Source organism: Ipomoea nil, unplaced genomic scaffold (assembly GCF_001879475.1).
Source record: "Ipomoea nil cultivar Tokyo-kokei standard unplaced genomic scaffold, Asagao_1.1 scaffold1576, whole genome shotgun sequence".
Taxonomy (NCBI): domain Eukaryota; kingdom Viridiplantae; phylum Streptophyta; class Magnoliopsida; order Solanales; family Convolvulaceae; genus Ipomoea; species Ipomoea nil.
Window position 1 is genome coordinate 4,924,337 of NW_017618004.1, and position 69,355 is coordinate 4,993,691.

Here is a 69,355-nt window from a genome sequence, read left to right on the forward strand (position 1 = left end):
GACAGAATATCCCTACAATCATTGGTTGCGATGCCAACGTATGACCGCATCATGACCTTGGTTGTTAAGTTGCGATGAAGAATGGAGCAGTCAATGAACAATGTGACAGATCAGAGGTAATCCCACGATCCCTGGCTGAGATCGGATTTAGATTCATTAAATAATGTATACGTTTTTTGTAAACACTCATTTGAGATCGGATTTAGATTCATTAAATGATGTATAAGTTTTTCTTAAACACTCATTATTCTTTGAAATGGTATCAAAGGTATCATCACACGACATAATAATTAGCATGTATAAGTTGGATATTAAACAACTGACCCGATTGTGGAATATAATAATTGTGATTTTTCCCTAGCTAGGCTTCTACATATAATACTCTTCAAAAAAAACACTAGAAGATGCAACAAATTAAAGTAATGATAATAATATATAAACATATTTAATTATGGTTGACCACTACATTATTTATTCTATTAAAAAAAAAAAGCGAGCAGTTTCCCTGGAGCTTCTCCAAAGTTTCGGGGATGCTTCATTAATGGTAGTGAGTGCATATATGGATCCGAGCTGGGCGGTCTGATGAATTAATATAAGTCAAGCAAATGAAGCTAGCGTGCATGCATGATGGAGAAAGATTAGGTAGTGTGCATGATAGATGATTGTAAGGACTGTATGTGGAATTCCAAATAGAGGACAAACCCATCAAGAAATTCACAAAGAGCCCACCATCACCCAGCTAGCTAGCTAGCATCAGATCGAGTAACAAATATTTATCACTACTCATAATAAATACTTTGTAATTTTAAAACTAAATGTCACTTAATTGTTATATATAATGTTCATTATATATCATAGAAAATTAAACTTGTTTAATATATCATTATTATTCCACAATATTAATTCAGAATTTAAGATATATATATATATATATATATATATATATATATATATATATATATATATATATATATATATATATATATATATTGTTAGGAACCTTGTATTAGGATTTTGATGATACCAATGTAATGTAGAAAGTAGACCCCTAACTCTTACGTTTTTTTTATTGTATCGCTACTTTCGTTCTAGACGAAAGTTGCCATAACTCATATGTAATTCGTGTTAAGCTAGAACAAACACACGAAAAGAGTTATGAATAGAAGATAGGCTGATCAAGGCGAAAGAAGACTCCACAGCAACGAAAGAAGGAGTTGTCATTAAAAAGACAGTTCTTTTCAAGACTATCTCAACAAGTATTCTTCTTCTCATCAACAAGAAGAATGCTCTACTTGTCTGATTTGACAACATCCTAGGACAATAAGGACCTCAACTCATGGGACACGCTATCCAAAGAGCATTTAATGAAGTTGTACTATCTCTGGAGCTAAAAGACAAAAGTCATCAGATCCTCCATACCTTCAACGGCTACATAGTACAAACCCATTAATGGAGCATTAAATGCATGAGGCTCCATGGTCCTTGTCCAACAGATAAAAGGTTTGAAAAATTCATCTCCCTCCAACAGATGAATTTTCATCACCTATATAAACCAACCTTCATCAACTAAGAAGGTGCTGGTTCATTATCACTCTACTCACTCTCTTGCAAAAAGTTCTTAAAAAGTGAACAATCTCAAAGCTTTTTGCGAACCAGTTATTTAAGGTGTTAAGGCATTTGAAGTAGATCACCCATCACTGCCCTACATCTTGTAAGAAGTCTTGCACTCTTGAAGCAATCATCCCACACCAACAAGACTTCACAGTTGGAGGAATCAAGAAATACTTTCTCACCAACCTCAACTTAGAAGAAGAAGTTGATAGAGGCGGAGTAAACTCTCGGAGTTGAAAAACCTTCAAAGGCTGTCCGGCTTAGTGATCAAGGAAGTCTTTGTGTAATTGTACTAAAGAGTGATAGTGCAATCCTTCCAGCAGTTGTGGAAGAAGAGTGGAAGTAGGCAAAGTTTGGCCGAACCACTATAAAATCTCGTCTCGCTCTTCTCTTTACTTACTGCTTTATTTTACTGCTTGCATATCATCTTTTTCATCACTCATCTTATCCTTTTATCAAACTCGTGCAACTCTCTCTTTATAACCTTTCCGATGTGCTTATCTTACTCAAAAGTGTTGTCAGGGTTTTTCTTTTAAAAATCTAAAGAAAAACGAGAGTCTATTCACCCCCCCCCCCCCCCCCTCTAGACTCACCACACAATCTATCGGGACCAACAGTGGTATCAGAGCCGAATACCTTGAACGGTAAAGGCTTTTTGCATTTTACTGCCTGGTAGATCCACCTTTGAAATTTTTTTTGGATCTTTTTCGTTGCACGATTGTTTTTTAATGGAAAAAGAATATGCACAAAATCGCTCTAAACAGCTTGCTTTTAGTCTTGCCAAGTTTGATGACTGGAAATTGAGAATGCAGGCTCTTCTGTGCTCTATTCATGATGAAATGTGGGACGTCATAACTACTGGACCTATCACAGTGATGATGGCAAATGCACAGGCTGCTGCTCAAGGACCAGATGCTCCACAAATGATACCTAAGCCGAAAGAGCAGTATACCTCGGAAGAAAGAACAAGAGCAAACCTGGACAATGTGGCAAGGAACATTCTTTACAACTCTCTAGATGATTCACTCTTCCCCAGAGTCAGAAAATGTAAAAATGCTATGGAAGTATGGAAAGTTCTAATGGACTTGGGAGAAGGAGATGAACAAGAAAAGGACAACAAACTGACAATAGCCATGAAGAAGTTCGAAGACTTTAAGATGCAACCAAACGAGACGATCATGGAGATGGAGCTAAGATTCACAAGACTAATGGGAGACTTATCAGACCTTGGAAAAGAACTCACCGAAAAGGAGATGAATCTAAAAATTCTTCGTGGATTGCCGAAGTCATGGGAGATGAAGGTCATCGCGATGAGAGATAATCGTGACATGAAAACAACACCCACAGCCAAAATCTTCAGTGATCTCAAAGCATATGAGTTTGAACACAAACCGAAAGATGCTGAGGAACCAGAAACGAGAAATATTGCCCTCGTAGCAAATCAGGCGGCGTCAACCCCTAACAGGTCGAAATCTAACTCTTGTGATTTTTTAACTGACGAACAATATGCCCTATTTGTCAGGAAGATGAAAAGATTCATGAGAAAGAACAACTTTCAAGATCCACAACGGTCAAGCCACCAAAAGAGGCATGAAAGATTCCCTCAGGCTTCAAAGACCGAAACCACTGATTCACAGCTGTTGTGCTACAACTGCCGAAAGCCAGGGCACTTCAAAGCGAACTGCCCTCATCCAATGGTTAGCAAATATCAAGATGGCAACGATATCACAAGCTCCTCAAGGGAATCTGGAGAAAAGCACAAGAAAAGTGATAAACCAGAATCATCAAACTCCAGGAGTGAGGGAAGAAGAAAAGCAATGGTGGTTGCCGAAAACACTGAAAAAGCTATACCCGAAAGTAGTACCTCAAGCTCAAGCTCAGAAGACGAAAGCAGTGATGAGGAGAAAGGACTACTATGCCTCTACAGCCAAGAATCAGAGGAACTATGCCTCATGGCAGATGAAGAAGAGGTAAACTCTCACTCTTCTTCTTGCTATTCAGCCGAATCAAGTTCTTTAGTGAGTCAAACCTCCAGTGAATCTGTCACTGAAATGATGAGGAGGTTTAAGTTGATAAATAGCACTTACTCCAAGCTAAAAGAGGAGAACTCTCGGCTCATGACTAGCCATAATGAATTAGAGCAAGTTCGCATTGAGAACAAAATGCTGGTCATTGCTAAGGAGCAGCTCGAGAAAAATGTTCTCGCTCTTAAGGAGCAGTGCACAGCAAAAGAAAAGAGAGAGCAAGAATTGCTTGAAGTGCTGGACAAGTTTAACAATTCATCCAACTTAATGGACAGAATGTTAAACGAATCCAGACTGCCCGGAGAGAAAACCGGAATTGGTTTTAACTCCAGCTCCTCCTCACAAGTCGAAACGAACAAATCCACGAATGCATACTCACACGAGAGTCTTGCAACCAGATTTGTTCAAGGACCAACCCAGCTGCCCGAGCCTATGATGGTACATAACAATGTCACAGCACCACAATCAACAAGCCAACCGAAAGGAAAGGCTGTACAACGAATTGTGGAAACAGGAAAGAGAAAACCTAGTAAAGGCAATCCTAGACAAATATGTGTCAAAAGGAATGGACCAAATGGCAGTGGAAAAAGTCCACACCAAAAATTGAGTCAGCCTAACTGGAATTCTCGATCCTATAAAAAGACAAATGTTAACCAGAGGCAATATCGTCTAAAGAGTTCTGCTCAGGAATTCTCAAAGAACGAACAACCTGAAAGGATCCTCAGAAGATCTGGGTATGGGAATGGAAGGACTGGGCCTTCAGAAGAAGATTGGTTTGATTACCCGGAACTCCTCTCGAGGAAAGCTCTTAAGATAACACATCGACGTAAACAAACCAATTATTGTTGGCATTATGAAAATCTTCCACCAAAAGAGCAACAAAGGAAGTACAAGGACAGAATCTTTGCCACTGTTTATTTCGATTATCGCACCTCCAACAGATACAGAGGACCAAGGATGAGTCATGTGCACTCTAGGTTAATATGGGTTCCAAAATTGACTACTAACCCCTAAGGACCCGAAACTAAGTGGGTACCTAAAAATACATAATCTTTGATGCAGGAGAAATAGGTCATATGGTATGTAGACAGTGGATGCTCAAGACATATGACTGGTGACAAAACAATTTTGAGCAATTTCAAAGAAATAAATGGACCCAAAGTCATCTTTGGAGGAGAAACAAGTGGCCAAACTCGAGGAAAAGGAGATATCATCAAGAAAGGAATAATCATACAAGATGTCTCTTATGTAGAAGGACTTAAATTCAACCTTCTAAGCACAAGTCAGTTCTGCGACAAAGGATACAAAGTAGAATTCTTTAAAGAAGAGTGCAAAATCATAAACACGAAGGATGGCAGGACAGCACTTACAGGCCAACGAAAGAAGAACATGTATGTAATTTCATTAAATTCTTCTAATACTAACATTTGTCTTGTAGCCAAGAGCAATGCAGATCTCAATCAAGAATGGCACAACAAGCTAAGCCACTTGAACATGAAGACAATAAATAAGCTTGCAAAAAGGAATCTTGTAAGAGGCTTACCCGAAACATCTTACACGAAAGATAGGTTATGTGATGCCTGCCAAAAGGGAAAACAGCTGAAGTCGTCCTTCAAGTCAAAAGATGTAGACACAAATTCTCGATCTCTAAGCCTTCTGCACATGGATCTTTTTGGACCAATAGATCCAGCAAGTATAAGCGGAAGAAAGTACACCCTTGTGGTAGTAGATGACTTTTCAAGATATACATGGGTTCTTTTCTTGAAAAAGAAGAATGAAACAGAAACGGCTCTGCCAAATCTTTTGAAGCAACTTCAAACAGAAAAGGAAGTCAAAATAACAAAAATCAGATCGGATCAAGGAACCGAATTTGTCAACAAAGTGATAAAGGATTTCTGTGCTCAAAATGGAATATTTCATCAACTCTCAGCAGCACGAACTCCTCAGCAAAACGGAGTAGCCGAAAGGAGAAATAGAACTCTAAAAGAAGCAGCACGAACAATGATCTCACACTCAGGTCTACCAAAGAGATTTTGGGCTGAAGCCATAAACACCGCATGCTATACACAGAACAGATCCTTAATCAACAAGTCTCACAACAAAACACCATATGAGCTATGGAAAGGTAAGACTCCAAATATTGGATATTTTCATGTTTTTGGTTGCAGGTGCTTTATTCACAACAATGGCAAAAGCTATCTTAAAGCATTTGACGAAAGAGCTGACGAAGGATTATTCATGGGATATTCATCCATAAGCAAAGCATTCAGAGTTCTGAACAAGCGAACAATGGTTATCGAAGAATCCATACACGTCAAATTTGATGAACAATCTGAGAAAAATCCTTCTGGATACAAGATACCTGCTATCCCAGCTCAAAATGCTCAGAAATCCGTAGATGAAGACATCTCAGACGAAGAAGACTTACTTTCGTCTTACATGAAGTATCAGCCGAAAGTACCAGAACCCGAGATGTCATCTCAACAAGCAAATGGAAATCAATCTATCAATCCTTCTAGCAACGCACCATCTGAACCAATGATCTACAGAGACCTGCCTTATATCCCAGAGATGGATACTCAGCCTTTTCAAGATGTCTTTGAGCCAGATCTTAGATGGTTGAAAGATCATTCACCAGATCAAGTTATTGGAGATGTTCAAGAAGGTGTGAGAACAAGAGCGTCATTACACGAAAGTATGATGCATGCTTCTTATCCCAAATAGAACCAAAATCTGTAGATGAAGCTTTATGTGATCCTGACTGGGTAATAGCTATGCAAGAAGAACTTCATCAATTTGAACGAAATAAAGTATGGGAACTAGTACCCAGACCATCACATCAAAACGTCATTGGAACTAAATGGGTTTTTAGAAACAAAATGAGTGAAGATGGACTCATTGTTAGGAACAAAGCTCGCCTTGTGGCTAAAGGATATTGTCAGGAGGAAGGTATTGATTTTGATGAGACCTTCGCCCCCGTGGCCAGATTGGAAGCTATACGAATATTCTTAGCTTTTGCAGCTTACAAAAATTTCAAAGTCTATCAAATGGATGTCAAAAGCGCCTTCCTGAATGGACTTCTTGAAGAAGAAGTATATGTTGAACAACCTCCTGGTTTTGCTATCAACAATGACCTCGAAAAGGTGTACCACCTTAAGAAAGCTCTATACGGTTTGAAACAAGCTCCACGAGCTTGGTATGATACACTATCATGTTTCCTAATCAATCGTGGCTTCACGAAAGGAGTGGTTGACAAAACACTCTTTCGTATAAAGGATAATGATCATATCCTACTGGTACAAATATATGTTGACGATATTATCTTCGGAAGCACGAATCCAGATCTATGTGAAAAATTCTCCAATCTCATGAAAGGAAAATTTGAAATGAGTATGATGGGAGAACTGAATTATTTTCTAGGCTTACAAGTTAAACAATGTCCTGATGGGATATTTATAAACCAAGCCAAATACACAAAAGATCTGATCCGAAAGTTTGGCATTGATGGAAAAAGTTCCGTCAAAATACCTATGAGTACATCCCTTAGGATGGACATTGACAATGAAGGAAAGGAAGTTGATCAGAAAAATTTTCGTGGCATTATTGGCTCTCTTCTATACCTAACAGCAAGTAGACCCGACATCTCGTTTGCTGTTGGTGTGTGCGCTCGCTTTCAGGCTAAACCGAAAGAAAGTCACCTAAGTGCAACTAAAAGGATATTGCGATATCTTAAGGGCACACAAAATGTCGGCCTCTGGTATCCGAAAGAAGGATCATTTGATCTAATAGGATACTCAGATGCAGACTTCGCAGGTTGTCGAATTGATCGAAAAAGTACCTCGGGAACATGTCAGTTCCTAGGAGGAAGAATTGTGTCTTGGTTTAGCAAGAAACAACATTCCATTGCTACTAGTACGGCTGAGGCCGAATACATAGCAGCTGGAAGTTGTTGTGCTCAAATCTTATGGATGAGACATCAATTAAGAGACTATGGGATAAATGCCCAAGAAGTGAGCATTAAGTGTGATAATACAAGTGCTATAGCAATCACACACAATCCAGTTCTACACTCTCGGACCAAGCACATTGATATCAAGTATCATTTTATTCGTGATCATGTTGAAAAGAAAGATATTGCTCTCGAATATGTCAATACCGATGATCAACTAGCAGATATACTCACTAAACCTCTGAGTGAGACAAGATTCTCTCTATTAAGGCATGAGATCGGAATGATTGAAATGACTTAAAAATCAGATAATCAAATCTGTAAAGATTCGTATTCTTGATTCTCGCAAGATTTGATCCATCCTTACACGCAAGTATCCTTATAAATAAGGTATACTAATTGTTTGTGCATACATCACTAACAAAAGTTCTAGTGTTTGTTCTTGCAGGTATGAGTACAGGTAGTGAAAGAATCAACACGGAGAATCAAGGCAATTTTATTGGATAGTGCAGAACTCCTCTGAAGATGATGATGATCAACCTCTCATTCGTCTAAGCAAACGAAGTCGAATGAGATCTGTTCAAATTCGGGAACCCTTGTCAAAAGGAGCAACATCACAGGGGGAAGATATCTCGAAAGCAGCTACCTCTGAGGGAGAACTGAAAACCTCTCTGCCCGAAAGAAGTCCCGTTGCTCACAAATCCATCAATCCGAATGCATCTCCTGTTCCTCATCCACAAGAACCTACCCTAGCAGAGCAACTCCTACGAGAGTTGACACAAGAACCTGCTACTGTAGAAATGGAGGAAAGATGTCAAAGTCTTCCACAAAAGCCGGGCTCTCCAGAAGACATCCCGAAAGCAGCCTCAGATGCTACAACTAACGCTCAATCTCTTCCACAAGAACCTACTATTGCAGAGCAGGTAATTCTGACACAAGAACCTGCACTAGTAGACGAGATAACAGCTGCTCAAACATCTTTTATCCCGAAACCATCTGCTCGTCAATCTTCTCCAGACCGGTACACCCTTGATAAATCTCTCAGAGAATCGATTGAAAGAGATTACAATCGAGTTCTACAATGGCACAAGTGGCGCACGGCACCTCTCAGAACCTTTCTCGAAACTTTTGAAGTCATGATCGACGAAGAGGAATTCGCACTTCAATGGCTTGAAACTCAGGACGTCACAAAGGCTATGCGAATTGAGGAGATCCACCGAGTGTACTCTTATAGAATAACTCATCGATCTCTCGGGAAGGACAAAGCTCCCTTGGTCGTTCCTCTTCATAAACCTCCCATGGATCCAGCAACTGAAGCCGAATTGAAACAACTTCGCTACATCATGCTGCTATCCAAAATTAAAGCCCAAATGGCAGAAGATCATCCTCGAGATCCCAAAGGCAGTGCTAGTGGAACGAAAGATGTTCATGGCAACGAAATCGACGAAGAGGATGAAGAAGAAAGTGAAGACGAGAGCAATGAAGAAGACAATGAAGATGATGACAATGATGATGAAACAGAAGACGACAACAGTGGTACTGATGATGATAATGATGATGACAATAATCAACAAGGAGGAGAAGGTGCTGAAGACAAAGAACCAGAAGATAGCCACACTATCTTGGTCGAAACGGACTATGCTAACTGCCAACAAAGACCACCTCTCTTGAAAATACCATCTGAAGACGAAGACTCGGATGAAGCATCCAGTAAAAATCCAGTTTACTCATCTCGTGCTATCATTCCGCATCTGAACGAATCTATACAACAACATCATAATCTTCCAGTTCATGAGGAAAGAAAGGAAGCCTCACCTGAACATGGCCACTCGATGCATGGTGAAAATCCGGAAGCACCACATCCTGACGAACACAGGAACTCTTCTCCAACACACATTGAGGACGATTCTATCGCTGAGTCCCCACGGACCATTATGAACCTCATGCGAGAAACTGTTCATTCAGCTGAACTGATTCACAAGCAATATCTCGCCCTAAGGGAGAAGGACACGAGAGTATTGAATGACTTGTGTCAAAAAGTCAATCTACTCCTTGATGTACAATCTCAACCACAGCAACCGAATCCTTCTCACGACAAAACTCTTAAGCAATTGGTGAAAAGAGTTTCTGATCTTGAAGAAAGTTCAAACAAAGTCGCTAGACAGCAACACGAGATTAAGCATTCTCATTACGGCCTCAAGGAACGTGTTGACCTAGCTTGTACCAAGATTGACACTTATCAAGACAATTCCTATCAACTTGGTGAATATGCTCTTCAGATTCTGGGATATGCTCAAGACATCCTGCTTGCAATCAGACAAATCCCCTCTGTCCCTCCTTCTGCCTGCGCTGATGATGCCAAAAAGGGGGAAAATAGGGATGATGACAGAGATAAGGATGATGACAACCAACCAAGAAGGGATAACACGAAAGAAAGATCTTCAGAAAAGCGAGTCTCTCCTCACAAAGTCTCGGGTTACTATAATAGGGATGATGACAGAGATAAGGATGATGACAACCAACCAAGAAGGGATAACACGAAAGAAAGACCTTCAGAAAAGCGAATCTCGGGTCACTCTCATCCACCTAAGTCTCGTGGACAGTCTCATGATCAAAGACGCTATGGTCGCACTCAAGACAGACCTCACAAGGATCGACAATCTTTCGGCTCTGAAGCCAAATATCTCTTCACAGGACTATCAAGAAGAGATCAAGCAAGACTAAGACAAAGGCTCATGAAAAATACCTCAGTCACCATGGATGGCATTGGAAACTTCGTGGACTATGTCCCATACGAAGAAGGAAGCGGTAAGAGGTTTGAAGGTTGCAACAATCCCATCTGGTTGAAGAAGAAAGACAACCACACAAGGCAAAACTACATGAGCACTCAGAATGAAAGGATCAAAAGACAAAACAAGGAATTGTGGGAAAAACACAATGAAGATATCAGGATAAGAAATGATGAAGCTAGAGAAAGAGAAAGGATTAAAAATCTCATCAAAGATCTATCAAATGTAACCAAAGACTCTCCTAATAATGTCACGTACAATGCAGCTTTCAAAGTGCATACAGAGTCAGGCAAGAGCTATCAAGAAGGAATGAATTCGTTTGAACTGATCTCCTGGTGGAAGTCTGGAGTAGTGGAAGGCAACAACATTCGAGAAGCCTACAACAATTACACGAGTCTAAACATCAAAGGAGGATATGAAGAGCTCGTCAGAAACAATCCAATCAGGACTTTCAGAGCAAGAATCAACGAGAAGATAGACTACGAGAGAACACAAAGAAGACAGGAAGAGAAGGACAATCAAGAAAGAAAGAAGGAAACTCAGCAAAGGTTAAATCTTTTAGAAATGTAAGTTATCCTTTATTTTGATTTCTTTTGACAGAGTTTTTGTAATGACTTTATCTGAATATCTATGAAACTCTCATTGTCACACATCTCGTGTCACTTGTCTGAGTTAAAAAGTCCTTGTCTTTATTTCTGCTGCTTCTTCGTAGAAAATACTTGTAAACTCTCGATAATGGCTGTGTTATTAATAGAATTATCCTTAAGGAGCACTTTCTCAGCCTTATAAGAAGAGTATAGGTTTTGGCATCATCAAAAAGGGGGAAATTGTTAGGAACCTTGTATTAGGATTTTGATGATACCAATGTAATGTAGAAAGTAGACCCCTAACTCTTACGTTTTTTTTTATTGTATCGCTACTTTCGTTCTAGACGAAAGTTGCCATAACTCATATGTAATTCGTGTTAAGCTAGAACAAACACACGAAAAGAGTTATGAATAGAAGATAGGCTGATCAAGGCGAAAGAAGACTCCACAGCAACGAAAGAAGGAGTTGTCATTAAAAAGACAGTTCTTTTCAAGACTATCTCAACAAGTATTCTTCTTCTCATCAACAAGAAGAATGCTCTACTTGTCTGATTTGACAACATCCTAGGACAATAAGGACCTCAACTCATGGGACACGCTATCCAAAGAGCATTTAATGAAGTTGTACTATCTCTGGAGCTAAAAGACAAAAGTCATCAGATCCTCCATACCTTCAACGGCTACATAGTACAAACCCATTAATGGAGCATTAAATGCATGAGGCTCCATGGTCCTTGTCCAACAGATAAAAGGTTTGAAAAATTCATCTCCCTCCAACAGATGAATTTTCATCACCTATATAAACCAACCTTCATCAACTAAGAAGGTGCTGGTTCATTATCACTCTACTCACTCTCTTGCAAAAAGTTCTTAAAAAGTGAACAATCTCAAAGCTTTTTGCGAACCAGTTATTTAAGGTGTTAAGGCATTTGAAGTAGATCACCCATCACTGCCCTACATCTTGTAAGAAGTCTTGCACTCTTGAAGCAATCATCCCACACCAACAAGACTTCACAGTTGGAGGAATCAAGAAATACTTTCTCACTAACCTCAACTTAGAAGAAGAAGTTGATAGAGGCGGAGTAAACTCTCGGAGTTGAAAAACCTTCAAAGGCTGTCCGGCTTAGTGATCAAGGAAGTCTTTGTGTAATTGTACTAAAGAGTGATAGTGCAATCCTTCCAGCAGTTGTGGAAGAAGAGTGGAAGTAGGCAAAGTTTGGCCGAACCACTATAAAATCTCGTCTCGCTCTTCTCTTTACTTACTGCTTTATTTTACTGCTTGCATATCATCTTTTTCATCACTCATCTTATCCTTTTATCAAACTCGTGCAACTCTCTCTTTATAACCTTTCCGCTGTGCTTATCTTACTCAAAAGTGTTGTCAGGGTTTTTCTTTTAAAAATCTAAAGAAAAACGAGAGTCTATTCACCCCCCCCCCCCCCCCCCCTCTAGACTCACCACACAATCTATCGGGACCAACATATATATATATATATATATATATATATATATATATATATATATATATATATATATATATATATATATATATATATATATATGGAATGGTTCAGGTGCGGGTATAGGCTTTCCAGTCCGTGCGGTGGACGCACCTTAACTATTAAAATGGCGCATTGTAAGTAGTACACAAATCGCGCACCTTAAGCACACAAACAAAGCATCTTAAGAACACAAACCATGCACCTTAAGTACATAAATCACGCACCTTAAGCGCACAACAAAGCACCTTAAGAACACAAACCACGCACCTAAGGTTTTAAAATAGCTCACCTTAAGTTTCACACAACCGACGCACCTTAAGCATACAAATCACACATCTTAAGAAGGAAAATCACGCACCTTAAGTTTCAACAAATACTCACATTAAGCACAAAACTTACGCACCTTAAATACAAAATCCATGCACCTTAAGAAGGAAAATCATGCACCTTAAGTTTTAACAACTACTCACATTAAGCACACAACACACAAAACCCACGCACCTTAAATTTGACCTAGATGCAAAAATTATAAAATTGCCACCACCTTAAATTTGACCTAGATGCAAAAATTATAAAATTGCCACAACATTTTTTTTTTTTTGGAATAAGGGTCAAATAGGTCATCCAACTGCACACAATAATTCAATTAGGCCACTGAACCTAAAAAACTAACAATTGGGTCCCTAAACTAAACAATTTCAAATAATTCTTCCAATTTGAAGGTTTCCAACAAGTCAACAGGTCATCCTTCCAAATTAATTATTTTTTAAAAATAAATTTTTAAAATTAATTATTTAATTTTTTAAAAAAAAAAAACTGGACTGTTGTCTCCGGCCGGAGTATGTTTTTTTTTTTTAAACAAAATTTAAAATTAATTAATTTTTAAAATTTATTTTTTAAAAAAAAAAATAATTAATTTGAGAGGATGACCTGTTGACCTTGATTAGTATAGGACCTAGTTGTTGGTATTTTAGGTTCAGTGGTCTAATTGCATTATCCTGTGCAGTTCGATGGCCTATTTGACCCTTATTCCTTTTTTTAAAAAAAAAATTTGATAATCTTGAACGTTGATTTAAGCAAGATCAATGCCTCAAATTTAACCGCACAACCGCATTCAAACCTAAGTCTACCGATGCGCACAAGGAATCTGCCTACTTTTGACATAATTCCCACACTGCCGCCGCCGCCGAGGTTTGAACCTTAATTGGTCTCTTATCCCAAATACTGTCCACTAAACCATTGAGCTAAGCCCATGCAGGTATTTAAACCTAATTCTATACATATATATATATATATATATATATATATATATATATATATATATATATATATATATATATATATATATATATATATATATATATATATATATATATATATATATGGTCATGTTCCCATGTGGACAATGTTTCCCGTGTGACCTTGCGGTCAAACACCATTAAGTATGCATAAATGATCATAAAGTGTTTGAAAATGCACGATTAGGTGATGCATTTTTTGGTATATGTGATGTATTTGTACATTTCATTCTGATACATTTTTGAACATTGTATAGTGCATTTATGCATACCTAATGGTACAATCCGCATTAACCGCACGGAAAGCTCTGTCCTCATTTGAACAACTATATGTATAGATACACACACGAATATCACATAGATTACTAGCTACATGTTTATGAATCTAGGACACTGTATATCAATCAAATTATCTCATAATGTTTTCTTTTACTCAAAAAATTCTCCGTAATAACTTTTAAGAATATTTATTAACTACACTGCCATTGAATTGTTCAATTCAATCCACCACTTTACAAGTTACCTAGTTAAAAAAAAGAGAACACAATAAACAAATACAAATAGGAGTTTTATTAACATCTTAAGAAGTACATATTAAGAGATAATATAATTTTAAGAGGAAAATGTATATATACGAATTGTATACACTAGAATTAACTCCATCAAGAGTCAACAAATCATGTTTATTTAAAGAATAAAATATTAATCACTACGTACTATTTAAAAAGAAATTCAAAACAATGAGTTATAACAATAAATATATATATATATATATATATATATATATATATATATATATATATATTTATTTATATATTTATATTTATTTATTTATTTATTTATATAAATGAATAAGTTTAGTTTGTATGAGACGTGTAATACTAAAATCAACTAAAATTTAATATATTTTTTTATAAACTCATAAAAAGTATTATATATAATTTAGTTAAAAAGTATTGCATGTCTTACGTGAGATAGCGCTAAGCTAGTTTTACACATGACCTAACTAATATATATAAATATATTCTTATAAATTGATAATTACTCAGTAATTATTTATTCGTCCTCATTTGAACGAGTATATATAAAATTTCAAATCAACTTTAAGTTTAACCCCAAATCCATCAATATCTATAAAACACATATTACACAAAAAGTCTAAAAATAATTTTCATGTCACTTACTATGTAAAGGGGATATAAGGTTAGGTATTCCTAAAAGAGTAATATTAGATACCCCTCATATTTTCCCTTATAATTCAACTTATATGGACACCCAATGAATGAAAGCCACATAATGAAGGAGAAATTTAAAAGAAGTATTTTTTTAACACATTATTCTAAAATTAAATTTTTTTTTGGTAAGGAAAGAACGGATGATCCCAAGAGGTTTTAACACATTATTCTAAAATTAAACTTTTTTTTTTTGGTAAGGAAAGAGCGGATGATCCCAAGAGGTCAATACATCACCCTAGAATAGACCGATCGACCTAACCTGAACAATACCCAAACCTTTCTCGTTCAGAAGAGAAAGTTTAACCAACTTTTTCACTTTTCAACTATTTTATTTTGTTTCTTATGAGTCCACTCTAAACTCACTTCCCATTTCATACTTTCTCAACTTGATGAAGCACACAGAGTCAACAACGCCTCTACTGCGACTCGATCTCATGAACTCCCACATGGGAGATGTCACTACATGCCATCTAAGTACAAGGTGCTTGACCCATTTCCAATAAATTTAAACTTAATTGGAATCACATAAGTTGTGTTAAATCACACCATCATCGTTGACAATAGACACTAATTAAATTGTGAGGAAATTAATTGCCATTTTGATTATTATAAAATATATTGAAGATGGAGAAAATTGGTGTATGGAGGTAGGCGTTGAAGGCATGTGATTATGGAAATTACGTGAAAAATGGTTGGGCGGTTTGGTAGGCAATTAAGCTTCTAGTCTTCTACTATATACCGCCCAATAATCCATATTGCCTTCTAATACAAGTCAACTCAAAGGATCGGAAAACCGTGGTCCGGCCGGTCTAGCACACATTTCCATTTCTTTACCAACCATACATGCAAGATCCGTTTTCTAGTTTTACAATTTCGATCTCAATAATCATCCATTCATGTGCACTACCACCTTATCATTAACATATATGCATGTGATTATTTATATATATTAAGCTTTTCAATTCAAAACTGTGCATTATTTGATGTACCTTTTTTTTAGTTTAATTGAAAATGTAGGTGTACCATTTATTTATTACAATTATAATACTTTATCCCTCTCATTTTATGTGTATGGTTCGATTAACGAAACTTGATTAAAGTTATTTAAAAAATGAATAATAATTTAAAAATACTAAAGAAAAAATGAGAAATATATATATATATATATATATATATATATATATATATATATATATATATATATATATATGGTTTGACCAATAAATAGTAAACATGATTGATAAAATACTAAAATAGTAGAGATGGGATATTAAATACTCAATGAATATCTCTAATACAATTGGTGAATTATATTTAATGTAACTAAAAAAGAATATCACATGACTTCAAAAAATGGAAGACTAACTAGCCATATTTTTTAACAACCTTTACTAGTAAATAGTGCTATTGATTATTTTTAATTAGTGATTGGTTATAGCGACAAATAATTTTTTTGAATGCACAAAATGTTCAAAAATGTCATTTCCTACCAAAAGTTTTGTATTTTTATCACTTTCTAGCAGTTGAAAATTCTAAACATTTTAGTTATGTTTAAAAAAAAAAAATGACTAACATAATAACATATAAACCTTACTTCGATTTATATATTACCGTACAATAGCATCAAAGATACGTTGAATAATATGAAATTTAACTTCCTGACCATATATAATAGATGTGTTGATATATTGGAAAAAATACTTACCATTTCAAGCTAAACTTTTACGGAATTTATAAATTGGATATAATATATGACTTTCCAACATATATATATATATAAAGGAAAAAAAAAAAAATTGAGGATGTCTGTTCTTTGTTTGATAAGTCCACTCACGTGCCCGTATCAAACGATCCTTTCGTTCTCACTTCTGCAGTTTCCCTTCAATTCATTATCTTCTTTATTATTAACATTTTTTAAATTCTAAACAACCACTATAAATATGGAGCCAAAATGGTTCATTTCTCATCACAATTTTCTTCAAGTAAAGCCTTGATTATATTGCATACACATACAACAAAACCACACATTTTAATTTCTTCATCATATTATGGCGGCGGTTCATTGCAAGATTGGTATAATCGGAGCCGGGATAAGCGGTTTAGCGGCAGCTAAGCAGCTCTCCGGCCACGAACCGGTGGTTTTCGAAGCCACCGACTGTATCGGAGGGGTGTGGAAGAACTGCTCTTTCCGCTCCACTAAGCTGCAGACCCCTCGCTGCGATTACGAGTTCTCGGATTTTCCTTGGACCCAAAGGGATAACTCCAGTTTCCCGACCTACCAAGAAATTCTCGACTACTTGCATTCCTATGCTACTCACTTTGACATCTTGAAATTTGTCAAGTTCAACTCTAAGGTCGTGGAAACCCGATTCGTCGGCCACCGCGAAGCCGCCAACTTCGGTGGTGACAAAGGAGAATATGGAAGCATGTTGCCCGGCCATCCGGTTTGGGAAGTTGCTGTCCAGACCAACCAATCTGAAACCATACAGGTAAGATAAATCAGTTTAGATTGTCCATAACTGAACAGCTTAAACCAAGAAGGGCAATACGGTGCAAGCCTAATTTTCATTAGTTCATCCAATATTGGATGAATGCATGTCCTCGATCATAATCTCATGCATTCATGCATGTATAACACTATATATTAATAAGTCAGAAATATTTAAGATATTTTTTAAAGTGCTGATACCAAATTGAAGCATGTGCTCCATCTCAACTAAAAGTCTAAACTGAGTTGGATTGCACATTAATGATTATATGCTCAACAATATATATATGATGACAGTGGTATACTTTTGAGTGCTTGGTGGTGTGCACTGGAAAATATGGTGATGTGGCAAACATACCAAGTTTCCCACGCAACAAAGGGCCTGAAGTGTTTAAAGGAAAAGTATTGCATACACTTGATTACTGTAAGCTAAACAAGGAGGAATCTACAGAGCTTCTCAAAGGGAAGAAAACTGTAGTGTTTGGGTACAAGAAATCCGCCATTGATCTTGCTGTTGAATGTGCAGAAGCTAACCAAGGTATCTAATTTCTCTCCCTTAATAATATATATAAGTGTATGTATGTATGTATACATCATAGACATACATGCATGTATGTATTATATTTTTTAATAACAGAGATATATCTTGACTTCCATGAAAGATGCAGACATGAAGTGTTATGAATGTCAAAGTTTATTTAAAGATTTACATACTTTTCAAATAGGACTGGAGAATAAAAGATCGACCTGAAACTAACATACATATACAGTAAGATGGAACTGTCAAAATTCAATCAAGAATTAATATGGAATTGGGGATTTGACCAAAACTTAATAATTAATATAATGGTAGATTGGTAGCTGGGTGGAAATTCATCAAAAAGAATGACTTTATTACTAGTCATTCAAACTTCAAACCTGGAAGGAAATAAAATTAATGTTTTAATATTCTCATTCATCAAGATTGTTCAGTAGTATTTGACTATTTGTTTCTTTGTATTTTCTTGGTTGCTTTTACACTTTCCATGATAGCTAACTTGAGCATATACATATGTGCATCTTCTTGAATAAAGGAACTGATGGGCAAGCATGCACTATGGTGATAAGGACCCTGCATTGGACTGTTCCACACTACTCCGTTTGGGGTTTGCCATTTTACTTGTTCTTTTCAACCAGGTCTTCCCAGTTCCTGTATGAACGACCCAAACAAGGCCTTGCTAGGACCCTTCTCTGCCATCTCCTCTCTCCTTTGGTAAGCCCACACTTTGACTGTACTCCGTTGACTCTGATACAAAATTAAAGCATGTGTTTCATTTCAACTAAAAGTCTAAGCTGATAGTTAGATTGCATGTTTATATAATTATATATTATATGCTCAACAGTAATGGTAGATTAATGAAATGACTAATTGGATGGGGTTTTATCATATCAGAGATGGGGAGTTTCTAAGACTATTGAGTCGTACCTGTCATGGAAGCTGCCACTTGACAAGTACGGTTTGAGACCAGACCACCCCTTCGTGGAAGACTATGCATCTTGTCAGATGGCAATCTTGCCGGAAAATTTCTTCCAGGAGGCTGAAAACGGGAAGATCCAGTTCAAAAGAGCCGCCTCAAGGTGGTGGTTCTGGGAAGGCGGGGTTGAATTTGAAGACGGCACACGCCTGGAAGCCGACGTCGTGATTCTCGCCACCGGTTTCGACGGCAAGAAGAAACTCAAAACTATACTCCCAGACCCCTTTCGCAGCCTCCTCGAATTCCCCTCCTCCGGCGTGATGCCCTTATACAGGGGGACCATTAATCCTCTGATTCCCAACATGGCGTTCGTGGGGTTCATCGAGAGCGTCTCGAATCTGCACACGGCGGAGATTCGCTGCAAGTGGCTGTCGCGCCTGGTGGACGGCCACTTCAAGCTTCCGAGGGTGGAGAAGATGGTGGAGCAAACAAAAGAAGAAGTTGAAATCATGAAGAGAAGTACGAGGTTTTACAAGAGGAGTTGCATTTCCACCTTTAGCATTAACCACAGCGATGAAATCTGTGAAGAAATGGGGTGGGAATCATGGCGGAAGAAGACATGGTTGTCTGAAGCTTTTAGCCCCTACAACAGCCAAGATTATACAGAGGAAGACAACTAATATTGATATATAATTATATATCATATCATGCACTTTTAATTTGGTCAACTATAAACTGCTACATAAGTACACGTGCAGTGGCCTCACAAATCCAAAACATAAAGATTATTTATACTAAAATTATATAGGAATTGAAGGAGAGGTATCATGTATCGTTTAATAAAGTGTGTAATTAACAATTTTAGATTTAAAGATTTGTAGTTGGTCAATAATTGTATTTTATTATTTTTGTTGTTATTAATTCATGTATTATTGGTCATTGGAAAGCTAGCTAATTAAGAGTCTATAATGAAGTTAATGGAATTTTATATTTTAAAAAATTTTACACATATATGATCCTGTTTGGTAACACAATTAAGTTTATTATTCAATTTTGACTTGTTTGACTTAGTTAAACAGCCAATATGAGTATTTGGTTAAAAAAATGTTTAAATTTAAAAAACTACTCAAAACAGTTTTTTCAATTAACTTTTTGATAAAGTCATTTTGTATGTAATCAGCTATCAAAATTTATCAAACATCTTTTTACAATTAGTTAATGTTAATTCAATCAGCTGACAACTATTTACCAAACAACCACGTAGTGGTTACAACCCAACTCTTTTGCTTGATTTGTTTGTATAAAATAACAAGCGTAGGTTTGATTTATTATTGACATTGACCATCCAATCCCAATGCCATAACACAATTGTATTTTTCGAATAAAGTTGAAAATCTACCTTATAAAGTATCTTTCAGAATTTATTTTATTAAATACGAAAATATTAAATTTGAGAATTATATGTGTAAAAATGCGTACGAAACAAGAAGAATGAAAGGAATAATGAGTAAATGAGATACTAGATACTAAAATATTCTTTCGACTTCAAATTGTACGTTAGATTGAATAACGAAAATAATTATTCCGATTTTACATTATTATAGAGCTATCCATCCCTACTCAAAACAATATGCACTTAGTCACAAAATGAATATAATCCCAAACTCTTTATAACTACGCAATTTATCTCAAACTCACAGTCCTTTGATGCCAACAAATTCCGTATCCACTTCTTCCTGTAAAATCATCTTGTTAATTAATTATCATTCAAATGAGAAATTCAAGGTGTTATGAATTAGGTATACATAAGGTAATAATGAGAAAAAGTATTCAAGTTCCAATACTAATTTAAAGTTTAAAAAAATAAAATAACTTTCTCTAGTAGTTATACCTAGATAAGAATGCACATGTTCATTTTTGAGGAATTCAAATTCAGATGTATGCCAGGAGCAATATTGTGTAATAAATGAGAATCTGTTTATTTTCGTTTCTCCAATTTCATTATGTTACTCAGGTGAAGTTTCTTGGGGATATTCAGGACTTGATTCTGTCAAGTGAAAATCATTCCGGAATTGAAGACTGAAGAGAGGAAACTATGGTTTTATGATATTCCAACTGTAAACACACAAATCCTCCAAAAATTTTGGCAGTGTTCTTTGAAATATAAAGAAATTTTTTATTAATATATATTTATAGGGACGGTCCTATCGTTTTCATAACGAAATTTTAAGTAATATCAACTAACTTAAAATAAAATTTAAAAATTTTCTTAGCTCTTCTCTGAGAGTCTACTAAATGCTCAATTTAATTTTCTTTTTTTTTGTGCTTCCGCGTATTTTTTTAGGCAACATTATATAAAACAACAATTATTATAAACTGGTCTTAAAAAAAAAAAAAAAAAAAAAAAACATGTAGAGCGCTTTCACTTTAGACACCTAAGATCCTGATTCCACATAATCGGTGAAAAGTGTCTTCAATCCCTTCATAAATAAAGGAATAAACACATTACAAAACTTACAAAATCAAATAAAATCATTCTTCAAATAAACCTAATAAATTTACAATTTCATTGTAAATGGGAATCCTAAATAAAATTATAAGACAATTAGGATTCTCAAACATAGCTTGAATAATGGAATTAAATTACAGTTCTGCAGAGGATTTAGATAAATAGATCATTAGAAGTTATTATACGGCAATTAGTCTGTTTTCCACAAAGCAAATGCGCATCTGCAAAGAAGATAAATCATAAATATATAATTAGAGGCTATATATATATATAAAGTTATTTATAATACTAAGATCAATGGACATAATTTGACCACACTGACTCATAGGAAGAGGTGGACTCACTTGAACAATGGCCTCTATATATATGTATATATATATTAATGCCTACCTAAGTTGATGGAATAGAGTAAAATAGTGACATCACATTCAAGTATTGGAGATTTGGAGGATCATCCCATAAGACCTCTGCATTATCTATATAGTTATCGGCAAATTATGTTGTGCATCCATATACACCAAGTGCTTGGTGCATACGGATGCAGAGCATAATGATCCATAGTTATCAAAGGCATATTTGGGCAGAATAAATAAATCATCTAAGCCAAACTTCTACCTGCATTCTCTGACCCGCATCCTTCATAAGCCCAACTTCAATAAAAATAAAAGGCTCACCTAAAGAAAATCAATCGTTAGACTTATAATAAGTGTTAAATTGTGTCACTTTTATGGGTTACACTATTGGAAATTATGAAATTTTCGAGCACCTAAAAGTGATTTTAAATCAAGTCGAAAGTCTTGTTCCGACCACTTTTGGTATCCGGAAAAACCTTTGTTGCTATTTCCGACCACTTTTTGGTATCAACTTGATTTAAGATCACTTTTAGGTGATCAGAAATTTTATAATTTCCAATAGTGTTAATTGAGAGTTATATTTTGCTTAACTAGAGTCCTTCGAGCCTATTATGTGCTTAGAATAACTTATTTTGATTAAAGTTAGGCACAAAACTAGTTTTGATTACATTTGTGAAAATAGTAAAATATTGACAATTTTAGAACATTTTAGCGACATTTCGGAAGAAAAATCATATCTGGAGCTAGGAGTGTCCGATCAAGGTGATTCAGGTGGCCATGGATCGGCATCGAAAAGATCTACAACTTTTGTGAAGACGACAAAAGCTATTTCGGACATCTAGACAGTCAAATTCCCATTTACGCCGGAGTCACGCGGCGTGAGCTGAAGCGACATTTTGGCGACACTTCGGTAAAATGAGCATATCTGGAGCTAAGAATGTCCAAATGAGCTGATTTTCAAGTGGCGTTGGATCGGCATTTCAAAGCGCTACAATTATCATGAAGACCACAAAGGCTAATTTGGACGTCTTGGCGGTCAAAATCAGCGAAGAACGCGTCATGAGACCCACCCAGTCACGCGACAGTCATTATATCGTGCACCACGGTACATAATCGATTATGCACCGCGCGTCAAAATGGCGTCGTTTCTGCAGTTATAACGGAGTGACACTACAGTGTGTCTAAACCGACACTGTCTCACATATTATTTTTATATTATCAAATGAAACTGCAGTTATATCAAAATGATACTGTAATTGTGGTAAAATGAAACTACAGTATATATAAAATGAAACTGAATAACATTTCACATATTTGAGTGTATATTGTACAATGAAGCTGTAATTATATTGAAATGATCATGTAGTTATGTTTTAATGAAACTACAGTGTATATAAAATAAAATTAAATAACATTTTCACATATTTGAGTGTATAAATATTGAATGAAACTGTAGTTATATCAAAATGAAACTGTAGTTGTGTTGAACTGAAACTGCAGTGTATACAAAATGAAATTGAAGAACAGAGTTATTTTTTGCGAAGAGTCTATTTCTTTTCATTAAACAAAACGACGTCGTTTTGATGAGCGGTGCATTATCGATATGCACTGCGGTGCACGATATAATTTGCGGTCACGCGCGTAAAGGGAAATAATGGGCTATTGCCTATTGGCGAGATTTTAAGGGCGAAAATTTCAGATCTGATTGATTCCCATCATTATTCATCTTCCTACTTTCTCACTCTAGGTTTTTAGGTTAGATTAGCTTAGTTTTTTCTCTCCCTTCTCTCTAGATTAGGGTTTTACATTTCCTACTAGATCTATGAAGAATTCCACATAGTTTTGTAAAGAAGATATGCTATTGGAGGCTTCTTGTTGAAGGATCTACACTTGGATTTCAAGATTTACCTTCCATTTCTTTAGTGAAGTTTTCTTCCCCTTATCCCTTTTATTTTGCAATGTTTATGCTTTATATTTATGTTTTTGTGTTCTTTATGTTATTTAATCATGTGTAGTTAGTTTATGGACTTGAGTTAGGGTTGTATTATCTTTATTGATGCTCGATTTGTGATTATTGCAAAAAGAGGTCAGAACACTAACCTAGGGTTCTTGAATTTATGAATGATTTGTGTTTGTATGTTGTTAATGTTTGATGTACACATTCATTAGCATGCTTTTGGAGAATTATTGGCTACAATGAGAATTGGGTTAAGTATTTTAGCCACCCTTTGCATAAACCCGATTTTTCCTATGAAAATGGGGGGAATTGGGGGCTTTAAATGCTTTGTGTGTTCGATGGACTTGGAATTGTTACGTCACGAGAGTGGGACAATTCCCTTATTGGCTAAGCTCTACCGGGCGCAGATTACTCGATCGACTATCAAAGCTTGAATTTCATTTCTAATATGGATGTAGTCTTATCCTTATATACGATATTTATGAAATTATATACTTTTTTTCAATTTCAATGTTGAATATGAAGTAGATTTCATATAAGTGGATTGCGGTTTGTGGTTAAAAAAAGAAGAATAATTGGTTTGATTAATGTATATAACATTGTTCCCACCCTAGCTTACCACTTACTAGTGCACGTTTGCGAGGGCTTAGAAGAATTCAATTCTCATAATAAGGATCTCCCCCCTCCCTTTTCTTTTCCAATTCCTTCTTTTCGTTTACTTCAGTGGAGCAATCCGAACTCTCGACAGAATATAAAAGAGGACCGCAAGCCTGTGTATTCTAATCCTTGTTTATTAATCACGAGAGTGGTTCGTAGATTAGGATACCTACGTGCATTCCCTCTTGCTTCCTTGGTTGTTTGTTCTCCCTAATCTCATAGGTTGTTGAAGTATCTAGATGATAATGCTTCCTAGCTTGAGTCCTATTTCTTTATTTTGTGTTTATCTTTGTGTATATGTGTTAGTCCTACTATTTCCTTGTTATTTGCTTAGCTTCTTGTTGATTTCTTTATGCTAGTGTCTAATTTATTGTGATTGCATATTGCGTGTCATAACCCCCCGAGGACGACATTTCACACCCGTACACTCACCGTCACTCATTTTTGGTACATCAACTTACTGTGGTGCACTTACTGCTGTAAGTCTGACCTGGTAAGAAAATCAATAGCATATTCTAATGTTTGCGAGAAAAAGTATAACTAACCAGGTATTGCTGGATCAAAATATTCAAACCAGCAGCAACCTACTCCTAGCCTCCTTTTCAGATCCATAAGGAATACTCACAATGTTCAAATAAGAAAATTACCTCTATTTAACTTGTTATGGTCTGTGTAAAATAACCATAATATCCTCTAATAAGTTTGTTTATAGATTCCTGGTCTTTGGGGAATCTCAACATTTAGGGCCCAAGGGAGCAAAATATATGCAGACAACTGATGCAAAGATTCTCATTTGCTACAATGGAATTGTGGCACAAACATGAAGGTGAATAAATTTTGATTTTATTAAGAAAATATATTTCGATTCTTCTTTCATGGGAATCCCTAGCATTTTATTAGTACATAATACATAGGGATAACACATGAAAGAGAATCCGATACAATTGCAGTTCATTGATGACTTTACATGAGCAGCCTATAAATGACATTGTTACAATACGGCAGATCCATAATACAACGGTGGGCAATGATTAGAGGAGCAAAGGCTATCAAAAATCAAGCCGATTCCATTGTCAAAGTAAAACCTTTGCTGAGGTGATGCAAAATAATGTTACTGATCCCAGTTGCTGATTTTATAGTCCAGATCACTTGGATGATGTCAATGTTTCCAATTCTTCTACTGCTTGGTTGATAGCATGAAGGATCATTTTCTTTATCTGTGAAGTGCAAGGGAAAAAAGTTAAGAAAAAGAAGTTTTTTCTTTGCATCGAAAAAAAGATGTAAAATGAGTGGCACGAAGATGGTACGGTACCGTACCTCTAGTTTGTCTTCCCTGGCCCTGTGGTTGACTGGTAGTCTCCTGAATTCTTCTGTAAGTTGGATGCACTCTTTGATGTTTTCTGGAGAAATGAAGTCTGCCGCAACTTTTGTACATGACTGAGTGCAGGGAGTGCAATAACAGTCACTAATCATGGTGAACAAAGCAACAAGTAAAATGAGATGATGTTGAGTTAGGCCACATACCTTAAGATTGCGAACTTGGTGAGGGCAGCCTGCAGGAATGAACACAGCCTCTCCAAGTCTCTGTTCAAATGTCCAAGGTTCTATTCCTGCATGATTATTAATTAAAATGAATATTTATTCCTAAATTATAATCAATGCTCCTTTGATATGAAGAATGAGAGGGAAGTGAGATCAATAATTCAAATACTAACCAAACTCTTCCTTGAGTTTTCTTTTGTGTTCTAAAGTTAAATAGAAGCTTTGGTCATGAATTGGATGAAAAACCTGTTCAGGAAGGGAGAGAGTCAGCATTAATCAGTTAGTGGGACAAAAGTCATGGCAGTCATGGATTTACTTTACCTTTTCAACTGGACAACAGTAAGTGTGTCTAAATTCTTTTGAATGCTTTATAAGATACTCATTTAACTTTGGCACATCCTCCCTTCGAAATATATCCCAAAGGGCACTGCCTGTACCATCTGTTAGCTCCTCTGATGGAAAACTTCCTGCAATCATGTTGCAAGACATGTCCCCTGTTCTGGTGTGTGCCTCGTTGTCCCAATCTGAGACCTTGCAATCCCCTCGCTCAAGGCACTCTTTTTCATCTTGAAGCATGTGCTTTTCTTTCAATCTCTCAATTGCAGACCTCTGTTCACCACTTAAAGCTACTTCTGCTGTGTGTGTCAAAATGTTTACCTGAAAATATTCAGATTTTTCAAAAAATAAAAATAAAAATAAAAAAATAAAGTAGGAGCTGATCATAAAACATGATGGTGGGAGGGGGTGTTGTAAACCATACCGCATCTGACATATCACAATGAAGCTTAGTTACAGAGTCCCCTCTTCCAAGTTCCTCTTTAAGCCCATATGCTATGTACGTCTTGGGACCTAAATCAGGTTTTATGACACTTGCCGGCAACTTTACACCAAGATTAAGAATTCCATCCCTTAGATCAGTGTATTCCTGGAATGGCAATGCACTAATAAACTCATCACAGTGGCGGGGTAAGAGATCTTCAAATTTATCAGATGGTGGCCAATCTTTAAGTTTGAGCATCTCTGGCCAGAAATTTGCATATGTTCTCCCATCTGTATAGCCTTTGAAAAATTTTCCCGTACTAATCTCAACCTGCAAAATTCAACGTGGTAAGTGATATCAAACATAGGCTTGTGGAAACTTACTGGGATTGATGAACAAGAAATGAAAACTTTAAGTGAGGATCTCAGGTAAATGTTATCAAAATCATATGCCTTAATGCCATGAAAATAGCATGCACAATGCATACATGTTTATGCAGAAAATCATATAATGATGATCCATTATGACAGACGGCATATAAATGTAAAGGACAATATGTGTCATGACAATATGCTAAAAGCCTAAAACTACCTCACAACCAGCCAAGCAATCAATAGCTTTGACTTCTGACATTTTTGAACTGATATTTGAATTTGTGTTCTCGCACAAGGCACGCCACATAACCATTGGTTCCCAACTTAGACCAGAAGTCTGCTCAAGAACATCTCGAACAATCACTGGTTCACCCCTAACCCAATGACTCCGAAAGCGAAAAAGCTCTTCCTCCTTCAAAGCATCCCTCGCAGTAGGATAATACAAGCAGTTGTCATTAGAACCTATTCTAGATGCTGATCTACATAACTTTTCAGGGTCATTCTCGATATCAACTGGCCAACAAGTTGTCTTGACACCATCACATTCGCTCAATTTTTTTTTTGCTTTTGCTTCCAAAGTTGAGATCCATCCTTCTGGAAGGAGATACTTGAGCTCTAAGACATGACTTCCACATCCACCCATCTCTTCAGGAGCACAGGTGATAGTGCCATCACTATTGGCAGTCCATTCGATCACTGGTTCATTCTGATCCCATGAATTTTCCTTGTCAACGAATTCTGGTTGTGGATCACCGCCATGAATGTAATCATATCCTTTATTTTTATATTGGAAAATTTCTCTTACTGGACATCCTGGAAACTTGCCTTCACGAATCTCCTGACAACAGCGCAGACAAAGCTCATATGAGCAGCCAGGGCAACTTCGGTGAAGATCCACAATTGAAGTTGAACATTGATTGCTGTTCCCAAGGCCAATGGAGATATCAAATTAGAAATGATTAAAGCCAATATATGATTAATTTCATAAATACTCACCAATAGACTCTCTCATCAGTGTAACATATTGATTGCTTGACCTCAATTGAAGATGAAGATACACCTGCCATAAAAAACCTACATCAGCTTTCAAACCACTCCCAGAAAAATGGTCGTGTATGCACTAAAGAAGCATACCTTGAATAACAGATTCTGCTTCTATCTCCTGAATTTGTTCTACATGAATTTGTTCAAGGAAGGGAAGAAGTTTATCAACTAAATAGTGAAGATGCTGAAGTTTTTCACCATCTGCGAGATCTCTTCTTGAGGTCTGAAAGTAGAAAGTATAAAAGCATGTGTCAAAATCCAAATAAGAAAGTGCATATCTCTGATTCAAACAAACACATTACACATGTACCCTGATGAAGCCACTCAAGTGTAAACACTTGTTGCAATTGCAATTTCCACGACAAAAGGGGCAAATCTCTGAAACTTCTTCCTCTAACAGCTGGGGATACCTATTTAGTTGGTTAAGAGAATCAATAAGCTAATATAACAAATGATACTATTTTTAATTAGTTTGAAGAAAATTGTCAAAGACAAGAACCAATGAGGGAATGCATATGATTAGAAAATTCACCATTGCTTGATGCACCGAATGCAGTAAAGGTTCTTTTCACACTTTTTGCAAGGAACGACTATTCTTCGATCTCTCCTTTGACATTGATGACACATTGCCGATTGTACAGATTGTACAGTCCTTACCTCATTAACCTGGCACAGAAGGGGATGAGCTTTAAATACCACAAGTTCTTTATATAAAATGAAGTCAATGACAAGGAGAATGGGATTAAACCTAATGAAAAATGTTAGAAACAGTGATTACCTTCATAGTTTTAGATACATCCATACTGCCCTTACTACTTTTTGAAACTGTCGAATCGGACAAGGAAGATGATGGAGATGAAGAACTAGTAGATAGTTTCCTAGAGTAATCTTTCTTTATTCTTGTGCCATTTAGGGTTTCACTCAAGCGCAAAGCATTTGAATCATCACTTTCTGCTGTAATCGTAATATGTGAACCATTATTTGGACTCATTGTCTTTGTTGTCAGCACCAAATCTTCATCATCATCTTCATCATCCCAATCGCCAACATAAAAATCATGATCAAGATTATATTTTCTGTATGATGCAGCAGCACGTCTTGTTGGCATTCTGTTAGTGCTTAAGCTTTCAATGTTTTGAGTTTTCAGCATGCTTTGTCTAACAAATGATGATCTCATGTTGTCCTTGCATTCACCCCACTCCTCTTCACTTCCATCGTCCACCTTGTCCATCATAATTTCATCTTTAGAAATCTCATTATTCTTTGAAGCTCTGTTGCAATAATCTGAATTTTTTTTACGTTTCTTTTGTTGCAAATGTGCAGTTACTTCTGTTTGCTGGATGTATCTTTTAGTCGTTGACTTCTGATCATTCTCCAACTCCTTTTGCTCTACATAACTTATTTTCTTTCTCATAGGTTTTCTTTTTACACTCTTTTCCTTACTGGGAGTTATCTTATAAGAGTTTCTCTTATTATGAATTTCATCATCTTGAGTGAACAGTCTCCGTTTATTTCTTAATGAAGATTCTAGACTGTACCCTTCTTCCTCTGCGTCCTCCTCTCCTCCTTCATAACCATACTGTGGTTCATCACAATAACTAGGATCTGAATTAATGCTAGAAAAATTGGAGGCACTTCTGTCAAATGAACTTTCACACTTGTTCCTCACCGTGCTTCTATTTACTGGTGTTTTTATTCTTCGCCCTGAATCTAACTTCATCACTGGTACTCCAGTGCATTCCAATTCATCAAATGAAAAACTATCTTCAACAAGTATTTTGCTAATTGAAACAGTCCTGCATTTTTTGGGAGGTTCCGGAGAGGCCTCATTCCCTCTCTTGACTGATGCTTCAGGCTGTTGGGGGAATCTCACAAAATTGTGCTCGGATTCATCATCTTCAGAGTCTAGAACAATCCGTCTCTTCCTACCAATCTCAGAAGTGCTTCTCATTCTCGGAATGCTTTGCGCTTCCTTAATCATCATTGTTCTTGCTCTGCTATCAACAGTGCCATCTTCATCACTGGGGGGAAAAAAACACTCAAGATTGCTTTCCAAAATACAGTAACAACAATAATAACAATAAGACTATCAAGAAAGGGCAAAATAACTGTTCCTGCAAATCTAAATTTCTTTCAACCTGACCAAGTATCTTTCTTTCAAGTTTCAAGGTTTTAAAATATTTCTGCAAATCTAGATTTCTGAATAGCAGTATACATACTGGTTAACTAAACATGTAATAGGTCTTCAGTTCTTCACTAAAGGTAGGTGGGTTAAGTCCAAGACTTAGGCAAGGATTATAACGCCAATAGATCCAAATGTAATTTATCAATTAAGATTCAACAATAACATTGATGATCTATGAAGATTCGACAATAACATTGATGATCTATGAAGATTCAACAATGAACAATGACATCGATCAAGATACAAAATAATAACAACTCTCAGAACATCTATATGCAATCATATCACAGAATTATAAGTTTTAAAGCAGAGATCATCTCAAAACAGCAGAGTACATTTTTCAGATATACAAACAACGCCATGCAGACAAAACTACAAATACGAAGGCTGCAAATCCGTCCAACAATAAACCAATAATATACACAAATCCGCAGGCCGCAGGCGGCATCGCGAGTCCTCACGCCACCGCCTGTTTCCGGTCGTCGTCCGCAGCAGAATACAGAGAAAAATAAAGTATAAGACCAACCTAATTGGGCGGAGCCGCCGCACATCGTCACTCTACCGCCGGTCTGCCGCACCTCGGGACGTCCGCCGCAACTACGCACCGGGAGAGAGTCGACCAGTAGCCAATTCGGGGTCCGGGAATGGAGGGTGAGAATTTGTAAATTGAATTTTGTAAATTGGTTAGGACTAAATTTGGTATATATAATTAGGTTTATTTTGCAACTATAGAAGCATACTATGTAAAACAAAATATATAGTGTAATAATTTAGTAAATTAAAAAAAAAAAAAAAAAATATATATATATATATATATATATATATATATATATATATATATATATATAGTTGGATACCCTATAGAACATGTATTTTCGTAATAAGTATAGACAAACGTTGTTATTAATTTACTATATTTAATAGTTTAAAAAAAAATCTATTTTTGTATTAAAAGTTTATAATATTTATAAAAATAATTTGTCATTTTTTTCTTAATTTATAGTCAACCATTATGGATTGATGGATTAGATTAGTCTACCATTCTCATAAAAAATTTACCTCTCATTTTGATTATATATAGTATGCTTTAAATATATAAGCATAGGTATATTTAATTAAATATCTTATTTGATCTTTTTACTAAACAAGACTAGCCATAGGTTCATTATAAAGGTCTAGCAATCTAGCATATTTCCACTCTTAGTTAATTAGAGAATCAAGGTTAACTATATTGACCTTAAGGTCCACATACATAATGACCTTTATCATTTTTGGAGTAATAAATTGTTACAACAAATTATTCCCTCCGTCTTATTTTATGTTTCTGGTTCGATTAACGAGACTTAACTGAAGTTATTTTTAATTCAAAATTTCATAATATTAGGTTTAGTTTTAGTATAAAAAATTTATATATTTAGAAACTACACTAAAAGTACTATTAAACGTAAAAAATCAAATTTAAAAATGAGTAAAAATACTTTAAAAAAATTGGTTTGACCAATAAATAGTAAGTATGACAGATAAAATGAGAGAGAGAGAGAGTAATTAATTAAACGTTCATATTAATTATTTAATCAAATTAAAAATAGTGATTAAATAAGTTAAAATTAATTGATAGGCTAATTATTTGATCAAATATGACATTTATATTTATCATTGAAATTGATAAAAACTAAATCCAAATTTGCAGCGGATTCAATGAGTTGTATGCACTATGCAGGGTGGAAAAATGTGGCCAAAAACAATGGGCTATATTAATTATTGTACTCAGTTTTGTGTAAAAGTGTTAATGGTTTTATGAAATTCATGTACTTTCCCTTTTTTTTTGACACGAAACATATATGAGTATGAAACGTCTTTATTAATGTCAGGCTCGCAAACCAATGTATTTTTACGTGAGATGATACGTGTTCAATGGTAAATATATAAATGTGATATTTAACTACCAATTTAATCTTCTTAATTACGTTCAATTAAATAATTAGCACAATTCTATACAAAATACTCCGTATATCATATTTTATGTTTTCAATTTAATTTCATTCATACTCACATTTAACGTCACTCTATATTTATCAAATCATACTGACTCATATCAGATGCACCATAATCTTGTGCAATAAGAGTATAATTTGTCCACACAAGTTTAACTGACTGGTTCAATAAAACAATATTTGAGGAAAGAAGTTAAGATTTGAAATTTGGCAGCACGCGGGTGTCACTGAATTACTTTAATTTACATTCTCTCACATGCTCAATTGGGCCAGGACATATGGAACTCTTAAAGTTAGGGATTCTATCTTTTTAGAGAAGAATAAAAGTACAATTTCGACAAACACGATATATGATGTTATAATATATTATAATTTTTTAATGTTACTCCAAATCACATTTAATATTACTTATGGGTTAAAAATATTTTAATGTCACAATATTTTTGGGTTAGGCGTATTTGAGTATAGCTATTAAAAGAAGCCCAACCTACATAATCTGCGCAAATTATGATGTGGACTCGTGTCCATAATGTATTGTGGATACGAGTCCAAAACGACGTCGTTTTCAAGAAAAATGCAGTATTTCAGTTAAAAAAATTGATTGTGCTTCGCCGTTAATGGCATTATTCGTTTATGGAATTATGAATGTACAGTTATGGAATTATGAATGTACAGTTATGAAATTATGAATGTACAGTTATGGAATTATGAACACAAAGCTCTGACATTATGAACTTACAATTATGAACATATAGTGATAAAATTATGAACATAGATCTCTAAAATTGTGAACATAGAGCTTTCGAAAATTATGAATTTACAGTTATTGAATTATGAATGTACAGTTACGGAATTATGAATGTACAGTTATGTAATTATGAATGTACAGTTATGGAATTATGAACACAGAGCTCTCACATTATTAACTTACAATTATGAACATATAGTAATAAAATTATGAATATATGCTCCTATAACAAAGCGATCTGAAATTTAAAAAAAAAATGGTGAAAGATAACCGTGCCACTAACGGCACCGTTACCGTTGTCCACAATGCATGCTGGACATGGGTCCATAGCATAACGATTGACATAATTTGCCAACCTCCCTCCCCACGGCAATTTATATCATGCATTAGACCAGGGTCCACGTAGTATTGTAGACCTTAAATCAAAAGGATCATGTACAAAATTCATTCTCATAAGGTACATAATTTCATAACACAAGACACAAAAAATCATAACACAAGATACATATACATGTTATATATTTACTTATTTTTTAAATCTGATTTAGGTACAAAATTTGTGTTCATAGACACATAATTTCACAACACAAACACAAAACTTCATAGCATAAGATACAGCTACTAATTTGTTTCAAGTATAGAATTAATACTCTTAAGATACAAAATTTCATAACACAAAACACAAAAACTCACAACATAAAACAAATACACATGCATCAGCGTCCTCAACGCACTGTGAACCCTAGTCCATGGTATAAGGATTGCCTCCCACGTTCACCACCAAGTTTATCTGAATATATTTTGTAATTTAATTGGGATTTGTATTAGTATTTAAAAATATAATTAAAGGGAAGAATTACTCTTAACCTTTCAATTAATTTAGCTTTACCAAGACCAATTATCCGGGATAAACAAACCCCAGGTGAGAAGTGTAAACAAATGTGATCCGTCTATCTAGGATATCAAGTGTAAAAATTAATGAAGAATGAAAAAAATGGTAACATATAATTTTTGTTTATAATTTTATATATGTAATTACGATTATGCATTTGAAAATGGAGAAAATAAGTTGATGTTATCAACTAATGTAAAACATAAAATGATAGAGGATTCGACGTCACAGCACGCCCTGACGTGCATTGACACTCTCTCAAGAGTTGTAATTTTCTGTGCTAGATAGTTATAAAGGAAAAGGAAAATTATATTTTAAAATTAAATTTTCATAATTAACAAACCTTCATTGTGTACGAAGGGGAGAAAAGACTGACGTTTTTATTATGAGTACTTTTTTGTTAGGAAGAATGAATAAATAAATACATATTTTTCAAGCATTCCCATTGAAAATCTATTTTAATTTGTACGAGTAATTAATACTTCTTCATGTAAATATAATAAATATGCATGTGTGAATTGAATTGAATTGAATCTGTATGCAGTCGGGCCAGATTGTGCAACACTTCAATCCAAAGACCGAATATAATTTTGATTATTTCAATTTCTCGATCTGACTTTAGTGCCAAATATTCATATTTTTCTAGAGTGGATTTGAATTATATATGTATAATAACAACCATTATTTCATATGCAGTCCAGTGGAGAAATGGAGGCCCGCAGTGCAGTCATTTGTCAGCTTTTAAATAAAACTATACACTAAAATACTTTGAAACATCTCCCCGGCCATGCATAAAACTATAGTCACTGGTCTTTTGTCTTCCTTCAATTCAATTCGATCTTCTTCTTCAAATTTTGACCCAGTAATATTTCTTTGTCTTTTGGTTTAACAACATGAATTATATGGATTTTTCAATTCAAGGTATGTAGGTTAAGTTAGAGGTCAATGCTCATTATGAACCATCTTTAAGTATTGTATGACTTGTATCTCAAGATCAGAGTATTAGTATGCCTTATTATAAGTGGCCTGGGGTGTTGTAATAAGTAGTGGTTTTGACATGAGTTATGTAAATAGACCTTTTCAATAATGAAGATTTTTATGAGGTTCTATGGTCTAGAATCCCCCAGCTTTAAGTTAGGGTCGATATATATATATATATATAGAGAGAGAGAGAGTTACACTCGGGTGCGAACGGCTCGCCCAGGCGCGAAATAGGAATGGATTCCGTTCGTCCACGTGTCCAGATCTAATGGATGAGAAACACTGATTTTTTTAAAAAATGCGGTGGTATTTTCGTAAATAATTGAACATCGAAGTGCAAGTAAAATGTATTACAAGTGCATGTAAAATGTATTATACGTGCAAGTAAAAATTTACACTGAGCATCAATACTTAGTTGCACTTATAGTTCTAAGTAGTTGCACCTATAGTTCTAAGTAGTTGCACACATAGGTATAAGTAGTTGCATCTAGGTGTATGAATGTTTGCGAGTGGTTTTTAGGAGTATTACTACCCGCTGAACTCAGATCAATGAATGTTAACAAGGCAAAATTACATGCATTTATAGGTGAAAGTAGTTGCACCTATAGTTATAAGTAGTTGCACCTATAGTTATAAATAATTGCACATATAGTTATAAGCACACCCAGGTGCATGAATGGTTGCGGATAGTGAATGCTAACAAGGCAAAATTACATGCACTTATAGGTGAAAATAGGTGCACTTATAAGAGATTTTACTTGCACTTCGATGTTCAATTATTTACGAAAATGCCACCGCATTTTTTTTAAGTTATTAGATTTGGACACGTGTCGTGCGCTGATTCGTTCGCATTTCCTTCCTGGGCACTTATTCGCACCTGAGTGCGTCCCTCTATATATATAAAACATTAAGTATAAACCTCACGCACATTAATACACCGCACATCCGCACGGGAAGCAACAAATGCAACTGATCCCTTCCCTACACACACACACACACACATATATATATATATATATATATATATATATATATATATATATATATATGTGTGTGTGTGTGTGTGTGTGTGTGTGTGTGTGTGTGTGTGTGTGTGTATGTGTGTATATATATATATATATATATATATATATATATATATATATATGTGTGTGTGTGTGTGTGTGTGTGTGTGTGTGTGTGTGTGTGTGTATGTGTGTGTATATATATATATATATATATATATATATATATATATATATATATGTGTGTGTGTGTGTGTGTGTGTGTGTGTGTGTGTGTATATATATATATATATATATATATATATATATATATATTTATTTATTTATATATATCCATCAATAAAATATCTTTATCATTTAGAGTGTTTAATCGTGTTTATTTGAAGTGATAATCATTATGGATAATAATAGTTTATTTTAGTGGAAGTTAATTTATATGTATGTTTTTATAGTTTTGCTACATTATACAATAAAAAAAATTAATATTGAGGTTATATCAACAGGTGTAAAGTTGTATGTATATATTTCTGCGCATCTAATATTGTCTTGCCCAATTGGCAAACACAAAGATGTATCATATATGCTACTATCAACTTTTTGTAGATAAGATTAAAAAGAAACTTATTAGATTAAGAAATCGATTTTAATTTCACCAACGAATTGATGTCCGCTTACCAACATTGAATCAATATAATAAGCCTTTGGATCATGAGGGTTTTGGTTGTCTACAAGATAATTGACCATTTTAATGGTTTTAAATGTACATAAGGTATCAGGGGTCAAATCCATTCTATGTATTAAACAAGAGTTCTGCTACATAGACTCCCAAAATTCTACTCCCTCATTTATACTCCCTGAGGTGGCAATCCAGGATGGGTTATTTTCATCATGTGGGTCCACAGAAAAATGTCTACATCAAGAGCATGTGAAAGGGAGTACAAGTTGGAAGTTTAAAATGGGAGTACACCAAGTATTTTCCATTAAACAATGCCCTTAATCCTTTTTTTTTTTTTTTTTTTTTAAGGAAAAGAGTCAAATAGACCCTTTAACTTTGAATGAAAAAGCAATTAAGCCCTCAAACATTAAAAAGGTTCAATGACACACTTCAACTCTTTAAAATTGTACAATTATACCTATTTACAAGTAATCAACAGATTAGCAGGTAAAAAAAAATATTTATTTATTTATTTTTATTTTTTGCCGGTATGCGGCGAAGAAGTCGCCGCCGACCGGTCTGGAAAGAGGCCTCCGTCGCCTCCTTACAGACTGGAAGGAGGAGGCAAACGTTACCTCCTTCCATTCTGGAAGGAGGCGGCCGTGCTGTCAGTCATTGCCTCCTTCCAGACTGGAAGGAGGCCGCCGTTGGCCGTTGTCTCCTTCCAAACTGGATGGAGGCGGCGGCCGCCGTCGCATCCTTCCAAATTGGAAGGAAGCGACGGAGGCCTTTTTCTAGACCGGTCGGCAGCGACTTTTTCGCCGCCGATCGGCAAAAAATAAAAATAAATAAATAATATTTTAAAATATTTTTGTTTACCTGCTAACCTGTTGAGTACATGCAAATAGGTCTAATTGCATAATTTTAAAGAGTTGAAGTGTGTAATTGAACCTTTTTAATGTTTGAGGGCCTAATTGCTTTTTTCATCAAAAGTTAAAGGGTCTATTTGACCATTTCCCGCCCCCCTCTTTTTTTTTTTTTTGGGAGTCAGGTTTCAATTCCTATCTTTGACGAACTATATAACCTTAGGTCACAAGACCTTGTCCCTTGAACCCCGATCGAGGGTAATGGTAAATTGTGGATATGTTACTGTGCGCTCTAGATTCACAATGAGATCATATCTGAACCCCACACTTTCGCTAAAAGTAATGATTTATTATTGATTGGTCAATCAGTGAGCTATGCCTGATGTAATGCACTTAGGGATTGTTTGGAAACTTGGAAAATGTTTTCTATAAAATGAGTCACTTTTTGAAAAATATTTTAATTTTTTAGTGTTTGGTTGAAAGTCGGAAAACTATAATTGTATGTTTGGTTGAAAGTTAAGAAGTTATATTTTTTCTATTTGGTTCATTTTTCAGAAAATGAATATATTATTTTATAACAACAACAACAATAATAAATGGTGGTGGTGTGCTGATGTGTTGTGGTGTGGTGTGGTGGTCATGGTCGCTGTCGTGTGGTGGTGGTGGCATGGTAATAGTAATCCAAAAACTAGCATGAAGAGATGTGTGTGTGTGTGAGAGAAAGAGAGAGAGACAGGGAGGGAGGAGACAAAGAGAATAAAAATTCCAAAAAATGTCTTCCAACTAAAATTTAGAAAGACATTTTATGTCAAATTATACATTTTTTCATTGATCATAATGAATATTTTTCTTTTGACTCTATTTTCTTTGAATATCCAAACACGGAGAAATCTAAAAAAAGATGTTTTGGAAGTCATTTTTTGAGTTTCCAAACGGACCCTTAATCTATTAATGTGAATATTTCGTGGATGTTTGCCTATACCGTACAATATTTATTTCCATATACAATCCAGGGTACATACAGCCCTGCAGGGTGTTAATTTGTTGTGCCTTTAATGCCAAACAGTAGGGTACATAAATGCCTCGATATTCCTTTAGAGCATCCTCAATAGTGAAGATTTTTTGTTGGTTTTAGGAAGCCAAGTAAGAGAGAGAGGAGAGAGAAAAAAAATTTTGACAATTTTTTTAAAAAGAATTACAACGATCGTGCAGTGGGTTCAGAGTGACCGCCAGCTGACGGCCACTCCACGTAAGAAATAGACATAGAGTCAGCTAGATCACATTAGAATCACCTTGCATGTGCTACATGCACATCTAAAAGCATAGAGTTTCCAATAGGTTTCATTAATTTTACATTTGGTAAAATAATGCTTTGAAATCAAAATAAATAAATAAGTTATTGAAAAAGAAAAATAAAACTAAAAATAAAGAAGTTTTCCTTCATACCCACTTTAGAATATCATGCAAGAAGAGGTTCTCTATGAGAAATGAGAATAAATACAAATCACCCGATCCATCTCAAAACAATAAACATATGTGATTTACACTTAATAATTTTTTGTTTAAAAAAAATGATGATATTTTTGTAAAAATACATAACTTTAAACGCATTGTCTAAAAGAAAAATATAATGGTTTTAGAGAAAAACATAATGATTTGGTGAAAATAATATTATTTTGGTAAAAAAAAATATCATTATTTTGAAAAATCAACATAAGTTTACTACTTCGTATTTATTTTTTAAGTTGCATCATTGTAGAGAAAAATAACACATTTTAAAGAGGGAGAGAGAGAAAGAAAACATCACTATATGGTGAAAATGACATGATTTGGAAAATTCACATCAGTTTAAATGAAATTAAAAACAAATAGTGTCATTTTTATAAATATGTAAAATATTTTCAAACATCAATTTGAGATAAACTCACTCACATCATTTTGAATGAAACTCAAATTTGTTTAAGTCCAAGCATGTATCATAGAGTTAATTTCCAAATGTTCATCCGACTATGACCTTTTCTCAAATTGATCCCTTACCTTTTAATTTTCCTAATGTGGTCCTTCGACTTTAAATTTTAAGCTAAAATGGTCCTTCGTTAGCTTTGACGTTAAGTTTACCCTTCATTTAACACCAATTTAGCGCCAAAGTTAACGAAGGACCATTTTGACTTAAAATTTAAAAGTCAGAGGACCACATTGGGGAAATTAAAAGTTAAGGGACCAATTTGAGAAAATGTCATAGTTGAAAGGCCATTTTGGGAATTAACTCATGCATCATATTGGCCTGGCCTACATACATATGGATAGTTCGGGAATAGTATATTTTTTTTAAGTACAATTTACTCTGTTACATGTAGTATCTGTCCATACATACTTTATCAACCTATTGAATCACAAAGGGATGTACTCCTTCAGTGGGATTTAATTTGAACTTGTGACATTCCATTTGGGAGATTCACAATTATGCCGTTTAGTCACAAGATATTTGGCTTTTTTTTTTTTTTTTTTTGAAAGTTTAGATCTTCATTCTTTCATATTTTTAGATGATCGAACAAATTATATTTATTCTTATTTCTTACAAAAACACATATTCTCACATGATCCTTTACACACACACGATCAGTGTCGATTTTTAGATTTTTGTGACCCTATTTTTGTAAATAAATGAGTTCCTACCAAAAGCGCAATCTTTACAACTAATCCGTAATTTTTCAAATAATAATAATAATAATAATAATAATAATAATAATAATAATAATAATAAGGTGGTAAAATGTTTCTGTTCGCAAAGAGAAAGACAAAAGACATATTATGGAATAAATTACAATTATAGATTTATAGCAACAACAACAACAACAACAACAACAACAACAACAACAACAACAACAACAACAACAACAACAACAACAATAATAATAATAATAATAATAATAATAATAATAATAATAATAATAATAATAATGTTGTACGCAAAGAATTAAAAAAAAAAAGGCACAAAGTTGAAGCAAACAGGGTTCGAACCTTCGTCCTCCAAAATGAAACACCATAAAAACACATGTCTACCATTTCTCCATAAACTCTTTTAAGATTTATTGTAATTTTATTTTATTTTAATGTCTTACCTAGCTAGGTAAAAATTAAATATTGGCCTTTTTGGCGGGGCAGAATGGGCTAAGTCCGTTTTGACGACTGATGTACAGCTATATGTATTAGAATACAAGTTACGGAATAGTGCATAACTGCATATAGTAGTTCGGGAAGTTAAGACCGAAGGTCGAAGGTTCCCGAGCATGTAAGTACTCTATTCAGAGAATTGAGAAATAAATCCCTCTAACGCATAGTTATAGAATGCAAAGGGAGACACATATCGAAGGGTCGGCATGTGCAACACGTGTCTTCCTTGCACTCGGCGGTCTCGAAGGCTAAGGAGGAGCGCCCACGTGTAGAGGTATATATGATTAGCCCATAGCTATTGAGCTCGATTCAAGTGTCGTTACTATCAATGAACACCTTTAAGGGCTTATCTCATGAGCTCGGGGCCTCAACCGAGTATTCGGGTCTGGACCAAGCACGAAAGAGCGAGAGCAGAAGCTCGTCAAGCGAATAAGGGCACATTATCCAGGTCGGATCAGTCAATACCCTACCGATGTCAAATCAGGTCAGAAAAATGTTCACATTATGTATGGAGTCGGATCCGATCACGCACTCAGTAAGTATAAGTGTATATACCGGGGTATATTCCCTATTTGCACCCCTTTATATTTAATTGCCGTTGACTACAATTATTCTATAATCAATATATATAATAATATAGAAGAAGAGAAAGAGAGTGCAGATGATGATCACTATTCACTAGCTTCCCCTAAAGCTTCTCCACAGTTTCGAGGTTGCTTCATTTATCATATAATAGTCAGTGCATGCATTGGCTGCGCTGCGGAAATTAAACCGAAAAAGGTCTGGCGTACGGCAAAATGAAAGGTATAGGTAGGTTGTTTCCATCACCCACCTCTACCCCCCGGCGGCGGCCACCTCTGTCGTCTTTTTCTGAACTTAATTGCATCCTTCCAGGGCTCCATGGAAAATGTACCCACCCCCACTCTGTAAATTTTCTGGTCAAGCCATCCAGCTACTTATATGCAATAATTTATAAGAAAAGACAAAACTTTACTATGTTAAAGTACCAGGAAATTAGCTAGGCTCCTTTCTCGTTAATTGGTAGGGGCGGTTTGGTGATGCATATATGCAGAAGCAAATAAGTAAAATATAGCTTAGTCTTAGGTTCATGCTTCTTACGAATATTATTGCCACTTTTAGTTTCAAATTGCATTTTCACTATCTGTACACGTGGATGTAGTCAAGCGGATGAAGTGTGCATGATGGAGATAGATTAGGTGATATGCATGATATATGGTAGAAAGGATTGTGGAATTCCAAAACGAGGACAAAACCATGAAAGAAATTCACATATTGCATCAGAGCCGACCATCACCCAGCTAGCTAGCATGAAGTAACAAATATATATTTTTTGAAATAGTTTTTATTTTTTACAAGGTAATATCTGTTCTATACTTTCTCACATATTTATAACTATACCAATTTGAAGTGGTAACCATGATGTCATCACAGTACATGCTAGTTGGCGGAGTAACAAATATTTACCACTACACATAATAAATAATTGGGAAAATGGTCAAATAGTTCATTGATCTTTACACGAACTAGTAATTAAGCACCTTAACTTTAAAAAAGTACAATTAAACACTTGAATTTGTCAAAATGAGTCAAATAAGTCATGTTTACCGGTAACCAATATGTTACTGATAAAACTTTCACTATTGACCACCATTGATCACCGTTGACCGTCACTAATCGTCGTCATAGAAAATAAAATTGCCACATTCAAGGAAAAAAGTATATCGCCAGTCGCCATTTTTAGTGGAGAAAGCATGACTGGTTGCTTTCTCCAACTGGAGAATGTGCATGTTCGATCGCCTTTTCTACTAGAAAAGCGCTTGTCTGGTCGCTTTTTTTCGACTTCTCTAGTGGGAGAAGGTGACCGACCTTCTTCTTCAATTCAATAGTATTGGTGACGGGCAATCGTTCGCTGAAATTTTCGCAGAACCCTAATGATCGGTTATCTCATGTGGATAACCGACTATTGAGTTTAGATGCGCCAAAATAACAAGTTTGAGTGTTTAATTGTAAATTTTTAAAGTCTAGTAACTTAATTACTCTTTTGTGTAAAGTTAAAGGGTCTATTTGACAATTTTCGTTCCCTAAATATACTTTGTTATTTTATAACTAAATGACACTCATTAGATTATGTTCATTATCATAGAAATGAAATTACCTCATAAATTATCTGGTAACGTTCTCTTATTGATCTGATTTTTTTTTTTTTTTAAATAATGATAACCAGTGAATTATTGAATATATACCACGAGGTTTGATATAAAAAAGAAGCAACATAATTGTTGAATATATATGGGAGACCGATCAAGTGAGAACCACATGTCCATGAGAGGAATGAGAACCCATCATAGTCGTTCATCTGTCCAGATTTAACAGATCAAACACACTTTTAAAAAATGCGGTGGTATTTTTATAAATAATTTGAGCTTTGAAGTGAAAATAAATTGTGTAAAAAGTGCAAGTAACAATTTCACAGAGTGCACCTAAGTGCAAGTAAAATGCATTACACTACATGTGCAACAATATAATATACACCCATCAACGATATTAAATGCACATAACATTATCATTAGGTGCACCAATGTAAAAATGTAAATTACTTGCACTATTAAGTGAAAATGGTTGCACTTTTAAGTAATTTTACTTACACACTTGCATCAGTTACTTGCACTTTTAACACATGTTACTTGCACCAAAGTTTGAATGAGTTATTTACAAAAATATTATCACATATTTTTTTAAAATTACATCTGATTCGATATGTTAGATCTAGATAGATGGACGGTTGTCATTGATTCTCATTTCTCTCTTGGACGGTCATTTTTACCATTTCGGCTGAAATTACCAAGGAACATATTTGCTGTTGATATAAAGAGTTGACTTGTTGGTTGGTTGGGTATTTCCATTGTTTTAGATAAAAATAAATAAATAAATAAATATTAAATAATATTGTGTGTGTATTAGTGTATATATATGTGTGTATAATTAATCACAGCATACTATTTTTTTTTTTAATCAAAACAAAGGATTGTAACAATATAATTTTATATCTATATAATTTATTCTTGACAATTACTGCACACTTTTTTTAATTCACAAATCCATAAACTTTCGAAATCACCGGTAGTGCTGACAATAGATTAGACACTAATTAATTAACTAAATTGCGTAGAACTTACCATTTTATAATAAAATAATTCAAGATCGAGAAAATTGATAGATAGATGTTAATTGTGTGTTGATCATAGCGTTGAAGGCATGTGATTATGAAATTACATGAAAATGGTTGACCCGACCGGTCGTGTATAGTAGTCAGCTTCTACTATATACTGCCCATATTTTGCCTTGTAATACAAGCCAACTACAATCAAAACCGTGCATTTGTCTGCTCTACGTACCACAAATTAAATTTCAGGCTCCTTTTTTTTTTTTTTTTTTTTTTTTTTTTTTTTTTTTTTTTTTTTTTTTTTTTTTTAAGTCTTACAACTTGTCAATAATCATCCCAACACCCCCATCCATTCAACTGCACTATCTGATCTATATTTCAATTTTGTGAGACTATATCCTACACTTCATGAATATGTCTCCAAGCCTATCAAAAAATAAGTCGAATTAATTTATGTGCACAATGAACCAAACCCAGTGTTCGTGACAAGAATCAAACTTCTGTCTGCTACTAGAAATAAATTTTAAATGAGACCTTTCGTCTCCTGACCAATGTCATGGGAGCGCACGATGTATAATTAACATGTGATTCAATTCAACTATTTACATTAGTTTTTATATATATTACCCCGAGGACAATCAGTTAAGTAAATCTCTCTGTGTCAATTTTTTTAGACATATTTCATTGGATATTTGAGTTATTATGTCAGTTGAGTTATCTTATAATCCTATCAGTCTATCACTCATATTATTATTTGATGTATGTATCCTTTTATATGTTTTCTGTAAATTAAAAACAAAAAATGAGTGTATCATCTTTTTATTACAATTACAATATCAAATAATCAATAAAAATCTCTAATACACTCATTCAATCAATGGATTATTTTCACTATAACAGCTTCTTCTTTTTTTTTTTTTGAGACACTATAACAACTAAAAACAATATAACAAGGCATTAACAATGGAGGACCGAGGACTAGCTAGTCAATCGAGTTTTCCAATTACATTTGTTGGTGACTAGGGTTACTAATTTCAACAATATAGTCGACAATAGCGTCATACAAATTTTTCAAAATGTCATTTATGACCAGAAACATTAATTATATTTACCATGTTTTGGTGGTTGAATTTTTTTAAAATTTTAACCATGCTTATAAAGAAATACTAACATAAAATACCTTATTACTCTTAGAGGTCGTTTGATTCACGGAATGTTAGGTTATTTAGAGAATATTAGATTAGGTTGGGAATGTTAGATTCTTGTGTTTGGTAAAAACTGATATATGTAATATAAACATGTTTGATTGATGAGTTGTTGTTTATGTTATAATGATTATTTTACCACAATACCCTCAAATTACAAATCACCTCGCAAACATGGAAATATGCAAATTAAAAGTGCTACAATATAATGTTATTTCTAGCTTTCCCAAATTTATGTTTTTCCTTATCTAGTCCTTTTTCATAAAAATAAAAGGGAAAATGGCACTTTTTTCTCCTGAGTTATATACTTATAGCACTTTTTCCCCCTCAATTATTTAAGTGGCTGTTTTTCCCCCTAAAATGTTAAATGGACATATTTACCCTTAAAATAAATATTTTATTTATTTTTCTTCTCCAACAAATTATGACCATAATTTGGTTCAAACCAAATAAACACTATAGCAACCAAACCGAAATATTCCAATTACAATTTAGAATCGAAACTCGATATTTAGAGTTTATTAAAATCCCGGAACGGACGGTTCATGTTACGAACTGAAAAAATAAAATACATTTATTGTTGAATTTAGATTATTTTTAAAATAAAAATAAAATTTTAAAATAAAAACGGTTCAAAATCGCGAATCGGGTCCGGAACCGCTGGTTCACGGTTCAGGATCCAATTTCTTTGATTCATAATTTTAATAAATTGAAATCCAAATATTGGGTTCTAGATCTGAATCATAACCGGAAACTTTTAATTCGATTGCTATAGTGTCCGATTCAGTTCGAACCGAATCGTGGTCATCTCTACGTATACGCAATAATTTGTTGGAGAAGTAAAATAAATAAAATGTTTATTTTAAGGATATAAATGTCAATTTAATATATTAGGGGGAAAAACCACCACTTTTAGAATAATTGAAGGGGCAAATGTGATTACCTAAATAATTGAGGGGGGAAAAGTGCTATAAGTATATAACTCAGGGGGAAAAAGTGTCATTTTCCCAAAATAAAATAAAATAATAAGGTTCAAAATCTATGAAAATTTTATAGCAAATCTTTCACCTTTTTATGGGATAAAGAATGAGTTGAATAAATCAAGTAAAAACTTAACAACTCAAGAGAATGTCGTGTGTAGAAGTTAAAAATTCAAGAGCAAAGAATGTAAAATGACAAGGGAATTTCGCAATACCTAAGGTTGATAAGGGAATCACATCCCCTCAAACATAGGAATGTTATATAACCCACCCAATATAATATAACCTTAGTTAAAAAAAAAAAAATTGGGATTTATAAAATTGATATAATACATATGACTTTCCAACATATATTAAAAAAAAAAAATGTAATAGAAGATCTCTCTTCTCTGTTTGATAAGTCCAATCACGTGCCCTTAGCCCCGTATCAAACGATCCTTTCGTTCTCATTTCTGTTTCCCTTCAATACTTTGTCTTCCTTCCCAGCTTTTATTATTATTATTATTATTATTATTATTATTATTACATGCTAAACATGCACTATAAATACGGCGAGCAAAAACGCTTCATTCACCATTTGAAGCAAAGCCTTGCATACACATACCACAAACCCACACATTTTCTTCAGAAAAAATTATAATGGCGGCGGTTCACTGCAAGATTGGAATAATCGGAGCCGGGATAAGCGGTTTAGCGGCAGCTAAGCAGCTCTCCGACCACGAACCGGTGGTTTTCGAAGCCACCGGCTGCATCGGAGGGGTGTGGAAGCACTGCTCTTTCCGGTCCACTAAGCTGCAGACCCCTCGCTGCGACTACGAGTTCTCTGATTTTCCTTGGACCCAAAGGGATAACTCCAGTTTCCCGACGTACCAGGAAATTATCGACTACTTGCATTCCTATGCCACTCACTTTGACATCTTGAAATTTGTCAAGTTCAATTCTAAAGTTGTGGAAACCCGGTTCATTGGCCACCGGGAATCCACCGGCTCCGGTGGTGATAACGGAGAATATGGAAGCTTGTTGCCCGGCCATCCGGTTTGGGAAGTTGCTGTACAAACCAACCAGTCCGAAACCCTACAGGTAACGAATTGAAACTCCAGGTCTTTAGTTCATTTGACTCCATTATTGGATGCATGCATGCATGTCCTCAATCCTCATAATCTTATGCATTCATTTATAACAATATATTAAGCCATAAATATGTAACAACTTAAATTTGTGAGGTAATATTTTAATTCTCTTATTTAGCTTAACTGTACTCTGATCTCCTCTCTCTCTCTCTATATATATATATATGATGGCATTATACAGTGGTATAGTTTTGAGTGTTTGGTGGTGTGCACTGGAAAATATGGTGATGTGGCAAACATACCAAGTTTCCCACACAAGAAGGGGCCTCAAGTGTTTAAAGGAAAAGTGTTGCATACACTTGATTACTGTAAGCTAGACAAGGAGGAATCTACCCAGCTTCTCAAAGGGAAGAAAGTTGTTGTGTTTGGGTATAAGAAATCCGCCATTGATCTTGCTGTTGAATGTGCAGAAGCTAACCAGGGTATGTATAGTAATTTCTTTCTCCTTCATATTTAATAATCTTTATTTGACCCTTTTTTCCTGCGTCCTCAATATATATACATAGGTGATAGGTCCATAATCAGGTGTGAATTGATCTTAACATGCAAATTTACGAACTTCTGAAAGATTGCACTGTACTTACTATATGAATGCACTGTACCCCGATACAATTGCATCCCAAGGTTCTCGGAACCGTAGTGGTGCAATCATGTACCTAATAGTTGCAGTGCAGTCCTTAAAAAGCTTCTAGATTCGCAGATTAAGATTGGTTCTTGCTTGATTATGATTCATTTATTTATTTATATATATATATATATATATATATATATATATATATATAACATGAGCATTATGGCTTGCATGAAATTAAAGATACAGAGATCGAGAAAATTTCAAAATTTTAATTTTCCTATTAAAAGACCTAAAACATATACAATTTTTTTTTTAAAAAAAGAGGTGTCAGAATTCAATGAAGAATTTCAGACTTTTAAATTGACTTGAGGACTATATATAAGTGACCCCTTTCAAGATAAGCAGAATTAGGCTGGAATTTGAGTGAGGATTGGGGATTTGACCGTTCACATTATTATATAGTTAATTAAAAAGCATGACTTTACTAGTCGATCAAACCAGGAAAAGTAGCAGTTTAGTTTTCTCATGGTGGTTCAGTTTTTGTATGTTTCTTCCGTGTATTATATTTCTGGGTGCTTTTACACTTTCCATGATATCTGACTTGAGCATGTGCATCTTGTTGAACAAAGGAGGTGATGGGCAAGCATGCACTATGGTGATAAGGACCCTGCACTGGACTGTTCCACACTACTCCGTTTGGGGTTTGCCCTTTTACTTGTTCTTTTCAACCAGGTCTTCCCAGTTCCTGTATGAACGACCCAAACAAGGCCTTGCTAGGACCCTTCTCTGCCATCTCCTCTCTCCTTTGGTAAGCCCACACTTTAACTGTACTCCTCTGAGCTGATATGACTCTGATACTAAATTGAAGCATGTGTTCCATCTCAACTAAAAGTCTAAGCTGATAGTGGATTGTATGTTTATATAATTATATATTATATGCTCAACATGTTAGATTAATGAAATGACTAATATTATCATATCAGAGATGGGGAGTTTCTAAGACTATTGAGTCGTACCTGTCATGGAAGCTGCCACTTGACAAGTACGGTTTGAGACCAGACCACCCCTTCGTGGAAGACTATGCATCTTGTCAGATGGCAATCTTGCCGGAAAATTTCTTCCAGGAGGCTGAAAACGGGAAGATCCAGTTCAAAAGAGCCGCCTCAAGGTGGTGGTTCTGGGAAGGCGGAGTTGAATTTGAAGACGGCACACGCCTGGAAGCCGACGTCGTGATTCTCGCCACCGGTTTTGACGGCAAGAAGAAGGTGAAAACTATACTCCCAGATCCCTTTCGCAGTCTGCTGGAATTCCCCTCGGGAATGATGCCTTTATACAGGGGAACGATTAATCCTCTGATTCCCAACATGGCGTTCGTGGGGTTCATCGAGAGCGTCTCGAACCTGCACACGGCGGAGATTCGCTGCAAGTGGCTGTCGCGCCTGGTGGACGGCCACTTCAAGGTTCCGAGGGTGGAGAGGATGCTGGAACAAACGAAAGAGGAAGTTGAAATCATGAAGAGAAGTACGAGGTTTTACAAGAGGAGTTGCATTTCCACCTTTAGCATTAACCACAGCGATGAAATCTGTGAAGAAATGGGGTGGGAATCATGGCGGAAGAAGACATGGTTGTCTGAAGCCTTTAGCCCATACAACAGCCAAGATTATACAGAGGAAAACTGATACTATATGCCAATATATATAATCCTGGTCAGCTATAAATTAATATCTTTATGAAAAAAGAGTGATTTCGTTGTTTGGTTAAGTTTAAGAACTACCATGAAAGAGTACAACTGTACGAGGGGGTGGGGATGGAGTACGTTCGTTACAATAAAATTTTGTGTACTTTAATTTGTAATAAGCTATGTTTTTAATGAAATAATGAATAATGTGTTCCGAATAATTTGCAAATTTCGACCTTGTGTATGTCCATCTTTTATAACTAATAATCTAATATAATCACATTTTTTGTTCAGAAATATATTATAAGAGTTTTTTAATATGGTCAAAATATTTGGGCTCGATCCATATTTGCCATTTTTATCTTCTTCCAAATATGAAAGAATGCATCGACCTTCTTCTAGCTTGGAAGAAGGCCATTCATGTCATCTTTCAGGGTGGAAGAAGGCAGCGGCCTTCTTGTAGTCTGGAAGAAGGCCGTTGATGCTTAATTTTTGTAGAAGAAGATAGTGGAAGCAGTTTCAAAGAAGGTCGTTGGTAATAAAAAAAAAAAGAATAAATTAATAGTAATAATAATAATAATAAATTGTATGTTGTTGGCAGAAAGTGGGCAAAAGGAAACACTTTGAAATGAGCAATTTTCAGAATGAACGATTTCGGAACGAAGATATTTGAAATGATGTAATCAAAAGAAATCGATCGGAAGGAATATAGGAAAGCTTTTTTATTTTATTATTTTTTTTTGGTTTTTTAATTTAATCTATTCGTATGTTTGTATGTTGGTAGCATAATTATTTTCAAATATCATGATGGTATTTAAAAATTGTCTAAAGTCTATCACCTTGAAAAATTTTTGTTACAAAAATAGAGACATTACATGCCCGGTACGTGATTTACGAAAATACAATTTTATTATTTCTTAAGGTGTATATATATATATATATATATATATATATATATATATATATATATATCTTTTGGAAGTTGGGGCCAAACTATCGCATAACATAATAAATGAGAAGGCAAGTAGAGAACCAAAAATAATTCAAGATAAATGAGATCATGAAATGAGCAACATAACAAAGACACATATGTTTAATTAAAGTATCGACCAAAATAATTTATACAAACACGATGATAAAACTCAAACAAAAATGGTAAATGAGATGCAAGTAGAAAATCAAAAGCAATTAAAGAGAAATGAGAATATAAAATGGCAGTAACTTACACAAGGAGAAAACGAAAACAAACCGGAGAGAAATGAAACTTATGTACAATAGTCCGCTATATATAAGAAAAAGCGGGAGCTTATGCAAGGGATAAATCAACCCACGAATTAGTTAACAACTCCCCTCAAATGTTCAGAACTGACACCAGTAATGAAAGCAAAATAAGTCTTCCAACGGATAATTGAAGTAAGGGGGAAACTTACAAAATTGGATAAAAATGACATTTAAAAATAATAAAAAACAAAAGTAGTTGAATGAAATCTATAATTCTGACATAAATAAAACATACGGAGTAATAAACAATAAAGCCTGTCAAGGAATGAACATGGAATCTATATCTATATCTATATATATATAAAAGTAAAATTCTCCTAACAAATTTTTCCCCCAAAATTTTTGTAGTAAAACTTATTTGGTAAGTAAATGTCAAATGGAAATTAAATAAATAATAATAATAATAATAATAATAATAATAATAATAATAATATAATCTATATCTATATCTATATATCTATATCTATATATATATAAAAGTAAAATCCTCCTAACAAATTTTCCCCCCAAAACTTTGTAGTAAAACTTATTTGGTAAGTAAATGTCAAATGGAAATAAATAAAATCTATTAATTGGTAATATTATATATGGTATTATATTCTATAATATAATTGATAATATTATTGTTCATGCATAATAAAAATATTATTGTTCAAATATAAAATAAAATTAAAATAATAATAATAATAACAAAAACAACAACAACAATAATAATAATAATAATGATAATAATAATAATAATAATAATAATATAATAACAGTTTTATTATCAAATTTATTAGGAAAAATTATATTAGTAATATATTATTAATTAAATAATTAGGGAAAACCATTAGAACAATGTTGTAATAATATATTAGGAATGTACGTAGTTATACAATATATAGTAATTAAGGTTATTATTGTTAATTAAGCTAATTAGTGTGTAGTATTTTATATTATTTGTTATATATAAAAGCAATACTCATACACAATGTATATGTATATGGAATGCGTGTAGTAGTGGGTAGAAAGTAAATAATTGGAAGCTTTTACCTTTCTTAATATCTCTTACCATTTTATAATTTCAATACTAAGCTCTTTTGATCTCATCTATTGTGTATAAATACACCTTATATGATCATAGACAACTCATCAATTTCACAATCTCAACTAAGGTTAATTATTTCATTGACTTTTGCTAATTATCCTGTGATCTTCCACAATTGAGGTTGATACGTGATTTGCACGGGTGAAGTTTTCATTATCTTAGTTTCTTTTTTCTTTCTTTCTTATTGGGTTTTGTTTTGTTTTTTTTGTTTTTTATTTTTTGTTTTTTTTTTTTGTTTTTTGTTTTTTTTTTTGTTTTTTTTTGTTTTTGTATTTTTCGATTTTTAAACAAGAAAAGTGGTTCGTAAGAAAAAATGTTGATATATTCTTTTTTTTTTTGTTTATTTTTGTAGAGAAAATACAGATCTATAAAGATTGATGGGGAAGCAATAGAGTTCCTTGCTCATCAAGTGGATAAAGTGGGGATGGACGGATTCTGTGTATATGTAAACAGATGCAAAGGGAAGCATGATAAGAATACACTAAAAATGAAAATAGTATTCAAAGCATTTTTTTTAGTTGTCAATTTGTCAAAGCGTTGGGCTTTCTTTTGATTCAATCTCTCCGTCTTTAAAGTGTGCATTTTATGTAATAAAAGAGTAATTTATCTCTCCCTTCAAGACGTTTTGACATTTTCGGCGGAATCAACACTGCGGAAGCAATCTTGACTTTGTCGGTGCGGAAGTTGTTTTTTTTTTTTTTTTGTTTTGTTTTGTTTTGTTTTGTTTTTGTTTTTTTTTTTTTTTTTTTGCAAATTTGAAGTTGGCATTGCTTTGGATTAAATTAGTAGTTATTTTTATGGCGGTGGTGGAAGAAGATTTCTGTAGCAGTTCATGTTAGAGGGCGGTGGTTGAAGTTTGTGGGGATGACAACTCAATGAGAGTGTGGATCGTAAATATATGTGTATTAATTTTTTTTTTTTGTATATTCACTACCATTTTTAAGATTCATATTTATATTTACATTCATATTAATATTGTATTTTCTTTCCTGCATAATTTTAGGCTTAGTTTGTTGATATATCAATAACATTGTTCAATCCCAGTGAATAAGGATTATTCCTTTGTTGTGTAGTACCATAGAGAATTGCTATGCTATTCGATCCATTTTGAAGGTGAAAAAGGTATTTATCTTTATCCTAGAATCTAATTTTATGTTGTTTTTAACTTTATTTTTTGTTTGGATGTTTGTCTCTATCTCTTTTGTCAACCTTGAAGGGTTTCAACCATGGCCGCCAATCATTGTAGATGAAAACTTGCAGGATGACTTTTTTTTTAAATTTAGAGGTGGTAGTAACCCCTAGAACAACTTTGATTGTATTACATAATATTGACTTGGTGGATACAAAAACCAGAAATGCAAAATGAAGAATCTGAGTGTTTTTAATATTTTTTTTATTTTAATACTTTCTATTAAAAGTTTATTATTTTAGTTAATTACACATTTTAAATATCAAATCTAAATATGGTAGCTACTCATTTTAAATATTCAAGTTAATCGAATTTAAATTTCCTCTAAAATATGCATAAATTGAACATATATATATATATATATATATATATATATATATATATATATATATATATATTATGTATATGGTTTAAATTTGTTTTGCATTGGTAGTTAATTACTATACAATCATGTAATGAAAATCAAAAGTTTCATATTTAGTTCTTATTAATATACATGAAATGATGCAATTGCATATATTGAAAAAGTAGTATATAAATTTAATAAAGTATATTTTATTGGTAGTTTTATTTAAAAAAATGTAATATTTTGCAACTATTTCAGGTAAGCACTTTAGCAAGTTGTTTGTATATTATATTTATTAATTACTTTATTTTTATTTTGTGAAAATATTTCATGCTGAAAATTGAATTGTAGATGTATCATATCTTTTTCTTTAGCATAATATTCTTTTTAATTTTATTGTGATGAAGATTGTATTTATGAGTTTAGACATTGGATGGATTAATAACTATCATATTCTTTTTAATTTTACTGTGGTGATGATGAAGATTATACAGATGAGTCATGAGTTTACATTGGACAAATTAACATGGATGTTAGTAAAGGATGTGGCAACACCTAACAGGCACAATTAATATATAGATTAATTAGTCTGGCTGGTGTAATCGAAATTACTAATAAATGAGAATATATATTTTCTTTTGTAGTTTACCTACTAATGTAGCTTACTAAGATGTTTGTAATAACTTTTTATTTTAATACGGTGTATTAAAAGTTTATTATTTTAGCTAATTACTCATTTTAAATATCAAATCTTATTTAATTGATAGTATATTTTTAGAAATCAATAAAATAATAGTATGTTTTTTTTTTCAATTGTAATATCGCAATGTTTCCTATATAGTTATTACATAACAAAACTTTAAAATGAATAAAGGTTACATATCGTATTTACACATGAAACGTATTTATAGTAACAGTTGTTAGTATTATAAAATTACTTCAACATATAAATATTAAAAAAAATTGTTATTGATAATTAAATAATTAATATGTATTAAAAAGAATCATTGACTAAGAAAAAATGGCATGAAAAGTAGATCAGTTTGAAAAAGAAATGATAAATAATACATGATTAAAAATGACACATAATATATTACTGAAAAAAGTAGATCAATTTGAAAAGGAAATAATAATTAATACTTGATTAAAAATGACACAGAATATATTACTGAAAATAATATATATATATATATATATATATATATATATATATATATATATATATATTATTAATTAACTAATTAATATGTATTGAAAAATCATTGACTGAGAATAAAAATGGCATGCAAATTATACCAATTGAAAAAGGAAATAATAATTAATATTTGATTAAAATGGCATGAAATATATAAATTCTGAATATATATCGGAAATTATATTAATAATTATAGTATAAATTAATTGATATGTATTAAAAAAAATTGACTAAGAATAAAAATGACATGAAAATTATACCAATTGAAAAATGAAATGATTATTAATAATTGATTAAAAATTAAAAAATGATTCCAAATTAAATCAAATGAAAAATAAAATTGTCAGACCGTCCAAACAATAGTATAAGTAAACTGGAAAAAGAATTTGTTAATTGGAAAAATAATTGACTGAGATTGAAGATAGCACGAAATGTATAAATTGTAGTATAATATTTTAAGAAAAAAAAAAGGATCCTTATATTGACCATGTCAAAAAGGAAATATATGTAAAATCGAAAAACTATATATTATTACAAATTTATTGGAAATATTAAAAAAATTATTATTATTAATTAACTAATTAATATGTATTCAAAAAATTTATTGATTGAGAATAAAAAATGACATGTAAATTAGGTCAATTGAAAAAAGAAATGATAATTAATACTTGATTAAAAATGACATGGAATCCTTTTAAAAAAATGGCACGAGATCTGTAATTTTCAAATATATAATGACAATTATATTAATAATTATAGTATAAATTAATTGATATGTATTAAAAAAATATTTAATTGAGAATACAAATGGCATGAAAATTAGGCTAATTGGAAAAGGAAATTATTATTAATACTTGATTTAAAATTAAAAATAATTCCAAATTAACTCAAATGAAAAAAAAAAAAAAAGAATTGCAACTCCGCCCAAATAATAGTATATATAAATTGAAAAAGAAATCTGTTAATTGAATAAATAATTGACTGAGATTAAAAATGACACGAAATATACAAATTATGGTATAATATTTTTTTTAAAAAAAATCTCCAAATTAACAATGTCGAAAAGGAAACGAATTAACAATAGTATATCTAAATTGGAAAATGGTATATGTTATTAATAATTTACTGAAAATAAAAATAAAAAATATTAATAATTATCTAATTAATATGTATTAAAAAAGAATTATTGCCTGGTAATAAAAATGACATAAAAATTAAGTCAATTGGAAAATAAAATGCTAATTAATACTTGATTAAAATGGATCAGAATATATTACTAGAAATAAAGAAATATGCTATTAATAAATAACTAATTAATATGTCTACATATAATTAAAAGTAAAATCATCCTAGCCAAATTCCCCCCCCCTCCCTCCCCCCCCCCCCTCAAATTTACGGGTATTTCTGTAATATCTGTGTATATATAATTAGTCTATATATAATTCATAAATATTCTGTATGTGACTAAGTAGTTATGGAAAAAATATTACGGTAACTAATTAATTAGTTTATAAAATTTATTCTGTGTGAAGTTTAGTTGACTAAAATTTAATTAATTATAAAAATTATATATTCATATCCGTGTATATATAAGTAGTCTATATATATTTCATAAATATTTTGTATGTGACTAATTAGTTATGGAAAGAATATTATGGTAATTTATTAATTAGTTTATAAAATTTATTCCGTGTGAAGTTTAATTAACTAAAATTTAATTAATTATAAAATTTATATATTCATGTAGTCCTTTTTGGTAAGCATATGTTTAATAGAAATTAATTAAATATATAAATAAATTTAGCTTACGCTCTTATTATCATATACTTAAATATTTTATATTTTTTTGCTCAAATAATTAATAATTAATATTTTTAATTATTTTAAAATTTGTTTATCATTAAAATTTTGAATTATTTAATATTTTGACTAGGAGTTGAAGGGGAATGGAGAATCCCCGTCCCCGCCTAATTCTCCGCTAGGACGGGGATGAGGAATATTTTCAATTCTCCGCCGGGGACGGGACGGGATGGGGATGGGAACGGGGTCGCAGTGATGGGGACGGGGAGTATACTCCCCGCCCGCCTCGCCCCGTTGCCATCCCAGAATATGTACTTAAAAATGGAAAATGGTTACCAAATTCTAAGAATAAGTAACCATTATAATTGTGAGAATAATGGAAACAAATTCTGCGTAATAAATCAGAAAATTCTTTTGAAATTTTGCGTAATTTTATAAGAAAATAATAATTTATTAATTATTATTTACAACAATCTATACTATTAATAAAATACAAATTATCCTCTTTAAATTTTCCACCCAAACTAATAAAAAATATTAATTAATTCGTAAAAAATTTAATAAAGCTTAATTGGTAACAAAATTTTATATGGAAATTAACTAATATCTAATGAATTGTTACCCCAAATTAAAGTCAATATGTACTTAAAAATGAAAAATAGTTAACAACTTTTGTGAATAATTAAACCATTATAATTGTGAGAATAATTAAAACAAATTCTGCGTAATAAATGGAAAAATTCCTTGAAAATATTGTACTACCATCATCATTCAACTCAGGGTGAAAAGAATTATACTACCATCATCATTCACATGCGGAGCTAGGTATATGATTCAAAACTATCAAGATGAAATGGAATATGCAGGCACATCGGTTATCCTCATCTGTTCATAACATTCACATGCAACCCGAAGTGGACTGAGATTGAGTGCTATGTTGCACAACGTGGGCTTAAAGCAGAGGATAGACTCGATATTGTTTGTCGCGTGTTTAAGATGAAATTTGATGCTATGATTGAAGATATCAAGACGGAAAAGCTGTTTGGCGACATATGTGGAGGTATTTGATTATCATACATACTTTAATGTGCCTTAATTAAATTTAAATTTCATGTATAAAATTACTTTTTTTTTATTTTAATTTTCTGCACAGTTATCTACACAATTGAATTTAAAAAAAGATGACTCCCTCACGCGCACATATTGCTATTTGCCAAAAGAATGAATCGGGCACATTCCACACCGGAAGTTGATGCCTTGATTTCTACTGAAATTCCAGACCAAGATGCGGACAATAAGTACAATGACGCAGTTAGCGAATTTATGTTGCACGGACCGTGTGGACAACTCCGGAAGAATTCGCCATGCATGGTAAATGGTAAATTTTCAAAGTATTTCCCCAAAAAATATGTTAGTCAGACGATTCTGGATAAAGATGGTTACCTAATCTACAGAAGGCATGACAATGGACGCATAAAATAATATTGAAGTGTGGACCTGATCCAATTGCAACTATATTTGAAAGCATCTTCCCAACCGCGAAGTATGGAATGCTAGAAGAGTCGCACCTAGAAGGACGAGCGATCCTCTCACCGACTTTAGATGTTGTTTATCAAATTAATCAGTATATGTGTGACATGAACACTGCAGAAGGTCAGACGTATTTAAACTGTGACCCTTTGTGTAAGGTAGAATCAGATAGATGGTGATAATCTCTCACAAGTACACACTCCTGAATTTTTAAATAGATTGAGATTGTCTAGACTTCTTAATCATTCATTGACAATAAAGGTTGGTGTACCTGTTATGTTACTGCGAAACATAGACCACTCTCTTGGTCTTTGCAACGGTACGCGCCTCATCGTTACAAGATTGGCGGATCATATTGTCGAAGCAAGAATAGTTAATGGAACGCAGCAAGGAAACAAAGTTCTTACACCACAAATGTCTCTCACCCCTTCTGATACGAGATTGTCATTCAAGTTCCAGCGTAAACAATTCCCGTTGATGCTAGCATATGCAATGACTATCAACAAAAGTCAGGGTTAAACACTAACTCACGTTGGCTTATTGTTGAAAAAATCAGTCTTTAATCACGGTCAATTGTATGTGACTTTTTCCCGAGTCACTCATCCTGATGGCCTTAAGGTTTTAGCTCTAGATGAGGATGGACAAACTTCTGTTAGTACTACTAATGTCGTCTACAAAGAGGTTTTCAACAATGTCTAATTCAAAACAGTTATATTATGTATACTTCTTGCACAAATATAACAAAATTGTTACATATCTACATATTACGTATATATTCCGTTACAAAAATTTCTATAGCTAAATTACTACACGTAAAGATAATGAGACCAATTAATTCAATTCCGAAACTTTCATACAAACCTTTCAACGTTAAAATTTGCAATATCGGATATGAAGCAAATTATAATTCATATATTATAACGAATACATACCGTGCATCGCACGGGTGCAAATACTAGTAATGATAAAAAATAAAAACAAGTACAAAGAGAAGTGTGCAACACAGTAAGACACCATACAAATCTAGTCCACCTAAATAGTATGAGTGTTGTCCTCTATATAGCCAGAAATTGAACGATAACATCGCCCAAGGGTAAAATAGACAAACAATTTGATAAAATGCACAAAGTACAAAATATTTCATGAAAAAAGTTTTGAGCAAAAATTGACTGAGACAAATCAATTGGTACTTAAAATGAAAATTTTCATAAATCAGGACAAAAAAAGAGAATGTTACCAAAATATAAGGACTGAAAGTGTCTAAACTCAAGTTAATACATACAGTTGCCTTACAACCAGAAATTGCAGCGTTAAGTGAAAGGGCAAAATCGGGAGACAAATAAAACGTACGACACAAGAAGCACACAGAACAAACGGGCAATGCAACAAAACCCACAAAGATTTTTTTATTCCAATTAGGACTTCACAAAAACTCTCTCTCATAAATAGAAAAATTTCCATCACGCCCTGCTCGAACCCTGTCCTCCCGCCGCCGCCGCTAATCCCCTCACAAGTAGCGTCGCCGCTTTGGTATGTGCTCAGAGAATACTAGCTCCTCAACAATGGAGGGCTCTGATATGGAATTTCTACCGGAGCAAAACCTAGACTCCGAAGCCGATGACTTCTGCGCTGCCGTGTTATCCCAATTCAGCGATTCCGCCAACGAGTCTCACGTCCACATATGCACCGCCATCGGCGCAATGTCGCAGGAGCTAAAAGACCAGAACTTGCCACTCACCCCCATAACCTACTTCGGCGCTACTTGCTCATCCCTTCAGCGCGTCTCCACCGCCGAAGCCGAGGACCCCCAGCCTCACATCGTTGACGCTCTCTCCACCATTCTCTCACTCGTCATTGATAAAATCAGCAGAGCTGCGCTGCTAAAGAAATTCGATTATACTTCGAATCTCCTTGCCCGGATTCTCCGGCAGAAAACGACTGGTGTTCAGGGGATTGTCTCGTGTTTGAAGGGCGTTTCGTATCTTTTGCTTGTTAGAGAAAAGGCGAACTGGGCGGATGTAGCTGAGCTCTATGGTTTTCTTGTTGGTTTTATGGCGGATGATCGACCAAAAGTTAGTATTTTTGTTACAAAAATTTGATACGAGTTTTTATTTATTTATTTATTTATTTATTTTATTTTTTAAACACCATTGGTGGGTTCTTTGATGAAAAATTTCAATCTCTAACATAAATATTTGTGTGCACCTTAAAAAGTTGAGGTCTTTATTGGTTTTGGGTGAGAATTGATAATGAGCTTTTTCTTCGAGTGGCGGCATTCTGCTAATTATGTTTTCATCTACGAGTAGGAGAAAAATTATACCTTTACCTGCTTAGTAAGTGCAGAAAATTCCATGCAAACCTACTGGAAGAGGTATAAAAATCTAAATATTGTGTACTCTAGGAATAATAAATGGGGTGCAAATGGTCTGAAAACAACTTCAGCAGTATTGCTGTTGTAACACATTAGTTAAAAAATGTGTTCTTGCTTGGTCTGTCTTTTTCCTTGATTTTTACTCTGAAAGCTGAATTTATATGTAGAATCCTTTATGCTGCTCCAGACCTTTTTGGCACTGGAACTAGGCCAAGAATGTTAGTTCTTGCAAACTCACAATGATTGTGCCAATAGTTTTGATTTTGGTGTGTGATTGATGGCAGGTGAGGAAACAGTCTCACATTTGTCTTCGAGAGGTCCTACAAAAATTTCAGATGTCACCTGTGCTCACAGCTTTATTGGCACCTGCAAGTGAAGCTATTGGTAATGTCTTTGAAAGGTCTCTCCTACTTGCTGGAGGATCAAATGCGAGTGCTCCGGAGGGCCCGAAAGGAGCTCAGGAAGTTCTGTACATTCTTGATGCACTCAAAATTTGTCTCCCATTTATGTCCGTGAAGTCGTCAGTGAGCATTTTGAAATACTTCAAATCTCTCTTGGAATTGCGTCAACCTCTTGTTACCAGGCGTATAACAGATGCCATTAATGCCCTCTGCATCCACCCAACTGGAGAAGTTTCCCCGGAAGTGCTTCTTGATCTGTTATGCTCATTAGCCACATCAATTTCTGCACATCAGTCATCAGCTGATAGCATGACATTTACTTCTCGCTTGCTAGATGTTGGGATGAAAAGAATATATTCCCTAAATAGACAAATTTGTGTGGTTAAGCTCCCAGTGGTATTCAGCGCACTTAGTGGTTGGTTCTTTTCCCCTTTTATCAAAATTTTCAATTTGTCAAATAATTCCAAAGATTATTTTTGGGTGATGGCGATGGGGAGGTGTATTTCATTTTAATCACATGCAGATAAGTTCTGTTGCATTCAATAGAGCTAGTTTTTAGTTTAACGAGCAATGTCTGATTGTTGTATTTTGAGAGGTTTGCAGATGTTTTGGTTTCTGAACATGAGGAAGCATTGGTAGCTGCAAAGGAAGCTTTCAAGAACTTAATAAATGCATGCATTGATGAAAACTTGATCAAACAAGGTGTGGATCAGGTTATGAATTCTAATGAGGGAACAAGGAAATCTGCCCCAACAATTATTGAAAAAGTATGCGCAACAATTGAAAGCTTGCTTGATTATCAATATGCGGCAGTCTGGGATATTTCGTTTCAAATTGTTTCAACAATGTTTGACAAACTAGGTAGTTGCATTATTTTATCTTCACTCTTGTTATTTAATATTGGGAAAAAAAGTTCCATATCTTGTTATAATGTATTATGCAGATCCGCTAGTGATTGCAATGTGAATAACATTATCATCTTTGTTTGTTTGGTTTTTTTCTTTTCTTTTCTTAGACACTTGAAATAGTAGTTTCCTTCTTCCATTGCCTTTCAGGTCAATATTCTTCTTACTTCTTGAAAGGAGCACTTGAGAATTTGGCCGAGATACAAAAGTTACCTGATGAAGATTTTCCATTTCGTAAACAGGTAAGGCCACAAAATTACATGATTTTCCATTTCTTTCATTGCTCATTAATTTTATGTCATTTAGTTATTTCTGTCATTTGGGAGTGCAGGATTTCTTCCTGCGAAATTCTAATCTCTTCATTCTTTCTATTATGCTGATTTTCAATGCAAATTTGTCGACTAACATTCCCCTCATAAAAGAGTGACAATTGTGATTTAATTGGTGAACAGATATTCTTATTACAATAGAATGTTGATCACATTATCTAGTTGGCCACTTTTACTTTATGAAGCAATTATTTTAGCTAGATATGTTAATTTTCCTATCCACTACTCTTGATCTTATGTCTGTACTTCAGTTCGAATGCTCCTATGCATTTGATGCTCTTCAATTGTTGTGTTTTAAGAATTAATATTTTGTTTGAGATGATATGCTTTCAATTTTGTGTTGATTACTACTATGTTTTCAAACAATTATAGTTCTAAATGATGACTTGTTGATTACAGCTACATGAATGCGTGGGATCGGCTGTTGGTGCAATGGGACCTGAAGCTTTTTTAAGTATTCTTCCTCTGAATTTGGACTCTCGGGATTTATCCGAGGCCAATCTGTGGCTGTTTCCGATCCTGAAACATTACATTGTTGGTGCTCATTTAAGTTTCTTTACCAAGACAATTATGTCAATTATTGCAGCTATGAAGCAGCGATCTGCAGTGGTATGACTTTTCTGCCAAGTCTCTCCTGTTGGCTTGCTTTCTCCTTCTTTCATCTCTTCATGCATGTAAGTCCAGTGCTCTTTACTTTTTGCAGTTTGAGCAAGAAGGAAAGATCATCTCTGCGAGGACTATTGATGGCATCGTATACTCTTTATGGTCATTGTTACCCTCATTTTGCAACTATCCTTTAGACACTGCTGATAGCTTCAAGGCCTTGGAGAAGGTGCTAAATAAAGCTTTACGTGAAGAGCCTGATGTTCATGGTATAATATGCTCCGGTTTGCATATTCTCATTGAACAGAACAAGAGCATTGTAGAAGGAAAAGAGGATCTGTCTAACAGCGGGATGAGCATTCACAAGGAGCGAGCAATTGCTCGTTACAACTCACAAGTTGTAGCTGATAATTTGAATGCAGTAAGGGTCTCTGCTCGTGAATTATTATCTATTCTTTCTGGAGCCTTCTTGAAATCTTCGAAAGACACGATTGGACCTCTGCAGGTATCTTTTTAAATATATCTTCTCATTTATTCTTCTATTCTGGATAAATTTCTCTCCCCTTTTATTTTGTATTCATTTCAAAGTTCAAACAAAAACTAAAATGTGTTATATAGGCAAAATCCAAAATAGTTCTCGGTTGTAAATATAAAAAAACAGCTTACTATGCAATGTTGGCACATATGATAAATGATACTCCGTATTTATTAACATACATTTCCTATTAATTTTCTACGCGTCATATTGGCAAATGAACAGACTTCTTATTTTGCATCACCAATCATAGTACTGTAACTGAAATATTTATTGTCTACTGTTTAGATATACTTTAATATATTGTATGATAATGCATGTAATATACAGACGGTTATTGGTGAGCTGGCTTCCATTTCGGATAAAGAGGTAGTCACAAGGTTCTTCAAGAGTACTATGCAAAAACTTTTGAAGGTGACACAAGAGGCTGGTAAAACAGGCTCAAGAGATAACAATGCAATGCAAGTGGATAACTCTTCTGGTGAAGAATCATTGTCGTCAGTGAGGTAGAACCGCTAAATTGCTAATGAGCATTCCTTAAGTTTCCTCATTTTGTTAAACAGTTAAACAGTTTACTTCTGTAAACTAGTGTTCCAAATCAAGTTCCGTGATCACTAGTGACCTGCTATTTTCGTGTATTACATTATGTAGGGCTCAGCTATTTGATCTGGCAGTTTCACTTTTGCCTGGCTTAGACTCCAAGGAAATTGATCTCTTGTTCATCGCAATAGAACCTGCATTGAAGGTTAGCTTTTTTAATTGTCTTGGAGTCGTTCTTTAGCACTTTGAAATTACAACACCATATATTTCATGTGAGATGAATGGAATTCCTGATGTCCTACCTTTTTCATTTCAGGATGCTGAAGGATTGGTTCAGAAAAAGGCATACAAAGTTCTTTCAATCATGCTCCAAGTAATCTTTCCAGCTAATTTTGGCATGCTCTAAAATCATTGCTTATTCCTTCAAAGTAATGTGGAACTTTTGTTTGGAATAATAAACTCACTGGATCTCTATGAACAGAAATCTGACGAGTTTACTTCAAGGAGGCTTGATGAGTTGCTTAATTTGATGGTTGAAGCACTGCCATCATGCCATTTTTCTGCCAAGCGTCATAGACTTGACTGCCTGTATTTCTTGATTGTCCATATTTCCAAGGTGAGGAATAAGTGATTTGCGTGTTTTGCTAATCCATGTATTTCCATACTCCATAGTCGATTTTATTATGACTTTTAACCTTGTGTGGATAACGCACAGGATAACTCAGTACAGAGGAGGAGTGACCTTGTTGCTTCGTTTTTAACCGAAATTCTACTTGCCTTAAAAGAGGTGCAGTCTCTATTTTACTGAGATTATTTTGTTAATTTATCCTCATATATGCTTTAAACATGGATCGTAGATTTATCATGTGACTGAAACTTGGTACATGTCTTTAGATTAACAAAAGGACGAGGAACAGGGCATATGATATTCTGGTCCAGATTGGCCATGCTTGTGCCGATGAAGAGAGAGGTGGCAAAAAGGAGCACTTAGAGCAGTTGTTTAACATGGTATTGTTTGTGCTCTACTTGGTTTAATAAAGAAAAGTAAAATTTTCTCGTCTTATCTTATTGATATTTAATTTATCTTAACCTCTTGCTGGTAGGTCGCTGGTGGCCTTGCTGGGGAGACCCCTCACATGATTAGTGCGGCAATGAAAGGTTTAGCTCGGTTGGCCTATGAATTCACTGATCTTGTCGCTGCTTCGTACAATGTCCTTCCATCTGCATTTCTCCTTCTTAGGAGAAAGAACAAAGAAATAATTAAGGTTCGTATTGTTGAGCCATTAATGTGCAATCCAACTATTAGCTTAGGCTTTTAGTTGGGATGAAACACATGCTTCAATTTGGTATCAGAGCCAGACCAAAGGTCATGGGTTCGAATCTCAGCGCCACCCATAAGCGATTACGCTCCACGTTTTGCTTGGAACCCATCGCACACGTGAGGGGGCGTGTTGTGCCATTAATGTGCAATCCAACTATTAGCTTAGGCTTTTAGTTGGGATGGAACACATGGTTCAATTCGTATTTATCTGGTTTTACACTCGCACACCGTTTCTTACTTTTTTGTCAACGAAAGTTAACATCCCAGTGTCGTGAACTTTTTTACAAATGCAGGCTAATTTAGGCCTCTTGAAGGTATTGGTGGCCAAATCACAAGCAGAAGGATTGCAGGCTCATTTAAGAGGCATGGTGGAAGGCCTCCTAAACTGGCAAGATAGTACTAAGAACCATTTTAAAGCTAAGGTCTGCCCTCTTCTCCGTCTCTCGGTCTCTCGTTTTCATACGAACACCTTATGCCTATGAAAGAATTTGCTGAATTCGATTTTGTAGATTAAGCTGCTACTTGAAATGCTCGTCAAGAAGTGTGGCATGGATGCTGTAAAGGAAGTGATGCCCGAGGAGCACATGAAGCTCCTCACTAACATAAGAAAGGTTAGTTGGATTTCACCGTATAATAATGCATGCTTGTTGGTGATACAATTCATGGCGTGTTAAGCTCTACTTCTTCGAAAAACAGATTAAGGAGAGGAGAGATAAGAAGCTCAATGACAACTCTTCGGAGGAAAGTAAATCTCGTATGTCAAAAGCAACAACATCCAGGTTTTTCTCTCTCTCGTAAATATATTACTGAAATTCAGAGAATATAAAGTGTATAAAGTTTGACATAACTGAGCCTATTTACTAAGGATCCCGTCTTTTTTTCAGGCTTAGTCGATGGAATCATACAAAAGTTTTTTCTGATTTTGGTGATGATGAAACTGAGGATAGTGAAGCTGAGTCTATGGATATGAAGACCAGAAATGGTCGACAAAGTAGGGCCGATGCACATTCATTACGGTCAGTCTGATGGTGTTAATTTATTTTAGTTTTTAAACATTGAAGAAAGCTTTAAAGAGCAGTGTTAATACTGTGTAAAATTTTCAGGTCTAAGAAAACACGTAAATCATCGAGGAGCTTGCAAGAGGATTTGTTTGATCAATTAGACGATGAGCCACTCGACTTACTTGACCAACAGAAGACGAGGTTAGCTCTTAGATCCTCTGGAAATAACAAGCGCAAGGCAGAATCTGACGATGAGATGGAGATAGATGCCGAGGGGCATCTTATCATTCGTGAGGAAGACGGGAAGCCAAAAAGAAAGAAGTCACTCGACAGCGAGGCAGATGTAAGAAGTGAAACTGGCAGTCGCTCGTCAATGAACTCAAGAAAAACCCAAACCCAAACCCAGAAACGCAGGAAAACATCAGATGCTGGATGGGCTTACACAGGAAACGAATACTCAAGCAAGAAAGCAAGTGGCGACGTGAAGCGCAAGGGCAAACTCGAGCCATATGCCTACTGGCCCCTTGACCGCAAGATGATGAGCCGCAGGCCGGAACAACGCGCTGCTGCAAGAAAAGGCATGTCGAGTGTGGTGAAGATGACGAAGAAGTTGGAGGGGAAGAGTGTTGCTAACGCCCTTAAAATGAAAGGAGCAAAAGGGAGCAAGAAGAGGGGCACAAGCAAAAGTTAGATGAAGTAGATGCTGGTCCAAGTATGAAGTTGAAGTTGGGCTGTTAGTTGCTAATTATACTTTGCCTCCATCAAGGTCATTACTTGCCAACAATTTTGTTTGCTTACATTTATCCTCAACTCCTTGTAAGTTTGGTTTTATTTCATCAAATGCGATTGCATGAAATTGGTAGTGTGTATACTTGGTAGTTGCAATAGTTTGGTTGAATATAAATCGGTGATTGTTATTGAAACAGACATTTGTGAGAGAAGTATTTATTCTGTTTTTATATTATTACTTAATCATGTACCTAACTTATTTAAGCACAACATACATGTGCGGATATAAGCTTAAGTATGCCTTTGGAGCTTCAATTAATATTTGTACTTTCCATTTAGTATGACTGTATTTTCTGAGTTTAGTATGACTATGGAGCTTAATGCCATGAGACGTCTTCCTCCCTGATTCACTGTTTGGTGAGGGTAAATGGATGGGGCGGAAAAGGATTGACTCTGAGGGCTGGGCACGGGTCACTGTTTGGTGAGGGTACGAGTCACTGTTTGGTGAGGGTAAATGGATGGGGCGGAAAAGGATTGACTCTGAGGGCTGGGGTGAAAAATGGATGGGGCGGAAAAGAATTGGCTCTGAGGGTTGGGCACGGGCTAAGGATTGGCTCTGAGGGCTGGGCACGGGGGTCCCAGTCCCGAATCCGTCGGCTGTTCGGCGGACTGCTCGAGCTGCTACCGTGGCGAGAGCGGGTCGCCGCATGCCGGCCGAGGGACGGACTGGGAACGGCTCTTTTGGGGGCCTTCGACGTGGGCTGGGCACGGGGATCCCAGTCCCGAACCCGTCGGCTGTTCGGCGGACTGCTCGAGCTGCTACCGCGGCGAGAGCGGGTCGCCGCGTGCCGGCCGAGGGACGGACTGGGAACGGCTCTTTTGGGGGCCTTCCCCGAACGTCGAACAACCAACTTAGAACTGGTACGGGCAAGGGGAATTCGAACAAAACATTGCGATGGTCCCTGCGGATGCTAACGCAATGTGATTTCTGCCCAGTGCTCTGAATGTCAAAGTGAAGAAATTCAAGGATAAATTGATTTATAATTTCTGTGGATTTTATTGTGGTAGATGTTGGTGATGATGAATTTAATTGGAAGACCCTTTTTGACCACTTGCTATGCCATCATTGATGATTTTGTGTAACCTTAATTAATTTAGTTTACTAGTATTTTTGTTATTTTATTTCTAAATTTTTATTGACGAGGTTGAAATGAAGCTCATAATTTTATCAGCTATATTGTCATCATTTATTAAAAAAACTATGAATTGGTAATATTATTCATACATACATATATATATATATATATATATATATATATATATATATATATATATATATATATATATATAGCATTTGCATTATTAGAGGACATATAGGATTTACTTATACAATACAGCAGATTTAACTTTTGCAAAATATTTTAAGAAAATTTATAATTATTTAATATTCTATTAAAAAAACCTTCTAAATATGACCACTTTCCACAGCTCCAAACTGAATGCATTATTAGTGACATATAGGATTTACTTGATACAATGCAGCAGATTTAACTTTGCAAAATATTTTAAGAAAACTTATAATTATTTAATATCCTATTAAAAAAACCTTCTTAATATGACCACTTTCCACAGTGCCAAACTGAATTTGACCACTTCACATCTCTCAATGACATTGAAAGATGATAGTGTGTCTGACTTGAATGGCATGATCACCAATTCACCATCTCCACTTCATCTTCAGAAAATTAAATGCGATGGACATGGTATAATGGGTTCAAAGTTTCTAAGAGCATATTAGTTGGGGAGATTTGAGAGATAATGTAAGAGTGATTAGGAAAGAGAATGTGGGGGGAGAGAAAAAAAACAAAAACAAAAAATAACAAAACAAAAATTGAAAAAAAAATAATAAAAATCTGCCGCGTCAAGCGCGCTGTCAGCGCGCTTGACGCGCTACACGGGCGCGTGCATTGTACGCACCCGTGTAGACATTGTACGCGCACAGCCAGTTTTTTTTTTTTTTTTTTTTTTTTTTTTTTTTTTTTTTGACATTATCCTTGAACTTGTCGGATAAATATTTTCACAAATAACCCCACCCCCCATTTGTTATTATCTCCACCCAAGATAATTTATCTGACATTATCTCCCTAATATTCACTGATGTGGATGCTCTAAGTTTCTTGATTATATATATATATATATATATATATATATATATATATAATGCGAAGAGTCTCCTGAGTGAAATATGTGGTGACGACTCAAATCTAAATCAACGGTTCAAATCAATGAAAATTTAAAAAAAAAAATGAGTTTTTTGGGAATACAAAAACTAAGTGATAAATTGGTACACTTGAAGTGTTACAAAGACACACCTTAAGTACCCGCACGGGCTTAAATGGTTTAGTGGGCACTATTTGGGATAAGAGATCAATGTCCGAACCTCGGCGGCGACAGTGTGGGAATTATGTCCAAAGTGGACAGATTCCTACCCTGTCTACTAACCTATTGAGTCACCGTGATTTACATACTTATGCACCTTAAGCTTTGAAAATACGCAAAATTACCATAATATATGTCACCGTATTTTTTTTTAAAAATTTATGCTCATTCTGGCGGTTAATTTTGATAAGATCAATGATTGTGATTAATTCACATGTTTTTCGCATTTGATCTCTATTTTACATATATATATATATATATATATATATATATATATACACACTTCTGTTTTATAATTGTATACAACCCTTATGTAATAATGTCAATGTAGGTTCTAATTTTTGGTCTTTGAATTCACTCTTTCATG

The 69,355-nt window shown here is 34.4% G+C and overlaps 4 protein-coding genes across 4 annotated transcripts; 3 read left to right on the plus strand and 1 right to left on the minus strand.

The window, feature by feature from the left end:
- The first annotated feature begins 16,978 nt into the window (after nucleotides 1–16,978).
- On the plus strand, nucleotides 16,979–19,876 carry LOC109190388 (probable flavin-containing monooxygenase 1). The gene is made up of 5 exons (XM_019340855.1): nucleotides 16,979–17,484; nucleotides 17,781–18,021; nucleotides 18,557–18,735; nucleotides 18,916–19,689; nucleotides 19,722–19,876. Exons 1-4 carry the CDS (start codon nucleotides 17,044–17,046, stop codon nucleotides 19,615–19,617), a joined length of 1,563 nt encoding a protein of 520 aa, XP_019196400.1. The 5' UTR covers nucleotides 16,979–17,043; the 3' UTR covers nucleotides 19,618–19,689; nucleotides 19,722–19,876.
- Nucleotides 19,877–25,234: 5,358 nt separating this feature from the next.
- Nucleotides 25,235–31,016, minus strand: LOC109190745 (lysine-specific demethylase JMJ25-like). The gene is made up of 13 exons (XM_019341327.1): nucleotides 30,845–31,016; nucleotides 28,912–30,154; nucleotides 28,666–28,799; nucleotides 28,444–28,543; nucleotides 28,224–28,356; nucleotides 28,086–28,149; nucleotides 27,307–28,009; nucleotides 26,716–27,045; nucleotides 26,277–26,612; nucleotides 26,129–26,201; nucleotides 25,938–26,023; nucleotides 25,731–25,850; nucleotides 25,235–25,630 (listed from the first exon to the last, which is right to left on the minus strand). The coding sequence occupies exons 2-13, from the start codon at nucleotides 30,115–30,117 to the stop codon at nucleotides 25,559–25,561; spliced, it is 3,357 nt and encodes a 1,118-aa protein (XP_019196872.1). The 5' UTR covers nucleotides 30,118–30,154; nucleotides 30,845–31,016; the 3' UTR covers nucleotides 25,235–25,558.
- A 15,563-nt stretch (nucleotides 31,017–46,579) lies between these two features.
- Nucleotides 46,580–49,592, plus strand: LOC109190389 (probable flavin-containing monooxygenase 1). Its single transcript, XM_019340856.1, has 4 exons — nucleotides 46,580–47,081; nucleotides 47,313–47,553; nucleotides 48,335–48,513; nucleotides 48,689–49,592. The coding sequence occupies exons 1-4, from the start codon at nucleotides 46,641–46,643 to the stop codon at nucleotides 49,382–49,384; spliced, it is 1,557 nt and encodes a 518-aa protein (XP_019196401.1). The 5' UTR covers nucleotides 46,580–46,640; the 3' UTR covers nucleotides 49,385–49,592.
- Nucleotides 49,593–57,993: 8,401 nt separating this feature from the next.
- On the plus strand, nucleotides 57,994–66,772 carry LOC109190548 (RRP12-like protein). Its single transcript, XM_019341048.1, has 19 exons — nucleotides 57,994–58,009; nucleotides 59,301–59,886; nucleotides 60,470–61,001; nucleotides 61,190–61,447; nucleotides 61,642–61,733; nucleotides 62,220–62,429; nucleotides 62,524–62,928; nucleotides 63,289–63,464; nucleotides 63,610–63,703; nucleotides 63,815–63,871; nucleotides 63,980–64,114; nucleotides 64,214–64,285; nucleotides 64,393–64,506; nucleotides 64,602–64,763; nucleotides 65,113–65,241; nucleotides 65,329–65,430; nucleotides 65,516–65,598; nucleotides 65,704–65,835; nucleotides 65,923–66,772. Exons 2-19 carry the CDS (start codon nucleotides 59,347–59,349, stop codon nucleotides 66,509–66,511), a joined length of 3,882 nt encoding a protein of 1,293 aa, XP_019196593.1. The 5' UTR covers nucleotides 57,994–58,009; nucleotides 59,301–59,346; the 3' UTR covers nucleotides 66,512–66,772.
- Nucleotides 66,773–69,355: the final 2,583 nt, after the last annotated feature.

Coding starts and splice junctions, on each gene's coding strand:
- LOC109190389 (XM_019340856.1), top strand. CDS start 46,641: ATGGCGGCGGTTCACTGCAAGATTGGAATAATCGGAGCCGGGATAAGC. Junction 47,554..48,334: donor ATGTGCAGAAGCTAACCAGG/GTATGTATAGTA, acceptor TGTTGAACAAAG/GAGGTGATGGGCAAGCATGC. Junction 48,514..48,688: donor GCCATCTCCTCTCTCCTTTG/GTAAGCCCACAC, acceptor TTATCATATCAG/AGATGGGGAGTTTCTAAGAC.
- LOC109190745 (XM_019341327.1), bottom strand. CDS start 30,117: ATGATGATTAAGGAAGCGCAAAGCATTCCGAGAATGAGAAGCACTTCT. Junction 28,800..28,911: donor ATGTATCTAAAACTATGAAG/GTAATCACTGTT, acceptor CTTCTGTGCCAG/GTTAATGAGGTAAGGACTGT. Junction 25,631..25,730: donor CCAGGGAAGACAAACTAGAG/GTACGGTACCGT, acceptor TGCACTTCACAG/ATAAAGAAAATGATCCTTCA.
- LOC109190548 (XM_019341048.1), top strand. CDS start 59,347: ATGTGCTCAGAGAATACTAGCTCCTCAACAATGGAGGGCTCTGATATG. Junction 62,929..63,288: donor ACACGATTGGACCTCTGCAG/GTATCTTTTTAA, acceptor TGTAATATACAG/ACGGTTATTGGTGAGCTGGC. Junction 64,507..64,601: donor TAGAGCAGTTGTTTAACATG/GTATTGTTTGTG, acceptor TCTTGCTGGTAG/GTCGCTGGTGGCCTTGCTGG.
- LOC109190388 (XM_019340855.1), top strand. CDS start 17,044: ATGGCGGCGGTTCATTGCAAGATTGGTATAATCGGAGCCGGGATAAGC. Junction 18,022..18,556: donor ATGTGCAGAAGCTAACCAAG/GTATCTAATTTC, acceptor TCTTGAATAAAG/GAACTGATGGGCAAGCATGC. Junction 18,736..18,915: donor GCCATCTCCTCTCTCCTTTG/GTAAGCCCACAC, acceptor TTATCATATCAG/AGATGGGGAGTTTCTAAGAC.